General features: G+C 35.4%; 7 protein-coding genes across 8 annotated transcripts; 5 read left to right on the plus strand and 2 right to left on the minus strand.

The window, feature by feature from the left end:
* The first annotated feature begins 19497 nt into the window (after positions 1-19497).
* On the plus strand, positions 19498-20491 carry LOC131594310 (dehydrin DHN1-like). Of its 2 annotated transcripts, XM_058866405.1 has the most exons (2): positions 19498-19750; positions 19898-20491. In XM_058866405.1, the coding sequence occupies exons 1-2, from the start codon at positions 19591-19593 to the stop codon at positions 20338-20340; spliced, it is 603 nt and encodes a 200-aa protein (XP_058722388.1). In that variant the 5' UTR covers positions 19498-19590; the 3' UTR covers positions 20341-20491. The 2 variants fall into 2 exon arrangements, with proteins under 2 accessions (XP_058722388.1, XP_058722387.1); XM_058866404.1 differs by having other exon boundaries at positions 19499-20491.
* Positions 20492-23936: 3445 nt separating this feature from the next.
* On the plus strand, positions 23937-28323 carry LOC131594311 (aluminum-activated malate transporter 9-like). The gene is made up of 6 exons (XM_058866406.1): positions 23937-24560; positions 25600-25737; positions 25830-26099; positions 26397-26533; positions 26632-26778; positions 27478-28323. Exons 1-6 carry the CDS (start codon positions 24146-24148, stop codon positions 28159-28161), a joined length of 1791 nt encoding a protein of 596 aa, XP_058722389.1. The 5' UTR covers positions 23937-24145; the 3' UTR covers positions 28162-28323.
* A 1680-nt stretch (positions 28324-30003) lies between these two features.
* LOC131594312 (protein phosphatase PP2A regulatory subunit A) lies at positions 30004-36294 on the plus strand. The gene is made up of 13 exons (XM_058866407.1): positions 30004-30159; positions 30261-30756; positions 31388-31634; positions 32400-32512; positions 33418-33497; positions 33759-33900; positions 34011-34091; positions 34225-34329; positions 34451-34633; positions 34710-34802; positions 35397-35536; positions 35603-35669; positions 35971-36294. Exons 2-13 carry the CDS (start codon positions 30364-30366, stop codon positions 36088-36090), a joined length of 1764 nt encoding a protein of 587 aa, XP_058722390.1. The 5' UTR covers positions 30004-30159; positions 30261-30363; the 3' UTR covers positions 36091-36294.
* Positions 36295-38666: 2372 nt separating this feature from the next.
* LOC131594313 (lysine-specific histone demethylase 1 homolog 1) lies at positions 38667-41339 on the minus strand. Its single transcript, XM_058866408.1, has one exon. It carries the CDS (start codon positions 41135-41137, stop codon positions 38735-38737), a length of 2403 nt encoding a protein of 800 aa, XP_058722391.1. The 5' UTR covers positions 41138-41339; the 3' UTR covers positions 38667-38734.
* Positions 41340-45865: 4526 nt separating this feature from the next.
* Positions 45866-48979, minus strand: LOC131594314 (aspartyl protease APCB1). The gene is made up of 9 exons (XM_058866409.1): positions 48280-48979; positions 47948-48065; positions 47530-47750; positions 47205-47438; positions 46942-47092; positions 46772-46857; positions 46417-46531; positions 46254-46326; positions 45866-46120 (listed from the first exon to the last, which is right to left on the minus strand). Exons 1-9 carry the CDS (start codon positions 48801-48803, stop codon positions 45987-45989), a joined length of 1656 nt encoding a protein of 551 aa, XP_058722392.1. The 5' UTR covers positions 48804-48979; the 3' UTR covers positions 45866-45986.
* A 1811-nt stretch (positions 48980-50790) lies between these two features.
* Positions 50791-53329, plus strand: LOC131598711 (probable 3-beta-hydroxysteroid-Delta(8),Delta(7)-isomerase). Its single transcript, XM_058871296.1, has 4 exons — positions 50791-51248; positions 52296-52439; positions 52591-52699; positions 52915-53329. Exons 1-4 carry the CDS (start codon positions 51095-51097, stop codon positions 53180-53182), a joined length of 675 nt encoding a protein of 224 aa, XP_058727279.1. The 5' UTR covers positions 50791-51094; the 3' UTR covers positions 53183-53329.
* Positions 53330-54476: 1147 nt separating this feature from the next.
* LOC131598712 (protein PLANT CADMIUM RESISTANCE 9-like) lies at positions 54477-57440 on the plus strand. Its single transcript, XM_058871297.1, has 4 exons — positions 54477-54610; positions 55385-55456; positions 55564-55773; positions 57257-57440. Exons 1-4 carry the CDS (start codon positions 54517-54519, stop codon positions 57334-57336), a joined length of 456 nt encoding a protein of 151 aa, XP_058727280.1. The 5' UTR covers positions 54477-54516; the 3' UTR covers positions 57337-57440.
* Positions 57441-58445: the final 1005 nt, after the last annotated feature.

Consider the following 58445-nt stretch of genomic DNA (forward strand, 5'->3'; position numbering starts at 1 on the left):
AACAAGAAAAATTAATGCCACCTATAAGACATTGAAGAGAAAAGCAATCTATGAATCCAACAAGTATCTCATTTTGTGCAGTTGTTTTTGTTTTGGGCAAATCAAACTTTCTAATCCAACACTAAATAAATCAAAATTGTTTTGGGACCTAGAGCCTTTTTCAAAATTGTCCAGTCACGATTTAAAAATAGGAAAAAATCGTTTGAAAAAAATATTAAAAGAGGGACTAACATAGCTCAGTTAAATTTTATACAGAATTAAATAGGTACTTTTTTTTCTTAGGGACTAATTTGGACTCTCCTTTTTTTGTGAGAGACTAAAATGAGTCTTCACTAGCAGTACAGTCACAGTTCAAAAGTAAGAAAAAACCGGTTTGAAAGAAATATTAGAAGAAGGACTAATATGACTCGGTTAAATTTTATAAGGAATTTAATAAGGACTTTTTTTTCTCATGGACTAATCTAAACTCTACAATTTTTATGAGGGACTGAAATGGACCTTCACTCTTTAATCAATTAATTTTCAAATTTGATTATAATGACATTCTCACTAAATGGAGTGTAGTCCTGTGGGAGAGAAATTTTTTTCTTATACATGATATCCTTTAATTATTGTTTCAAATATCTCATTCAATGCTACATCACTTTGCTTATATTGTAGTTAGAATATCTTAAACAAAAAACCGTTCATTGTTTTGCTTTTTAAAAGTCTTTATTATTGGGTAATGCTAATGTGTGCCCTAAGGGCACATATTAAGAACTAAATGTAGAAATGTTTTTCTTGAAAATTGTGCACTCTTTTTATTAAATATTTAAAATTTATTTATTTATTTATTTTTTCAATATAAAGTTTCTATTTATAAGTTTTTTGACATATACCCTTAGAACACATGTTAGCATTACCCTTTATTATTTTGTTTTGAAAATTAACAGATTTAGGATTACACTTTTTCCTAATTCTATTAAATTCACTTTGTATTAAAAGTTAGTCATTTAATTTTCTAATACTCACTTCATTCTAGTTTCTTATTATTTACAAAATCCTTCTTTACTTCGATTTTTTAATTATTTGTTGTTTGATTTAATCTTCAAATTGTTATAGTTTTTAAGAATTTGTATGATGTTTTATCCCCTGTGCAAGAGCACAAAATTTTGGGATCTTAAATTTTGAAATGTGTAATTTTTTTCTAAGTATTAATAAAAAAATATTATAATAAAAATTTAGTAAAATAAATAATGCTTTAACAAAAACTTAATATATAAAAATGAGATAGATCAAAATAATTAAATTTATTTTTAATTAATATATAATTATATTTTTAATGTGTTGTTATTATTATTATTATAATTTTTCTTTAAAATTTGAGTTCAATTTTAAATATTTTTAAAATTAGAACGACCTCCAAAAAAATATTCAATGCAGGAAATAATATTTAATGGAGCTTTAAAGTAAAAAAAAAAGTAGACTAAGCGAACTAACAAGAATGATTTGATAATAATCACCCTTCCTCGACAAAAATTTTACCAGCCCACCTAGATAGCCTCTTTGGAATAGATTTAAGGCCAATTTATTTCAGCTTTAAAAAAATAAATATTTTTTTGTATTTTTTAAAATAGATTTTTTAAAATAGTTTTTTAAAATATTACAAATTTTTTTATATTCGTTTTTTCTAAAATGAAATACAAATTTTGACATCCTATAACATAAACACACATTATTGAAAATCAAAACTTAGTCAAAATCATAATTTTAAAAAAAAATGTATTTCAAAAATAATTTTTATGAAAACCTATTTAAAATAGCTTCAAAATTAAGTGATTTTTTAAAATTTTGATATCCAATTTTTTTTCCATAATTAAATGAAATACCTAAAATCACATTATAAAAATAACTACTCAAACAAGCGGAAGAATGGGGAGAGGACGAGGGCGACCGAAGAAATCGGTGTCGGCGTCATCAAACCATCGTGAATCTGTGATACAAACGGCGGAAAGCACTCTCAGCGACGGTGAGACGCATGGATCTGGGTCAAGCTCAGCTAAAGGGAATGGATCTACTATTGCAAAAACTCCAACGAAAGGAACAACTGAAAACCTAACTGAAGATGTGAAGAAGACGACTGAACAGAGGAAGTTGTGGGTGGATGTTTTGACTGATAACCGGATCCCGACGAAGGGGATGGTTATGGAGTATGTTCCACCGAAGCTGGTAAATGGTGAAATAGAGATTGAGATCGAGCAGAAGGATGTGGAATCGGAAATTTTATACTGGGATTCTGCCTTGATTCTGTATGCTCTGGGAGGTGACATTAGCATGACTATGTTGAAGCATTACATGGAGAGAATGTGGAATTTTGTTCAGCTACCTGAGATGGTCTACCATGAGGAGGGATACTTCATACTAAGATTCAAATTGATAGAAGACAAGGAAACTGTAATGACGAAGGGCCCCTATACCCTGCGAAATATGCCACTGCTGCTTAGGGACTGGATACCAGGTTTCAATCTTAAAGAAGATATGTTGCGCTCTTTGCCTATATGGGTGAAATTTCCAAATCTTCCATTGCACCTCTGGGGGGTTTCTAGTTTAAACAAGATAGGGAGTGCCTTGGGGAACCCATTGCTAACTGATGAATGTACAGCTAGCAAGGCTCGGGTATCGTATGCCCGTATCTTGGTCGAAGTTGATATTACTCAAGAATTGAGAAGCACAGTGAATATAAAAGATATGGAAGGTAAGAGTTTCAAGCAACATGTGGAATACGAGTGGAAGCCCCTTTTTTGTGGTAGGTGTCAAAAACTTGGCCATAATTGCAAGGAAAAGATAGTGAGGAAATGGCAGGCTAAGGTCAGTAATGAGACGATCGCTGATCCTATTCCTGTAGAGCCAGTGATTGAAGAGGTTATCCCTGCAACCGATCAAGGAACTGTCCACATTGAAGATTCAGGGAGCAAATGGAAGACTGTGTTTAGTGGTAGAGATAAAGGCAAGAAAGTTGTTCAGGAAAATATAGCTACTAGTTGTTGGAATGGGTTTGATGCACTAGGGGACTTGAATAATCCTCTAGTGTACCAAGACTATGCCTCATGATCATCTATTGGAATGTTAGGGGGTTCAATAAAGTTGGTAAGCTTAGAGAGGTCAACTCCCGCCTTGGAAAGCTTCACCCTATGATTTCTATCTTGCTTGAAACTAGAGTAAAGGAGAATAAGGCTAAAGATATCAGGCAGCACCTACAAATTGGAGGTATGTATGTAGATAACTATGCCAATCACTTTAATGGTCGTATTTGGATTAATTGGGATAGCACCTTGGTTGATCTAAGGGTTATCTCTAGTAGTAGCCAAATGATTCACTGTGGATTGTATGATTTAACTGGTAAATTTCTGTTTTGGATGACTGCTATATATGCTGCCAACACCCTTGAACATAGAAGGAATCTTTGGAAACAATTGGAGGAGATCCATGGTACTCAAACAGGACCTTGGGTGTTACTTGGTGATTTCAATAATGTTAGTAGATTTCAAGATAGGATTGGTGGAAAGAAAGTAACTCAAGCTGAAATGCAAGACCTTTTGAACATGATGGAGACCATGGATTTGTGTGAGATGGATGGCATAGGAGATTCCTTTACCTGGTCGAATAAGAAGGCTGAGAATGCTATCTATTCTAAAATAGATAAAGTGATGGCCAACACAATCTGGTTCCAACAGAATTTAGATGTGAGTTTACATATACAACAACCGGGTATATCTGACCATTCCCTGCTATGGCTGAGAAATAAAGATAAACATCTAATTACCAAGGCCCACTTCAAATTCTACAATTGTGTGGTGGAGAGGCCTGACTATGCTTGTAAAGTACAAGAGAGTTGGAACAAGACTATCCTTGGCAGCCCTATGTATGTTGTTTGGAAACTTAAAAGACTGCAGAAAGTTATGTGGCTCTTGAACAAACCTATTAACTCACTGAGCCAGGATATTTTGAACACTAGGAGAGAGTTGGAGGCTGCCCAGCAAGACTTAACCATTAACTTGTTGGATAAAGAGAGAATTCTGAAAGTTCAAACAATTACAGAAAAGCTGATTACTCTTAATGAGTTGGAAGAGAAAGTGCTAAGGCAAAAAACCAAGATAGAGTGGCTTAGACTAGGAGATGGAAACAACTCCTATTTCCATGCCTCCCTAAAGTCTAAACAGAGGGCCAAGGGCATACACTTGCTACAAAGGGATGATGGGACAGAGGTTACTTCTCAGCCAGCAATAGAGCAGATTGTGGTGGATTTCTATAAAAAATTGATGGGTACTGCTGCTACTAATATACACCATGTGGATATTGTGGCTATGAGATATGGCCCACAGCTAACTTTTGAGCAGAGAGCTGAGCTTATTATACCTGTTAGTGAAGATGAGATTATTATGTCCCTAAAAGGCATAGGAGATCTTAAGTCACCAGGCATAGACGGGTATGGTTCTAAATTCTTTAAGGCCAGTTGGGGAATAATCAAACAGGATGTTTTGAGAGCTATTTGGGATTTCTTTGAACATGGGAGATTGTATAGAGCTGCAAACTGCACTATTGTCACTTTGATACCTAAGCACGATGCTGCCAGGCATATTAGAGACTATAGGCCCATTGCCGGATGCAGTACTCTTTACAAAATTATATCCAGGATCTTGACTAGAAGATTGGCAAAAGTTATAGGAAGTGTGATAAGTCAGAGTCAAGCAGCTTTCATTCCAAACCAACAAATCCACAATCACATTCTACTCACCTATGAATTGCTAAGAGGCTATTCTAGGAAGGGTGGCACTCCAAGGTGTATGCTGCAACTTGACCTTCAAAAAGCCTACGACATGGTGGATTGGGGAGCATTAGAAATTGTTATGAAAGAGATAGGCTTGCCTCATAAATTCATTCAGTGGATTATGCTGACTGTAAGGACAGTATCATACAAGTTTAATGTGAATGGGAATTATACACAGGTGATGCAAGCCAAGAGAGGGATAAGGCAGGGGGATCCTCTCTCCCCCTTGCTCTTTGTTATTATGATGGAGTACCTAAACCGACTCCTGGGAAAATTACAAAAGCAGCCTGAGTTTAATTACCATAGTAAATGTAAGGCCCTTCGTCTGACTCATATGTCATTTGCTGATGATGTGTTGGTTTTCTCTAAAGGGGATGTCCCTTCTGTCAGTGCTATTTTAAAAGTGCTTCAACAGTTTTCTGATTCAACAGGCTTGGTTGTCAACCCAAGTAAATGCAAAATTTACTTTGGTGGGGTGGACCTGGATACTAGGAACAGAATAACTGTGCTGACCTCATTCAAGGAGGGTCAATTCCCATTCAAATACTTGGGAATCCCTATGACTAGCAAGAGATTAGAGATCCACCAATATATGCCTCTTATAGCTAAGATTGTGGCTAGAGTAACTCACTGGAGCAGCAGACTTCTAAGTTACGCAGGAAAGGTTCAATTGGTCAAAAGTGTGTGTTTTGCTATTGCAAACTACTGGTTGCAATGCCTCCCTCTCCCTAAACATATTATAAACCATATCAATGCTATTTGCAGGTCATTTGTCTGGACTGGTGATGCCACGGTAAGGAGAAGGAGCTTGGTTGCTTGGCAAACTGTGTGTAAACCTCGTAAGGCCGGGGGACTAAATATTCTGGATCTACAAAAATGTAATGATATTGCGATGCAAAAGCTCCTATGGAATCTCAGTGGCAAGAAAGATAACCTGTGGGTCCGTTGGATCAATAGTTATTATATGAAAGGGCGTACGATTCACCAAATAGAGGAGAAAGTTGATCAATCCTGGATTTTCAAGGCTATCATTAGGCAAAAAGATGCTGCTGCAGACATCCAGGGATGGGATCAAATGCAGCATTTTAGCACCAAATGCATTTACAAACGTATGTGTGCTGAGGAACCGCGAGTGCCATGGTACAGATTATTTTGTGGAAATGCCGCAAGCCCAAGAGCCCTTTTCATCTTATGGCTAGCTTGTTAGAACAAGATTTGTTCTGATCAATTATCTTAGTTTTGATGATAACAATAATATGAATTTTGCTTAAGATAATATGGTACTCTAATCCAATGCAATTTCCTTTTCAGGAAATATATAAAGAGTATGCATAATTCAGCGCTCAGAAGCTTTGTCTCAAAGGGTTCAGCATGCAACATCAGAACATGGTCTGGCAAGACATCAGAAGATGGTCGAAGCAGAATCAGAACATGGGTCTATGGAAGCATCAGAAGAACATGAGATCAGAAGCACTGAAGTTCTGATGGTATCACGCTCAGAAGCACTTCAAGGTCAGAAGATCAGAAGATGCTTTGCACCAAGCTGTTTGACTCTGATGATATTCAAACGTTGTATTCACAAACATCAGATCAGAAGGAAGTACATGTGGCAGGCTACGCTGACTGACAAAAGGAACGTTAGAAGCTATTAAAGGCAACGTCAGTAGACACAGCGTGAACAAGGCTCGAGGTAGTTGACAAAAGCGTATAACATTAAATGCGATGCTGTATGGAACACGCAAAGCATTAAATGCACTCAAAGGTCATCTTCTCCAACGCCTATAAATATGAAGTTCTGATGAGAAGCAAGGTTAACGAACTAACACAATTCCTGTGAATATTAACTTGCTGAAACACTGTTCTATTCAAAGCTCAGAATCTTCATCTTCATCAAAGCTCACTACATTGCTGTTGTAATATATTAGTGAGATTAAGCTTAAACGTTAAGAGAAATATCACAGTTTGTGATTATAGCTTTTAAGAAGCAATTGTAATACTCTTAGAATTGATTACATTAAGTTGTAAGGAACTAGAGTGATCGTGTGGATCAGAATACTCTAGGAAGTCTTAGAGGTTATCTAAGCAGGTTGTAACTAGAGTGATCGTGTGGATCAGAATACTCTAGAAAGTCTTAGAGGGTATCTAAGCAGTTGTTCCTGGAGTGATCAGTGTGTGATCAGAAGACTCTGGAAGACTTAGTTGCTGACTAAGTGGAGAACCATTGTAATCCGTGGGATTAGTGGATTAAATCCTCAGTTGAGGTAAATCATCTCTGCGGGGGTGGACTGGAGTAGTTTAGTTAACAACGAACCAGGATAAAAATAACTGTGCAATTTATTTTTATCGGTCAAGTTTTTAAAGCTACACTTATTCAAACCCCCCCCCCCTTTCTAAGTGTTTTTCTATCCTTCAATTGGTATCAGAGCGCCGGTTCTAAGGTGCAAGCACTTAACCGTGTTTAGAAAAGATTCAGGAAGAGAAAAACGCTTCAGTAAAAGATGGCTGATGAAACTGCAAAGTCTACATCTACATCTGGCTCTGCTGAGCAACACAACGGTAACAATGGTTATACTAGACCGCCGGTATTTGATGGTGAAAACTTTGAATACTGGAAAGATAAACTGGAAAGTTACTTTCTTGGTCTAGATGGTGATCTATGGGATCTTCTGATGGATGGTTACAAACATCCGGTAAATGCCAGTGGCGTAAAGCTGACAAGGCAAGACATGAGCGATGATCAGAAGAAGCTTTTCAGGAATCATCATAAATGCAGAACTGTTTTGCTGAATGCTATCTCTCATGCTGAGTATGAGAAGATATCTAACAGGGAAACGGCCTATGACATATATGAGTCCTTGAAAATGACTCATGAAGGAAATGCTCAAGTCAAGGAGACTAAAGCTCTCGCTTTAATCCAGAAGTATGAAGCCTTCAAGATGGAGGATGATGAAGACATTGAAAAGATGTTTTCAAGATTTCAAACTCTTACTGCTGGATTGAGAGTTCTTGACAAGGGATACACCAAGGCTGATCACGTAAAGAAGATCATCAGAAGCTTACCCAGAAGATGGGGTCCTATGGTGACTGCATTTAAGATTGCGAAGAATCTAAATGAAGTCTCTTTGGAAGAGCTGATCAATGCCCTGAGGAGTCATGAAATTGAACTGGATGCAAACGAGCCTCAAAAGAAAGGTAAGTCTATTGCATTAAAATCCAATATCAAGAAATGCACTAACGCTTTTCAGGCTAGAGAAGAAGATCCTGAAGAATCAGAATCTGAAGAAGAAGATGAACTGTCCTTGATCTCCAGAAGGCTAAATCAACTCTGGAAGAACAAGCAAAGGAAGTTCAGAGGCGTTAGAAGTTCAAAGAAATTTGAACGTGGAGAATCTTCTGATGACAGAAGATTTGACAAGAAGAAGGTCATGTGCTATGAATGCAATGAGCCTGGACACTTCAAGAATGAATGTCCAAAACTTCAGAAGGAAAATCCCAAGAAGAAGTTTCATAAGAAGAAAGGTCTTATGGCAACCTGGGATGAGTCAGAAGATGATTCAGACTCTGAAGATGAGCAGGTTAACTGTGCGCTGATGGCGACAGAAGATGACGGATCAGAATCTACATCAGAATCAGATTCTGAAGAGGTATTTTCTGAACTTACTAGAGATGAGTTAGTTTCCAGTCTAACAGAACTTCTGGAATTCAAGTCTCAGATTAGTCTCAAATACAAAAAGCTGAAAAAGCTATTTGAATTTGAAACAAAGAAGCTTGAGTTGGAGAATTCTGAATTAAAAGAAAAACTTTTAAAATTATCCAATAATGTTGGATCTCCTTCTGATTCAGAAAAATCCACTCCTAGTCTAAACCATATTCTGAAAGAATATGATTTAAGTTTCAGGAAGTTCTTATCTAGAAGTATTGGCAGAAGTCAGCTAGCTTCTATGATATATGCTGTGTCTGGAAACAAAAGAGTCGGCATTGGTTTTGAGGGTGAAACCCCATACAAACTTGAACCTGTTGATGAAATGAAAATCACATACAAGCCATTGTATGATCAGTTCAAGTATGGCCACTCCCATGATATTAGGCACACTTCACATGCTCAAAGTTTTCACATATCACACACCAAAAAGCATGTGACACAACCTAGGAAATATCATGAAACTCATATTAAGAATTATCATGCTGTTCCTCCTTCTGCTTACAATGTTAAACCTAAGTTCAATCAGAACTTGAGGAAAACTAACAAGAAAGGACCCAAGAAGATGTGGGTACCAAAGAAAAAGACTATTTCTTTTGCAGATTCTCTTGGCGACAAAGAAGATAAAAGTCAACATGTCATGTCACCTGGACTCAAGTTGGTCTCAACACTTGAAGGGGAGAAGGACTGTCTTCCAAGTTCTGGTACTTAAATCTGTTGAAGAAACTATGTTCGTAGGAGATCAGAAAAGAAAGTTTATTAGTCTTGGAACCATCTGTTTTGTTTGTTTCTAAAGCAATGGTGTTTCGTTCTTGATTATTCTGAATGCTCTAAATGCTACAGAATATACAATATTGAAACATTGATTGTAGAAGAATCAATCAATATCTGGTTTGATGATAAACTTGTTTCTGATGAAACAAAGCAGCTTAAGAATTTCTGCAGATACAGTTTTGTCTTATCAGAAGCTGCAGAACAAAGAAGTGAATCTCCAGAAGCTGTGTATATCAGAAGTAATGGATCAGAAGATCATTCAGATTTACATCAGCATACTTCAGAAGGAGTGTTTCCAGAAGAGAAATTTGATCAACTCAGAAGCAGTAATCAAAATCTGTACGCGTAAAGTATATTCTATTTACAGCGGTCTGCTACTCTCTGATGATGCACACGTGTCTGTATGATGTGTACAAAGCGTGCAGTTGAAAAGACGCCGACCTAGGTAACTGCTTTAAATCATTTCTTTTACCACGATCTCTCTCCTCACGTCACTCGTCATTTAATGAAAATGATTTCTTTTGATTCTGAAACTATTCATTTTGTTTATTTATTCTTTTTCATTCTCTATTTTATATTTGTCTCCTTATATTCTTTTCAAATCATATCATATATCTTTTTCGCTCCCTTGTCTCTCTTTATTCTTGCATTCTCTTGTTTGAAAAGTTCTTAGCCGTTTTCTAAAACCCTAATCGAAAACCCAGTTTTCTTTTCTTGTTCGTCTTTTGTTCATTCTGCATCCATGGCTGCCTTCTCATCCCAAAATGTTGATACATCTGTTCCTCACCATCTCCAAGAAGAAATTTTGCAACTTACTCCTGTTGTTGCATGCTCTATTCCCAAGGACAAATTAGAAGTTCTATGTGAACTTATTGTTGATTTTGACAACCTTGAAGAACATGAATTTCATCTTAAAGAAGACATCATCTTTCAAGGATGGACCTCGTTGTTTGCTGAGTTCGTTGGCCCAGTTTATCCGGATCTTGTCAAGGAGTTCTGGGCACATGCTGTGGTTGCTCGAAAATCAATACTTTCTTTCGTCCATGGAAAGTTTGTTGTTATTACTGAAAACATCCTAAGAGTGATGTTTGATCTGAAAAACCCTGAAGGGGCTTTTGAGATTGATCAAAGGGCAGATTTGGGAGATGTTCTATCCACTCTCTATCCAAATGTCAAGAAAACAAAGAGCGTCAAGGATTTGAGAGATGTCTACAAAATCTGGACAAAGATCCTTCTTGGGTGTTTCTACCATAGGAAAGGAACACATGCCTCGGATTTCATCAATAATGAGCAAAGGTATATTCTTTATTGCATTGCCACTAAGAAGAAGGTTGATGCGATCTACATCATCTTCAACCATTTGTGGAAAGCAGTAAAGGATTCCAGAAACGCTTTCAGAGAAAAAGGTGGAACAATCATTCCTTTTGGAAGGATTATTTCAAATCTTTTGGTGCATTCAAAGATTGTTGAAAGCTTGGAATCTGAAGGTATTGTGAAAGACCTTGCTGTCACATCTGGGGCTTGTCTGAATGCATTCACTTTGAAGAAGATGAAAGTAATTAAGGCTATCAGTAAGACTCCCCAACCTCTTGCTGATACAAGAATCAGAAGAGCACCTGTTCTTGCTGAGTTTGAAACTTTCTTCAACTGTGAGGTACCTGTAGTCAGAACTAAGTATCTGTTATCACAAGAAGAAAATAAATATCTCAAAAATCAAGAGAAGGGTGCTCCAATGAAAATAAATAAGAAGAAGGAAGAAAGGACTAAAAGAAAGCATGATTATCCTTCTGCTGTCTCTAAGAAACAAGATGTTTCTAAAGAGGTCATTGCAAAGGTTGCTAAGTATGTCTCTGATGAGTTTGAGAAGAAAGGGAAAGAAGCTATTGAGAAGAAGAAAACAAGAAAAAGGAAGATGATTCTTCAAGAGTCTGATGAAGAAAATGTCTCTCAAGAGGCTGAGAATCAATCAGAAGTTCTGGCATATGTCAGAAGGAAAGAAATCTCTAGCGGCAAAGCAAAGATTATTGAAGAGCCGAAGAGTAAGAAGCAAAAGAAGACTGAGGATGTGGCCAAAGCTTTTCTGAGAGGTTCCAAAGGTATATGCATTTCTGAACCTGATTCTGCTCCTGCTGTTCGTTCAGAAGTTGCACCAATAGAGGTTGTCCCTACACCTGAACCAGAAAAAGCCACATCAGAATCACCTGTTTTTGTCCATGTTCTTACACCTCCATCTTCTCCTATAACCATTCCTTCCTCTCCACCTACCATCAATCCTGTTCTGGATATACCACCCCTTCAAACTCTCTTTCCATCTCAACCTTCTCCCAATGCCACCTTTGAACATACTCCCTCCACCTCTCAAAACAACCTTTGTGATTCTCCTCTTCCAACCTCTGCATCACATGAGCAGCTGCTCCGTGATTGCAACTACACTCCCAAGCCTCGCCCTGAAGCTGAAGTGGTAGTGTTAGATTCTGATACTGAAGCAGAATCTTCTTATAGGTTGGATAGAGAACCTCATCCGTACTTCACTTCCAACCCTGCCTTTTCAAAAACCCAAATAAAATTCCGCCCTGTATACCCTATTGGTGTAGTTTTTGAAAAAATAAAGAGGAATCTCAGAAGTATCTTTGATACTCTCAGAATTGCTGAAAGTTCTGGATTGAATGATGTTGCTATGCGGAACTTCTGGAGGATCTTTCGCAGAGAATCAGATGCTCTGTTTTTAGAACTTCAGGAAGCCTGTGTAGCTGCTGCCCCACGGCCTCGTGGAATTCTGAGGAATTATGAAGACTTCTGGTTTGCTAGTCTCAAAGGAAGACATCTGTTGGAAGAGAAGCCCTTCTTGGATGAGATGGAACAATTAAGACTGGCTGCTGAAATGGAAGCAAATCCATGCAGGGATATTGTTACCTTTATTCCTGATTATCCTGTTCTGCTCGGAGATTTCAAGACTCTCTTTAACTATCTGAGGGAAAACCCTTCTGAGAAAGACCCAAGCTTGGTCATTCCAGAAGTTGTTGACCCACCAGAAGTTGAAGGTCCTTCTGCTCCCAGGAATCTAGCTGCCATTCTTCAGGCACTTGAGAATGGAGACTCTGAAATTCCTGTTGCAGAATATGGAGATGCTTCTATGCAAGAAGCAGATGTTGAAGATCATGTTGCTGAATCAGATCCTGTTGAGGAAATCCCTGCAAATGATCTATCCATGGAAGCTACAGATCAAGTTGCTATTCCTATGGTTGAAAGCGGTGAAGCTTCTTCTGATGAATCTTCTCGTCTTGCAAGGACTCTGGAAGAAATTCAGAAGAGACAGGATGAGCAAAGCTCACTCAATGCTGAGTTTAGAGCTTTCATGGTGAGGCAAGTTGGACACAACAATGAGGTTCAAGAGATGCTGGCCAAGATCCTGTCAAGGCTAGGGCCATCTTAGATTGAGTCTGTGTTGTTTCTTTCTTTTCGTTGCATCTGTTTTTGTGCATCTGATCTTACTTATCTTCATGTACTTCTGTACCTGATGTTTGAACTTCAATGAAATCATCTTCTTTTTCCTCCGTGTGTTTCTTTTTGTTGTCTCTGAATCTTTTCTGTTTTTTTGATGATATGACAAAAAGGGGGAGAAATATGTGATAAATGATTTGATTTAATCAGTTGCTTTCACTAACAAGAACTGCAAGTTCTATATGGGTTAAGTGTTTTGCAGGTATAAAGAAATGAAGAGAATCTTCAAAGCAGCACACAAGAAGCAAAACCATAAGAAGCGTTATTCTGTAAAAAGAATAAGCTTATGGAAACTGAAGCAAGCTGAGTGCTGTCAAGCTTCAGAATCAGAAGCACTGATAATAGAATTTGATCCATATTTGTCTATTTGCTCTGACAAAATTCTATTTGCTCTGATACATTATTTTAGCCTATATGGCTCTGATACATATCATGTGTTCTAATATACATTTTATGTTCTGACTCGTTCATGCTGACTTTTGTCGTTTAGTTTTTGTTCTGTAACATTTCAGGATGTAGAGATGCTCTGATGATGCTCTGGTACATTCAACAATGTTCTGATACAAATCTAGCATGAAGTGATGTTGGTAGAAATTCAAAGCTCTGAAGCTATCCGAGGGAAGCAGAAATCAGAAGCTGTGAATGTTCTAAAGATCCAGAAAACTCAAGTTCTGAAGCTGTCCTAAATGGAAGCAGAAATCAGAAGCTGTGAATGTTCTGAAGATCAAAGAAATTCAAGTTCTGAAGCTGTCCTAAATGGAAGCAGGAATCAGAAGTTGTGAATGTTCTAATGATCAAAGAAATTCAAGTTCTGAAGCTGTCCTAAATGGAAGCAGGAATCAGAAGCTATGAGTGTTCTAGGGATCTAAAGAAATTCAAGTTCTGAAGCTGTCCAATGGAAGCAGAAGTCAGAAGCTATGAATTCTCTGAAGACAGAAGCTTATGTGATCGTCTCTACCGAAATAATCAGGGAAGTCTTTTATTAAAGTTCTTCGAGTATTTATTTCAGGGGGAGATTATTTATCTCAGGGGGAGATTGTTAATCTCAGGAGGAGACATATTCACATGCTTATGCTATAGCTGTGTAATTTGTCTTTTGCCGTCTGCTCTTTCTGATCGCAAATTCATATCATTTATATATGTTTTTGTCATCATCAAAAAGGGGGAGATTGTTAGAACAAGATTTGTTCTGATCAATTATCTTAGTTTTGATGATAACAATAATATGAATTTTGCTTAAGATAATATGGTACTCTAATCCAATGCAATTTCCTTTTCAGGAAATATATAAAGAGTATGCATAATTCAGCGCTCAGAAGCTTTGTCTCAAAGGGTTCAGCATGCAACATCAGAACATGGTCTGGCAAGACATCAGAAGATGGTCGAAGCAGAATCAGAACATGGGTCTATGGAAGCATCAGAAGAACATGAGATCAGAAGCACTGAAGTTCTGATGGTATCACGCTCAGAAGCACTTCAAGGTCAGAAGATCAGAAGATGCTTTGCACCAAGCTATTTGACTCTGATGATATTCAAACGTTGTATTCACAAACATCAGATCAGAAGGAAGTACATGTGGCAGGCTACGCTGACTGACAAAAGGAACGTTAGAAGCTATTAAAGGCAACGTCAGTAGACACAGCGTGAACAAGGCTCGAGGTAGTTGACAAAAGCGTATAACATTAAATGCGATGCTGTACGGAACACGCAAAGCATTAAATGCACTCAAAGGTCATCTTCTCCAACGCCTATAAATATGAAGTTCTGATGAGAAGCAAGGTTAACGAACTAACACAATTCCTGTGAATATTAACTTGCTGAAACACTGTTCTATTCAAAGCTCAGAATCTTCATCTTCATCAAAGCTCACTACATTGCTGTTGTAATATATTAGTGAGATTAAGCTTAAACGTTAAGAGAAATATCACAGTTTGTGATTATAGCTTTTAAGAAGCAATTGTAATACTCTTAGAATTGATTACATTAAGTTGTAAGGAACTAGAGTGATCGTGTGGATCAGAATACTCTAGGAAGTCTTAGAGGTTATCTAAGCAGGTTGTAACTAGAGTGATCGTGTGGATCAGAATACTCTAGAAAGTCTTAGAGGGTATCTAAGCAGTTGTTCCTGGAGTGATCAGTGTGTGATCAGAAGACTCTGGAAGACTTAGTTGCTGACTAAGTGGAGAACCATTGTAATCCGTGCGATTAGTGGATTAAATCCTCAGTTGAGGTAAATCATCTCTGCGGGGGTGGACTGGAGTAGTTTAGTTAACAACGAACCAGGATAAAAATAACTGTGCAATTTATTTTTATCGGTCAAGTTTTTAAAGCTACACTTATTCAAACCCCCCCTTTCTAAGTGTTTTTCTATCCTTCATAGCTTGCCATGGGAAATTGACAACAAGAAGTAGATTAAAACGTTTTGGTTTTGTAAATGATGACTCTTATTGCTTTTGTAATCAGGTGGAGACCATTGACCATCTCTTTTTTGACTGCAATGAAACTAAGATTATATGGGAACAGGTTTTAGATTGGATTGAGATGCATCACCGACCAGCAATGTGGAATGAGGAATTGACATGGTTGATACAACAATGCAAAGGGAAATCACCAAGAGCTGACCTCCTCAAGCTGGAAGCGGCTGAAACTGTGTATGGAGTGTGGCATTACAGAAATTGTGTAGCTTTTGGGAGCATGATTGATAGCACCAAGATTGGGATTACTGTTATAGATAGGATTTTAAACCGCGGGTGGAATAAGGTTAAGCTTCGTAGGTACCTAGCTCCCTTATTAATGTAAGAATTTTAGTCTTGTTGGTTAGCTGGACCTTCGGGTCGCTTTGTAAACACTGTTTTTTTGATATAATATATCTTTAATAACTACTCAAACAAAATTTTCATTTGAAGATTTTATAAAAAGTTTCTTTGTAAAAATTATTTTCACAAAATTATGTAACACTATAAAAATCATTTTTAAAAACAGCCAAAACAAACGAGCCCTTAATGACACTTTTTTTTTGAGTTAAAAGTCTTTTATAGTTAGGGATGGCAAGCATACCCAAATCTGCGGGGTCCACCCAAACCCGAGTTGACTGGGTTTGAGTTCGGATTCGGGTGTCAACCGATATTTCGGATGCGGGTTTGAGTAGTGTAAAACTCGCGCCCGTAATCACACCCTTATATATATATATATATATATATATATATATATATATAGAGAGAGAGAGAGAGAGAGAGAGAGAGAGAGAGAGAGAGAGAGAGAGAGAGAGAGAGAGAGAGAGAGTGGAGGAGGAATATATTTACTCCAGGAGTAGCTGTTGAACACTTACTCCAAATCTTAACCATTGATTTTTATTAATCTAACGGTTTTAATTAATCTTAACTGGAGTAAATATATCCCTCCTCATATATATATATATATATATATATATATATATATATATATATATATATATATATATATATATATATATATATATATATATATATATATATATATATATATATATGAGGAGGGATATATTTACTCCATGAGTAAGTTATCAATTCTTACTTCTCATCTTGACAATTGATTCTTCCCAATCTAATGATTTAAATTAATGAGTAATTAAATGTGGAGAGAGAAAACTAATACTCATTAATTTTAACCATTAGATTGAGAAAAATCAATGGTCAAGATGGGAGTAAGTGTTGATAACTTACTCTTTGAGTAAATATATCCCTCCTCTCTCTCTCTATATATATATATATATATATATATATATATATATATATATATATATATATAAAACATATATTATATTTATTTTGTTGCGGGTTTGGGTGAAAAAAACTTGAATCCAACGGGTATGAGCGTGGGCATTATTTGCCACCCGAACAGTCTTTAGATTTGAGTTTGGGTTCAGGTGTCGATTTCAAATGCGGATTTGAGTAGTGTGAAATCCGCACCCGACCCGATCCGTCACCAAGTCCATCTATAGCCTCTTTTGAATAGATATGTTACCAATTGATTGCCTTAAATAAATGATGGGAAAGCTTCCATATTCGAAATTCAGAGTCTTAAATGGTGGGAGAATAATTCTCATGAAGTCAGTCCTGTATGCTATACCAGTCTACTTCCTTTCCTTCTTTAAGGCTCCGTCAGGTATCAATCAAAAACTCGAATCTCTCTTCAAAAAAATTTTGTGGGGTGGACGGGAGGACACTAGGAAAATTAATTAGGTGCAATGGGATAGAGTGTGTCAGGTCAAAAGTGAGGGGGGGTCTGGGTATTAAGAATTTAAAAGCCTTTAATTTAGCCCTATTAGAAAAATGGAAGTGGAGATTACTTTCGGATAAAAATACTACATGGTATAAAGTGCTGGCAAGTAAGTATGGAGAGATGAATGGTAGAATAATTGGGGAGGTGAGTGACTGCTCAATTTGGTGGAAGGATTTACAAAACATAGAAAAAGGAGTTTGGAGATTTGAACCTAATTGGATGGCAAGTAACCTTAAAAGAAATATAGGGAATGGTGAGGAGTCCCTTCTGTGGCTGGATCCGTGGTGCGATTGCGTACCGCTAAAGGATAAGTATCCAAGACTATATAGTATATGTGAAGAGAAAAACATCTTGATTAGAGATATGCTTCTAAACGACCGGGAGGAAAGGCAACATAGATTTAAGTGGAGTAGAGATCTATCACAATAAGAGTTAGCATTAGAAAATGATATTGGAGAGAAAATTCAGAACCTAACACTCGATTCAGGGAGGAGGGATAATTGGAATTGGGGTTTAGGACAATACTTAGTCAAAGAAGCTTATGAGATTATTATGGCGAGAACTTCATTTGAAGAAAAAACAAATTTCATAGAAGCTTGGAATAAATTCGTACCGCTAAAAGTGGCAGTACTAGTTTGGCGACTTTTCCAAAATAAGGTTCCATCGAAGGATAACTTAGTGAAGAGAGGAGTTCTCAATCAAACTCAATCGGACTGCCCTTTTGGATGCGCGGTTACTGAAAATGCTTCTCATATTTTCTTCGAATGCAGTTCCTCTAGGCAGGTTTGGGCGTCGGTCCTAAGATGGCTTAACATTTATGCAGCTATGCACAACAATGCTATAGAAAACTTTCATCAGTTTGGAGGTCTTTGTTGAATGGGCAGATTGCAAGCGGAGAAATTCAACGTAATTTGGTTCGCCTGTATTTGGATATTGTGGAATGGGCGTAATGAAAAAGTATTTAGAGATAGTTCGAGATCAGCGGAACAAATGTGCGAAGAAATTAAGATTGCAACGTGGAAATGACTGAAGTGCAAAGGGAAAGGTTTTAACTACTCCCTCAACCAATGGATAATCAACCCGGCTGCGTGTTTGGGAATCAGCTATTGAATGGCCAACGGCGGAGTTTTGGGTGAATCGGGCGGTTTAGGCGAAATCCTATTTTTATGTCTCGGTCTGGTATTCACCTGTGTCAATTCGGAGGCCAATTTTCAGTTCGTTTCGGTTGTGAGTTAATACTCTGCACTGTCCACTTGTAACATTTTTGTTTTCATAATAGAGTTTGTTTTCAACTTCATTTTGCCTTATTTGGAGGCAGGGAGTTTCAAGCTATTTGGATATGAGACAGTAGAACTCCATTGGACATATTTGGAGGTGAATCATAATGGGGTGGAGTATATGGGATTGGTGTGAATCTCACGTGTTTTAGCATAGGAGTGCGATTCTCCCTTTTCTATGATATAGGCTTTATGTACCTTTCTGTATCTCTTATTTTGATGGGTTGTACTAGTGTGAACTATGTACCATTTAGACTTGGCATAGCTTATGGTACATAGTTCTTTAATTGGACTTTCATTAATCAGTACTGACACCTTAGCTGATCTGAGAGCTGATCTGAGACATTCCATTTTCCAATTACTCCTTATTCCATTTTCTCCATAAAAAAGTTCAAAAAATTATGATCAACAGAATTATAAACCTTATGAAAATCCACTTTGAACAATAGTAATTCACTTTTAACAATAATAACTCACGCTTCTTTCGGTTGGCCTCATCCACTACTTAGTTTGCAATGAGAATACCATCCAAAATTTAGAGACCTAATATAAAAGCTGATTATGTCTAAGAAATCACCAAATTAATTACATTCTTCAATCTATTAACCAACACCTTAACTAAAACTTTGTACATACAATCAATCAGAAAGATTTAAAAAATTCCCCCTTTCTAAAATTAAGACTATAAAAGAGCTATTGGATCCTCTAGACAGCCTATGTTCTTATGCAATTCCACTAGAAACCTCACAAAATAGGATTTCAAATCTTTCCAAAAATCTTTCACAAATCCCATAAGAGACAAAACTTGTATGACTATCAGAATCCCAAACAGCATTTTCAACACAAACATTTAAGACCGACATGATGTGCTAGTAGATGGAGTAGTAAAAGAAGTTGTTGTATACTTCAAATCTTATCCATGTCTTTCACAAGTTCTGCTTTCCACATACCTCCATGCCACACACGCACCGCACGTGTCATCTCATGAATCACAAAGCAACAAAATCACTGTCGCGTTTTCGATAAACACATCAATACGTGTCCTTACACGTAGCGATTCAACGTTAGCACGTGTCAGACATTGAAATTCCAAAACCATACTCACCGACACAGTCCTAGATTTTTGTCTCAAGTCCAATACCTCAATTCGCCTATAAAAACATCACGTTTCATTTCATCAATCATAAAACAAACCTCTCATACAACAATAACGTTAACAGAAACACAAAAACTTCCCCTTGTTTTAGTTTGTCTGAAAAATAGCAATAACAATGTCTCAGTATCAAAACCAATATGGTGCTGCTCAAACAGGTATGACCGATGAATATGGAAACCCAGTGAACCAACTTGATCAATATGGCAACCCTGTTAGTGGCGGTGGGTTCACCGGTGAAGCCGGTAAACAACACTTTGGAACTACCGGTGCTACAGGTCATGGGCATGGTCAACAACATCGTGGAGATGATCAAAACACAGGGTATGGGACCAACACAGGTGGTGCGGGGGGTTATGGAAGCACCAACACTGGAAGTGGTTATGGTACAGGCACAGGGTACGGTGGAACTACCGGTGCTGCAGGTCATGGTCATGGTCAACAACATCGTGGTGATGATCAAACCACAGGGTATGGGACCAACACAGGTGGTGTTGGTGGTTATGGAACCAAGCCTGAGTATGGAAGCACCAACACTGGAAGTGGTTATGGTACCGGAACAGGATACGGTGGAACTGGAACTACTGAGTATGTGAGAGAGGAGCATCATGGAGATAAGAAAGGGGTTATGGATAAGATTAAGGAAAAGATTCCTGGTACTGAACAATCAAGAACCAATACTGATGGAACAGGGTATGGAACAACTGGTTATGGAGCTAGTGGAGGTGGTATCGGAAACACTGGTCAAGAGTATGTGAGAGAGGAGCACCGTGTTGATCATGGAGATCAGCAACATGGAGAGAAGAAAGGGATTATGGAGAAGATTAAGGAGAAGCTTCCTGGTACTGGAGGATGCACTGGACACTAGATCATCATCATGATGATTAATATCAATACATATATTATATGCATACTATCAATAATGTATAAAACTTTTGGTTTGTGTAATTTGTTTCATATGAGGTGGGTCTGTACTGTATAATAAGTGTTGTATCACTATCAATAAAAAACTTTCAATAGATGAAGTGCGTATATATTCATCATAAAAGAAAAGGTTTCTACATTATTAACTAAGTAGAAAACATCTTTTATAAAGAAAGAGGTCTTTTAAATTAGAGATAGTTTTGGATTAAGAGAGAACCCTTAAATTAGATAATCTATATAGAATTGGATGTGTTCTTTGGATTAAGATCTTTTAGTAAAAAAAAAAAAAAAAATTTGACATGTTACTTAAATATTACTTAAGTGGTTCTACTAACATCAAACGGCACTTGAATCAGTACATAAAATGCAACTAAGTTCTAACTTGTCACAATCTCATAAGTACATCAATGGTCTTATATTATAATTTAGACTATTAGCAGGTTTTCAGAATCTTATACACAATGGATAGTCCCAATGTCTTTAAGGTTTGGAATTGTTTTTTTCCACCTTTATGTGTTATTTCCCACTATCATGAAAATAATTTGAAGATTTTGTCTGTGCTATGTGCTATTTTTGAAGATGCATCTATGATTTGTGCTATTTTTGAAGATGCATTTTTGATTTGGGTAATTTTAGGGATTTATACTAACAACAAGTGCAATGGCTGATAATAACTCTGAAAACAATCGTTCACTATTACTGTTACTTTTATAACTCATTTGTTAAACTCTGAAAACAATCGTTTCACTATTACTGTTACTTTTATAACTCATTTGTTCCATTTGTTATTAATATTTGTATTTGGATATTTTTATGGATGGATCATCTCTCACTTCCTTCGCATTACCAGAATTGAAGTTGCGTCAACCTACATTGAGAATTGGTTGTGTGCTGCTGCATTTGTTTCATACAGGGGAAATAATATGATCGAGCCATTTAGAGTGCATCTTGACAGTCATGTAACATATGACATTTGCTTCTGCCTATACGGAGTCACTGTAAGACACGTTCATTTGACGTGATTTCTTTAATGATATGGACAACTTGTTGAATTGGAGTTTGGATTCTATTAATGATATGGACAACTTGTTGAATTGAAATATGCCAAAAATTTAGGGATATGAGATTGAATAAAATAGGGCTCGGGTCACATTGAGGATATGTTGATGCTTCCTCTCAACTATACCCCTATTTTAGGAGTTTTAACACGAGATATTTGATGAAGGATGCCTTTAGAAAGAAAATGAAGGCATGATAAACTCAAGTTCATTATTCATTCTCAAACATTTAAGTTACTTATGGAATTGAGTATCAATAAAGGAAATGAAATTCTTGAGATGATTTCTTGTTTCACCTTTATTTTTTATAAAAATGACCCATGTAAATCTACTAAAGTCATCAACAAAGATTAAAAAATATTTAAAAGCGGAAACAAAGGGGGAAGCATTGGATTCTTAAATATCAACATATAATATATCAAATATTTGAGTGGAATGAGTACGACTATGAGAGAATGGTGTTTTCGTATATTTTTCATAATGACATATATCACAAGGAGGATGGGTACTAGTGTATTTTACAATAAATCCTAAACCCATTTGTGTATGGAATCGAAAATATAACCTAGTCGAAAATGCCAAACATTGGCAAAATCATTTGACTTAGAATCCATTTGTGTATGGAATCGAAAATATGACCTAGTCGATAATGCCAAACCCATTTGTGAAGAATTCAACATATACAATCATCTAAACTTCTTAGTTGTACCAATCACTCGCTAGTTCAATATCTGCACAATAAAACATGTATCAAGAGAAAACAAGAAATTTGCATTAGAAGTTTTCAAGAATTAAGATATTGAAAATAAACTAATGTTGAAACCATAAATGTAGTAAACATTATGAAGGATAAGTGAGTTGGATTAGGATATTGTGTTTGCTATGATGGTCATTATTTTATTACCATTTGGTAGTGACATGGAGATAGGTGGAATGTTATAAAACAAAGATTTTTTTTTTGCAAACAGTGAGTGGTATGGTTGCTTTTGAGTCTATGACCTAAAGAGTGGAGTTCTTACCAATTATGGGAGTGGGTATGAAAGTAAATATTGTTATATGGGAGATAACTAAATTCACAGTGGGATGAGGCACAGTAGAAATTGGGTTTGATGCTAAATTTTGTGAATATAAATGTTGTAGAAGCTTCAAAATTTTATTATATTGTTCTTGGATGGAAATCTGTGAAAGGGTGGTAGGACTAGATGCAACAGGCCCTTGGTTATGTACATAATCAATATGCTTTTGTTAAAAAACTGCAAGATTCACTGACTTAGGATATTTGTTTTGATAACTAGGAGGATAGCCATGGAGAATAAAACAAGTCTCAATTGTATGATTATGTCTGCCACAATGAGTACATGTGTGAGTAATGCCTTGACAATGCTATCTTCCTCCATTATAAGATCCTCAACCTCTATAGCTATAAGAACCACGATGTGCAAAATATTTGTTGGAATTAATTTGCTGAACTTGATTAATAATTGATTGTTGATCAACATATATTTCACCAAATATGAGAATATGTGTTTATCTTTCTTGTTGAATCAAAAGAGAAATTTTTTTATCCAAATTAGGAAAATGATCAATTAGTATAGTCTGAGAGCGCTCATGTGCACATTGCTCATTCAAACCTCTAAAATTTTGACTACTTTGTCATGTTCATTATACTTTTTGAGGTCAAAAGCAACACCAAACGTGCAAGGAATGACACAAGTGAAATCATAAATTGGCTTAAAAGTTCTGAACCTCTTCCCACAAAGGGGTTAACTGTGTAAAATATAAGGAGATATCAATATTACTTTATTGAAATTTAGCCAATTCCTCATGAATATCAACAACTCTGAAAATATCACCTTGTGCAGATCTTTTCTCTAATTGCTTCTTAACCACGAAGGCTCGATTGTACTAGATGATTGATTTCGTAATGGTTTTAGAAATACATCATTGAAGTCAAGAGAGAACCATGTTGTTACATCTTAACCAGGGTTTATGATGGAGATTCAAAACAGGAGGATGATTTAGGACCTCATCAATGGATCAAAATGAATAGCGGAGTGAAAACACAAGATAAAAATTCATAAATAAAATAACAAAGAAGATTCATCAAATAAAAAATTCTTTATATACTAAAAGTTAAGAGACGACTAATCAATGTATAACACAATTGAATAAAATACTAATCAACAAATTAACTAATATACTTAATAATAATTAAAATTAAATCTTAAACGATAATAATCATATTAAACTTACTACATAAATTTTACGTGCAATATTATTAAATTATTTTTATATTTAAATATATTAATTTTTAAATTTCATACAAATGGATAATGTTAATTAAAATTATATTTAAGAAAAGAAAAACACATTCCATAATTTAGAAAATAGTTATATCTAGAAACAAATCTCTTTTTCAATTTATTTTTATTTTTATAGTTAGGCAAGAGATAAAGAAAAAGGTACCATACAATATCCACAATCCATATATTACCCCAAATAGCAAATAATAGTGGGTACGCACGACTAAAAAATGGACCAATCTACCAATAAAAGAGGCAACTAGATAAACGTCTTTGTAGTTTTCAATCTTCATTCAACTCAAACGACTATTCTTCCTTCATTCTTATTTCTTACGCCGCCCAAAATCATCTAAACCCAAACTCAGATTTCTCATCTCAGAACTCAATCATGATGTCATCTTCACAAAGAGTGCCCAAACTAGGGTCCTTTCGTCACAGTTTCCTGGAGAGAAAAGGGAGATTATCATCCATGAAAGGAGGAGGTGGTGGTGGTGGTGGTTACTCTCAGATTGGTATCCCTTTACCGGAATCAGACGACGAGGATTTCTTTCCACGGCGGTGCTGTTCGTTTCGGGGAATCTCCGATTGGATCGTGGAGGTTTGGAAAAAAGTGAAGCGCGTGGCGGCGAGAGCGTGGGAGATGGGTGCGTCTGATCCGAGGAAGATAATATTTTCGGCGAAAATGGGTCTTGCTCTTATCTTGATTTCGTTGTTGATTTTTCTTAAACAACCGTTTCCTGATGTCGGTAGATACTCTGTTTGGGCCATTCTCACTGTTGTTGTCGTCTTCGAATTCAGCATAGGTAACATAACACTATTATTGTACTACCATAGTTTTTTTATCTAGTTTTTGAAATTACACGTGGCGAGATTTGAAATAAATTTTATTCTATTGATTTTTTTTATATTTATTATTTAGTCCTTTTTACTGTACTAGTACCAGAGTACAAGTTGTAAAGAATAATATTAATGAAACATATGTAGAATCTAAATTGGTGTGAGAGTGATAATGATATGACCAAAAAAAACACTTGATTGAACAAAAGAAAATTTAGAAATGTATGTGATTAAGAGACTAAATTGAATTAATATTTTAGTTAATCTCTAGAAACTAAATTAAATAGAGTTTATTAAACTAATACTTCAATATAAAAGTTTAAGAAATTATTTACCTTACAAACTGATTTTAATTTTATAAAGACAAGTTAGCATTTGTGATACTTTATTTTTTTTTATTATTCTATTTCAAGTGAAATTGATTGTTTTTGCATATTTTAATATAATGTAAGATGTATTTTATTTTCTTTGTTATGGTAAATTAACTCAATTTTTAACTATTTAAGGTTTTATTGCGGTGTTTTGTTTTGAATTGAACAATTTGGTGATATATTTTATAGAAATTTTTTTTTTTTTTTAAATGTCATATTTCATACCGGAATGTCCATACCGTGCCCGTGTGTAATAGGTTAAGTTACATAATATCTTGTGGTTGTTGCTGTTTGAATTTTGATTGAGAAGAGTTTGAAATACACGGTTAAAAAACACTTTATATTAAGATTTTTCTAAAGTAAATTAAGTTTTGGAGTTCTAAATTGAGTTTATACGAAAGTACCTGAAGAAATCTTGGCGAAGTTGTCTGATGTAGTGTCTAATGTGGAAGGACGGGTGATATTTCAAATCACACCGCAATTGCAGTTTGATGCCGTTGTAAAAACTACCGCATCAGCAACATTGCAATTTAAAACCATTTTCATCATACTTTCCATTGGGTCAACAACACAAACATAAGTACAAACTTTTCACTTGTACTAAACAATAATTGGTCACTATTTATTCGTGTAGGAGCAACTCTTAGCAAAGGGCTAAACAGAGGATTAGGGACTTTATCAGCTGGAGGACTTGCTTTAGCATTGGGAATGCTATCAAATTTAGCTGGAGAATGGGAAGAAATTATAATAATGGTTAGCATCTTCGTTGTAGGTCTGATTTTTCAAATCACTTTCATCTCAATCTTCTTTTTTTCTTTACTTTATATACCTTCTTTTGCTGATAGTATGCTATGTGATTTGTAGGATTTTGTGCCACATACGCAAAACTATACCCAACAATGAAGGCTTATGAATACGGTTTCCGCGTGTTCTTGATCACCTATTGTTACATTATTGTATCCGGATATCGAACCGGGGAATTTATCCATACGGCTACAAATAGATTTTTGCTCATTGCCCTTGGTGCTGCTGTATCTGTTGGCGTAAATGTGGGCATATATCCAATATGGGCCGGTGAGGATCTACATAATCTTGTTGCGAAACATTTCACGGGCGTTGCGACATCAATAGAAGGTTGAGTACAATCATTTTTCTTGTTGGATTTACTTATTTAAGTTTTAAATTTATCTACTTGCGTTAATACTTGTGATATTGTTTGGAAGAGTGTATGTAAACGGTTTATGATACATACGTCTATAAGTTGTTTTCAGTTTATTTCTATTAGTTCATCAGGATAACTTAAAAAATGCTTAAGTAACCTATTTATCCAAACAAGGCCTTAACTTGTAAGAACAAAAACTACTAACATTTAGTGTTGCTGCTTCGACCTTATTTCATGTATTAAATAGCTTTGTTTAAGTTTCTTTTCAGGTGTTGTAAATAACTACCTTAACTGCATTGAATACGAGAGGGTGCCGTCAAAAATTCTTACGTATCAAGCTTCCGACGATGTAGTTTACAGTGGTTATAGATCAGCTGTTGAATCTACAAGCACAGAGGATGCATTGGTATTATCTCTATCTACTTAAGTTTTCTGTCATTTTTATGAAGAACAAAATGATCGTCTTTCTGACTCGTTGTTGCGTTTGCATAATGTTGATTGAAGATGAGTTTTGCTATCTGGGAGCCACCTCACGGTCGATACAAAATGTTTAGATATCCATGGAAGAATTATGTTAAAGTAAGTGGAGCACTTAGGCATTGTGCGTTTATGGTCATGGCTATGCATGGATGTATACTTTCTGAAATACAGGTACATTTTATGTAGCAACTTTTTCTGTTAGATATTATCCTTTCGGTCCTTACTTCAAATCTTGAGGGGAAAGTTTTGCCGCCTATTGTAGTCTTATTTGATTCAAGGGACTAGTCTCTGAATATTTGCGCGAAGAATATCCAGTTTGCACAATTGAGGTCCTATACTTCAATTGAATTAATTTATGCTTCTATATGTGATGTTATGTTTCTTAATCATAATTAGTAACTAGAATACTCCTGGGTGGCACTCTCTTCACAATGTTGTCAATCGCAAATCCCCTAAAATAGCGGTTAGATCAAATTTCTCTACGCTACAATGCTATGGAGCTGTTGTTGGATAACACTTGATACTAAATCATGAATCACAAAGCAATGGCGATTCTAAAATTTTGCTAGGCTATAATATTGATCTCTGTAGCACCAATACCTCTGGAAAAAAGTGTGACTGTGTCCGACACCGACACTTGTGATTGATTGCGTTTAATTTATTTATTTTTTCAAATTATTACTGGTGTCAATGTTGGTGTCGTATCCACTGTCCGTGTTTGTGCTTCATAAGTACTGATACATCCGCTTTTTGACAACAATTCTCTGCATTGCTTGATTAGTATTCAAAATTTTCAAACTAAACATGTATATTTGCTATTCTTCAACCTATGCGAAGACACGTTTACTAAACCTCTTTTTTGTAAAATAGGCTCCGGCCGAGAAGAGACAAGTTTTCCGCAACGAACTTAAGAAGGTAGGTTCTGAAGCAGCTAAAGTTCTCCGCGAACTAGGCAACAAAGTTAAAAAGATGGAGAAACTAGGCCAAGAAGACATTCTTTTCGAAGTACACGAAGCAGCAGAAGAATTACAACAAAAGATCGACAAAAAGTCCTTCCTTCTTGTAAATTCAGAACTTTGGGAAATCGGTAACAGGCCAAGAAACGAAAGCGATTCTCAAGACCTCTTACAAATGGACGAAGAAAGTCATTTCTTGGAGTACAAGTCACTGAGTGAAGCTGTGCTTGATTTAAGTTCGGTTAGAGTTCCTAAAGGTTGGGAAGAAAATGTTGCGCGCGGCAACGTCGTTAAGCCTGCTAATGTTGTTACCGACATAAAGATGTTGAGGAAACAAACATCTTGGCCTGAACATATTTCATTTCAAGGAGATGCAATGACTAAACAGGAAGAATCAAAAACATATGAAAGTGCTAGTGCATTAACTTTGGCAACATTCACATCACTTTTGATTGAATTTGTGGCTAGACTACAGAACCTTGTGGATTCTTTTGAAGAGTTAGGTGAGAAAGCAAAGTTTAAGGATCCTCTTGAGCAACAACCACCTGTAACAACTGGTTGGAGTAGGTTGTTTGATTGTTTCAAATTTAAGGATTGACATATACACCTAGACACATACACTTTGTAACATTCACTTTATAATCGGATCGGATGTTGCTGCATAACTACTAACCGAAATAACTTAAGGTAAGGAAAGTTAACGAAACTATTGTTTAGTTTTTTTACCATTGGAACAAATATATTTGGATTACTCAAGTGTAATGTGACACTGCGTGGGGCACTTGGCTACTTATAGAAGCCACTTTGATTTTCTTAAAATCTCCCAATTGAAGAATGAAGATAGTGTAAAAATAGATTACATCCATGTAAGATGAAAGTACATTTTCTTCCAAAGAGATTACTTTCAGAATTTCATTCTAGCCTATTTAGTATCTAATAAAATATATTTGTATTATTTTATTTAAACACATAATCAATCAAATAAGTCATTCAAAAAACAAAACAAAATCAGTCTTACAAATGTATTCTTTATATTTAAAGTTTATTAAATTTTAACTTTTTATCACCAATTAAATAATTAAGAGTAATTTTTTACTAAAATTTATAGGAATGAATTAAGTGAAAAACATGTGGCTCTAATAATATTTTTTTTAAAGAAATTTGTGACTTAAATATATAATTTTGCAAATTTAAGTATTGTTTATCTTGAAATATTTTAATTTTTAAAGTTATGTAAATTTCTACTTTGTAAATAAAAATATTATGTTGGTATATTTGTAAAAGGTCTACAAGAGTTAATTTGGAGGCAAGGGATATGGTATCTCGCCCACGACGTGTTCCTAATCATTTGTTTTCTAGATCGAGCACCTATTTATTAGATGAGACGCCTTCTTCTTGAATACGCCGGTCAAATTCTTAACAATTCATCTAAATCGCGTAAACTTGAGAGGTTACAAGTCTTTGGTCTACAATGGTGTGGAAAGTCATGGGAAAGGTAACCAACCTCTCCTGAATAATTGGGGATTAACTATTCACTCCACATTCTCTCAAAAGTGATTGTTATTTTCAAAAGGTCTGGAATCCAGACTCAGTACTGCTATAAATACCTCAATCTTTAAGTTGAGAGAGACAAGTTGATATTCACACAAAATACTAGATACATAGAAGTGATCATTTTAGACAATGGAGTTTAGTTCGCCAGCAGTGTCATAGTTGGCTTCTGTCATGACTTGGAAGTAAAAATAAAATTTATTTTTGTTTTTCATTTGTAGACGAATGGGCAATCGGAATCAACAAACAAAATAATACTAAAAGAGATCGAGAAGAAGTTAGACGATGTCATAGGATTATGGATTGAGTAGCTGCATACCCCTCATTTAACTACTAAGGACATTCCCTTCACCTTAGAATTCATGTATTTTTTTGAAAAATTATAAAAGTGTTAAAAAATATTTTTTATTATTTACAAAGATATATAATTTTGAATACTCTTTTTTGGCATGACTATCATTTCATTATAATAAATTATTTTAAAATTTTATGTTCTTATACTCATTTCAATTGGTAGCTATGTATGATATTAGATGTAGGGTTACAAGAAATATTTTATTTGTTCACATGTTCGAACCCGTGACATTCTATTTGTTCACCTTTAAAAAATGAATTTCAACCACTAGCTACCTGACAAAAACATTATTTTAAATTTGTTGAATGTTTTAATTAATATTTATTTTAGAAATTATATACCGTTATGAATTTTGTATTTTGGTCAAGATAAAAGTTTCACAAATGCATTTAAAATTTTAAAAATGAAAATTAAAAACTTTTTAAAATTAAATACCGTACCTAAAATCAATAAAAAAAAATTTTAATTCAGAAAAAGAAAAGAAAAATAAAACCCGTTTGTTTGTGGGTCGGGTAGAATCATTTTAGATCCAAAAAACTCGATTTGAAAAAAAAAATCTCTAGCCAAACAACAAACAAACCAAAAGCAGTTCTTACACCTCCAATGGTGATTTTCTCGAGAAATTTCTAACAACACAAAAATTTCTCTCTTTATCCAATCATTAGATCCGATCCAATTCTCTTCATTCAGGTTCAACATCACTTCTTCACCCTCTTTCTTTTTTTCATTTTCTTTTTACATTCTTTAATCGATTTTCTATAATCGATTCTGAATCGCGCTTTTTTCTTCAGATCAAGCATCGCATTGCAGATTTCAAGAATAATTTCATTTTGATTTTCGATTTGATTTTCAATTTGCGTTTTGAAACCGAGCGAATCTTGGATTCACATCGACATGGCTATGGTGGATCAACCTCTCTATCCGATTGCTGTTCTAATCGACGAGTTGAAGAACGAGGATATTCAACTGAGGCTGAACTCGATCCGTAGGCTTTCGACGATTGCGCGTGCTTTGGGTGAGGAGAGGACGAGGAAAGAGCTGATTCCTTTCCTCAGCGAGAATAACGATGATGATGATGAGGTGCTTCTTGCAACGGCTGAGGAATTGGGGGTTTTTGTTCCGTATGTTGGTGGTGTGGAGCATGCTAGCGTTTTGCTTCCGCCTTTGGAAACTCTTTGTACTGTTGAGGAGACTTGTGTTAGGGATAAGTCTGTTGAGTCGCTTTGTAGAATTGGTGCTCAGATGAGGGAGCAAGATTTGGTTGAACACTTTATTCCTTTAGTTAAGGTAGTAGCTAACATAATTGCATTACATTTTTATATAGTTATCAGCTATTTAGCACCGACACCTCTAAAAATAGGTGTGTCAGTGTCCAGACACTTTTGATTCCGTTTAAATTATTCCCATTTTTTCCAATTATTATTGGTGTTAAAAGTGTATCAGGTGTGTCAGGGTTGATGTCGTGTTTCTGGTATCCGTGTCCGTTCTTCTTAGGTTATTTGCAACACTGTTGTTTTGTTAAGTTAGGATTGATCCTTAATAGCATAAAAATAGAAAATTGCAGACAAATATGACTATTGCAACTTGCAACTACACTTGCTGTCCTGGCTATTGAGAAGTCGAAAAACTTTTACATTGATTGAAGCTATAATAGCCCATAAGCGTAGCTACATTTAAACAAATATCTATGGTTCCGTGATACTCTGTTTAGGATTGAGTGTTTTCAACTAGAGGCTGTAGCAGCGCTGTAGTACTTTAGTATAGAAGAATTTGAACAAACGGTTATTTCCCGTGATCTGTGGTTGACAACACGGTTTAAAATGTTTGGTGTTATTATATTAGGAACCCTGAGCGGATTGTCATTCATTGCATTTATCAATTTGCTTTTTTTTTTGTTGTTGTGATATTGAATGTGTAGAGGCTGGCTTCTGGTGAGTGGTTCACTGCCCGAGTTTCTTCATGTGGCTTGTTTCATATTGCCTACCCTAGTGCACCAGATGCGTTGAAGACTGAACTTAGAACCATATATGGGCAGTTGTGCCAAGATGATATGCCTATGGTTAGGAGATCTGCTGCTACCAACCTGGGAAAATTTGCTGCTACTGTTGAAGCTGCTCACTTGAAAACCGACATCATGTCTGTGTTCGATGATCTCACACAGGATGGTATGTGAAGTGGATCTGTTAAACAAAAGTAGGCAAAACATTACGATCTTCTTGGTGTATGTGAAGTTCATATGACTAATTCCTTCACCACTTTGTTGATGTGTTAAACAAAAGTAGGCAAAACATAATGATAACGTGATATTTGAATATAATATAACTATATAATTAGTTCAATAATTTTGACATAGATAGCTGGTAATATATAGCTGTGAATGGTGTTTTAAAATATCTTTCATCTAGGGCTTTCGCAAATGGGATAATGAAATTCTATGCTTGATCGTGATGTCTTCATGTAGGTAGGGAATTAAGTTTATTTAAGTCTAATAAATCGACAAGGTAATCATGAGAGAAAAAGTAGCTTGGCATTTCATGAAAAGTTTTAAATTTTTGTAATCATGAGTGCATTTACATTATTGTTGCCTACCCTTATTTTAAGTTGGCATTCTGTTAAATTTTATTTGTTAAATGGTTTTTTAGATTATGTAGCCTCAAAAGATTCGCATTATTTGTGATTCAGATGAAAGCTTTAAGTTTCTCTAAATCTTGAAGTTTATTTATTTTCCTTAATCCTTATTAGAAACTGAAGAGATTGTCATTTGTCAGTTTATTAGTATATTTCGCTGACCAATTTGTTAAGTGAATTAAATATAATTTTTTGTTTTTTATGCTCATTTATTGAATAGCAAAATGTATTTGAAGTAACCTACCAAACGTATCTATATGTATATAAAAATAATAATAACTTCTTGACTCTTGTTCTTGTAGATCAAGATTCTGTTCGGCTTCTTGCTGTTGAGGGTTGTGCAGCTCTTGGAAAATTGTTGGAGCCTCAAGATTGTGTGGCACATATTCTTCCTGTTATAGTCAATTTTTCTCAGGTATATTAAGCATTAAGAATATTATGTGGGAAGATATGCATTTTGTACTGTCTGACTTGCTAATTCAGTAACATTTAATTTACCAACATAGAACTACAAAATAATTTTGTTCAACAATTATACGAGGTCCACGGTTGAGATACGTCTCATCCAAGCTTTCTGACTGTTATTCTTCTTATAGTATATCTTTAGGCATCCTTTCACATGAATATATGAGTGGGATTTGTGTTTTTATGGGCAGAGATGTGGGGTTTGTGTTTTTATGGGCAGAGATGTATCTTTCTACTATAGCTTCTGACAATGTATTATGGTATGGTGGGTCAGAAAGTGCCAACTGGCGCATAAGCTAAATTTTGCATGGATGAGAATATTGTGATGGATGAGTGGACATACAAGAACAGTTAAGGTTAGGAAAGAATATGTTGAGTGTGAAATACGAGAAAACTGTAACCAATGTGGATGTGTAATGCATTAATGTTCAGTAAAATAGGCTAGTCGTACAATTGTAAAGGATAATGCAAAGGACAGCATCATTCATCACCCTAAAGCACATATTTATGTGCTTAATACACTACTCTTCACATTCCTCGTCATGTGTCGTAGATGTTAATCATGCCGAGTTGTAATGAGTAACTACTGCATTTGGAGCTCTCCAACAACTGAATGAGTTTAAACCTTGGCTATAGGTCTGTTAGAAAGTGTATTCTCTCTTCTAGTGTCACTTTAGTTGGTTGTCAGCATGCTCTTCATATTCACGACCCCATCCTTTTTCATTTTATTTTAAGGAAATTTAGGTGTTTTTAATACGAAAAACAAAAAAACAAATGTTTTTACTCGCTTATGTTGTTTCTAGAATAATGTTCTACTACATGCTTTATTTCATAGTTGAATAACTTATCATGCAGGATAAGTCATGGCGTGTTCGTTACATGGTTGCCAATCAACTCTATGAGCTCTGTGAAGCTGTTGGTCCTGATTCCACCAAGTAACTTTCTTATCCGTTTTCATGTATTAGTTTATCATTATTTTCCTGTATGCCTTTATTTACTGGTGCTTTATGAAAATCTGTTTCTGATGTTTATATAATAGACATTCTTCAGATGGTCAAAAACCCCTTGCATCTTGATCAATATATACAAATTATAACTCCGTATCAGTTTCTTCTTGATGCATGGCATGATTTAAAAGCACTTGTTTCTATGATTCTAATTGACTGTATATTATGATGACGACGATGAATTTTTAGGACGGAATTGGTTCCTGCATATGTTCGGCTGCTGCGTGATAATGAGGCGGAAGTACGTATTGCTGCTGCTGGGAAAGTGACTAAGTTCTCCCGCATATTAAGTCCTGAACTAGCCATTCAGCATATTCTACCATGCGTAAAGGTATGGATTACCATAAAAAAACACTATTCTCCCAGGTTAACATTTTTATGATAGTTTTGATGTCTAAAGACATTAAATTGTAAATCACTGATCAAGTGTGCCTGTTGTAGGAGTTATCGACAGATTCATCTCAACATGTTCGCTCTGCATTGGCTTCGGTTATAATGGGAATGGCACCGGTCTTAGGGAAGGTATGAAACTCTATGGCTCTAAGCCCATAGGTCGTATTGGCATTAATTAACATATTTGATAATGCATCAACCCAAAAGAAGGAGAGCATGCATGCATGTTCTTGCTTTTAATATATTTTTGTGGTTATTGCAGGATGCAACAATTGAGCAACTTCTCCCTATTTTCCTCTCTCTTTTGAAAGATGAGTTTCCTGATGTCAGGCTAAATATTATCAGCAAGCTTGATCAAGTGAACCAGGTTTGTGCTTTAAATTGACATTCTTTGAGATTGGCAATTTACATCTCAAATGCTTTTTATTACCTTTCATAGATTCCCTCTATTGAAGCTAAGGTCATGTATATGAACGTATTCCTTGCAGGTTATTGGTATTGATCTCTTATCTCAGTCGCTTTTACCAGCTATTGTTGAGCTTGCTGAGGATCGGCACTGGAGAGTTAGACTTGCAATCATAGAATATATACCATTGTTAGCTAGTCAGTTGGGTGTAGGCTTCTTTGATGATAAGCTTGGAGCTCTTTGCATGCAATGGCTGAAGGACAAGGTTTGCGAAGATACTAAACTTTATATTTACATTAAAGGCGTCATATTGACTTCAACTATATTGGTTGTGGCTGTAGGTATACTCAATCCGTGATGCAGCTGCCAATAATGTGAAACGCTTAGCAGAAGAATTTGGACCAGAGTGGGCAATGCAGCATATTATTCCCCAAGTATTTTTACCATATGAACTTAATTTCTTGATGTTAATCAGCATTATACCTTAAGGCTTAAACTATGGATAAGGACCCTCTCAACCAATGCTTTGAAATTGCTTTTGCTTAAACTTGTAGGGTTTGGATCACAATTTTTATTTGCCTCTGCCATGAAAAAAAATCTAAGTTAAATAATAAAAAAAAATGCAAAAAGAGTTAAGGTTTCTTGCCGCATTTAATAATTCTTAATAATTTAGGCGATAGTATGAAGTCCATACTCAACTATTGCCTAACACAAACAAAAAAATTAAGAAATAATGCTAAGTTTGGAAAAATACAATAGTTTTAAAGACTGAAGTAGAAAAGAAATGATGTGGAATGAAATATGGGAAAGGATTTGGAATATGCAAAAGAAATTATTTAAGGCATGTGCTGAAATTTGAAGAAAATGAAATAAAGTGTATCAATTTGAATAATCCATGCATAAATTTTCTTATGTTACAGTAGATACTTCTCTTTTGACTGTAATGTATTTCAAAATACTCTCTGAATGCTTGTGTTATCTATGATTGTTGTGCTGTTCACGATAAAGCTAAACAAGTATCTTTGCAGGTTTTGGACATGATTAATGATCCACATTACCTGTATCGAATGACAATTCTACACGCTATTTCTCTGTTAGCTCCCGTTCTGGGCTCAGAAATTACTTCCACGAACCTGCTTCCTCTAGTCGTTAATGCATCAAAAGACAGGTAAAATTCCATAGTCCTCACCTTGCATGTCTTTATTTGAGCCAGTACTGATAATATGTCTTGCAGGGTACCCAATATCAAATTCAATGTTGCTAAAGTATTGCAGTCTCTCATTCCAATTGTTGATGAATCTGTAAGTAACTTGCATTTAAGATCTCATCTTTAATGCACTTCCTATGTATGCTCAAATTTTCTGTCAACTTATTTGAATGTTCTATATAATTGAAATCTTGGTTTTGCTCATTTTATGCTAATTTGAATTGGTTGTTTGTTGGATTCTTCTCTCCAAAAGGAATTCCAAACTTGTCACCAGACTTTTGTTTGTTGAAAGCATTATTATTTGATTGAAGTTAGAACTACTAGTAGAAGTTTACTCTGTCAGAATGCAATATTCTTTTATTGTCTCACAACTAAATGCCATTTGAACAATGAAGGTTGTGGAGAGTACCATCCGTCCATGTCTTAATGAGCTTAGCGAGGATCCAGACGTTGATGTGAGGTTTTTCGCTTCTCAAGCGCTACAATCTAGTGATCAAGTGAAGATGTCCAGCTAGATCAATTTACATACTTTAGTTATTTTTTTACTTGTAATATTCAATTTGCTCAATCCTTTGTATTAAGTCATTGTTGAGATCCTGCTTTGCTTTTTTCTTTCTATCTGATACCTATATGATTCCAGGTTTTCTGTAGTTATAAAAAACTTTGTCCGGAAATGGGATGGATGATTTTTGACGAACAATCACTAATTTTATGATTAACCATTGTGGCTATTTTGTAAGAAGTTTTGCTTTGCTACTAGAAACGATATATTCGTAATCTACTTGAAAGAATATATAAGCCTTGTTTGTTCCACTAGACATACCCATGAGATGTCATGCCCTTGGCATTAATCATATTTTCCTTTCTTGGCAGATCCCTAGTGTATTTGGCTTGATAGAGAAGTGAACCGTTGAGTGAGTGATGAACCTCTATTCCAAGAAAGTAACCAAGTTGCCTCGTGTCTATATAGAGAGAAATCTAAATAAAGCTCGTGAAGGAGTTATCAGATGAGATATTTAGAACTACTTAGACTGCATGTGAAAAAGTTTCAGTGTTGGGTGTAATGGTGTTAGGAAACAATTCTAAATAGGAAAACGTGAGCTTGTTGAAAATTGCACTCTTAGAATGAAGATATTTTTAGTTGAATCAAGACAATAGTCTCCTTTATGGATGATTGAGTAACCTAGAAACACACATTTTTATTATAGGGTATGAGGAGAGGGAAACATGCCCACATAAATATTTTGAGGATTTTAATAATTTGGGAATGGTAGGTTGACTAAGAAAAATGGTAACTTATTTTGCATGGTAGGTGATGGTGATCGGTCTATGAGATAAAAGGATGCAAGAAAGGTATCATCCCAAAATTGTAAGGGTAGTCTGTCATGAACTAGAAGGGTTAGGACATTTTTAACAATGTGCATGTGTTCTATTTTGGTGATAGCTGCGAGTACAAGTTAATCTATGAGTTATACCTAGGTCATTTATGAATTTTATAACGGGACATACTTGATAGCTAGGTTGTTAATATTGGATAGCGACACCTAATATCTGACCTTCGTTATAGCGGCATAGGGAATAATGGAATGACGAATTTTAAAATCTAAAGTAAATACTCCACATCAACACAAAATATTTAAAATAAGTTCCAACAAAGTACATAATATTTAAAAAATAGAATTTGCAACAACATATACAAATTCCAACAACACCACAATATAAGTTACCATCAAAATTCAAATTATTAATGTGCTCAAAATAACTAAATGTAAGCACCATAATATTTCTTGGATAATATCTTCATCCTCCTCACTGACATTAACATCAATCATATATGCATCACTAGCCGCTTGTTTTTGTCATAAGTGTCTTGCAGAATTTTTTTAATGTTAGCCGGCATTTTTCTGCAAACTTTAACTTCTTCCCTTACCCTCAATTGATGTTTCTTAGCTTGTGTTATTCCTCCCGTTGAAGGGAGATCACAAAAATCACAAACCTATGTCAATAGTCACCAATAGATTTGAAAATATTGTTGTTGTTGGAAGTTTGTGTTAAACTTGCAGAAGATGATGCAATGGTTGGTAATAGATGAGAAATCAGTATAATAGCAGACAAATAGATGTGAATGGATAAGAAAGTGAAGAAAAAGATGAATAGGTGAAGAGGAATGTGAAAGAATGGATGAGAAAGATTCACCGCTTGCTGCGTTTTAATCGCTTGCTGAATTTTAGTTGCTTGTTGATTCTTAGGTTGAGAAAAATGTGGAAGAAAATTTACGAAGAAAAAGAGAACGACAAAATATATCGACTGCTTGCTGATTTGAGTGTAGAGAGAGCTGAAAATGATCTATAGCATCATTAGGAACTTTTATATTGGTCAAATAAAATAAAAGAGAAAAAAAAAACCAATTTACCCTTAAAATAAATTTGAACTTACAATATTACCCTAATCTTCACAATAGCGATCTGTAAACCACTATAGAATCTCTATTGCGCACCACGACTACACAAATAGCGGCCGCTATTTCCGCTATTGGCGCCAAGGTCTTGCACTGCTAGGATGCCGCTATAGCGTTATCGACGACTCAGCTTGGTAGATCGACATGAATTTGAAATGAGTGTTTACACAAGTTAGGAAGGTATTAATATCCATATTAGAATTCAATAGATGTATGACCCCATAAGTCACATAAAACTAGTTCGAGAGATTTACTATAAATAGTTTAGGAATAAAAAATAAGGTAATTTATGAACTTTACCGAGACAACATGCATTACAAACAAATTTATTAGATATGGTCACATAACAATGTTGCAATACACAAAGATAAGTTGAAGAATGATTATTGGTGACACTAGAAGCTTGAGAGGCATACACAAGAGTCTTGGATTTAGATGTTGATCATACTTATAGATGATTTCAACATATTCTTGAGGAGCATTAGTAATTAACAAAGTTTTTTGTTTTGGCTTTCTTGATAGTTGATACAATGCTAATTAACAAAGTTATCACTAAACATTTCTACATTCAAACATTAATCATAAAAAAATGTAATGCAGCAGTGGGAAGTCAATAAGAAAAATTACCAAGAGTGAGAAGAAAAGAAGGAAAAAAGAATTTAATTAGGTCTAGTTGAAGATTTAAATACAACCAGGAGATTTCATTCTTCCATGACACTATTACTACTAAGACCATTTTCTGCTTCATAAAGCTGAGATCTGAACAACTTTATGTTTACAATAAGAGATTCAACACTGCTATCTAAACCCTTCTTCCCAACTAAACTGACCCCTAAGTCACGATTTAACATTCTCATCCTGTTCTCGTCTCCTTCGACCTGACTCAACTCGATGACTTGCTTAACTGAAAGCAATGCATAAAGATAAAGACTGGGAGAATCCAATACAGTTCCTCCAATTTTAACCCTTAGTATTGATCTAGTTTCAAGATCATTCGGTTTTGGATTAAAAACCGCGGAGAAGCTCCCGAAACTCAGGTCAGGTTTCGCAAATAGTTTGTTCAAATCGTCATTCTCATCGGTGGCAGTGATATTTTTGGCTGATTCGAAGGGCATTGAAGAATTGTTGTTACTCTTTGCCACTCTCAAAATGTTTGCAGCTTCTCTCATTCCACTAAGAAATGCTCCATGCATTGTTGCGGGATACTGTTTGCTTGTTGCTTCTCCGGCGAAAAACACCCTCCCATTCCCAACACTTTCTGCAAGTATATCATAATCATCTCCTGAAGATCCAACAGCAACGTAAGAATAAGATCCGTACGCAAAGGTATCTTGTCCCCACCGAGTACAGACTGCCTGAACGGGATCGGGAACAACGATCCCCTTCGGATGAAAAATATCTTTTAAAACATCCAACACCCTTTTAACAGACTCCAACGGCGACATCATCTCAAACCTAATAGCTGCTTCCCCGGCAACAAGAGCCACGAGAAGCGGGCCTCCAGACACCGAAGAGTAGCTATAGAACAGAAAAAATTCACCCCTCATACTCAAGTCCTCTGTCAAATGACCAAACGTATCAATGTTCCCACCCCAGAAATTAGTCGGAAACAGCATCACAACCTTATTAAGCAAACCAAACCCTAACCTATGAATTGCATCTTTCTTCCTCTGAGGAAGATCGGGGACAAACGAAATCGACCCCTTCTTAAGAACACCCAAAGGCACAGTACAAAGCACCATGTCCCCACGAAACTCCTGTTCATCAGTACACACCAACACCCCATCACTTCCATACTTAATACACTCCACAGTCCTTCCATAGAAAATCGGAAGATCCTCGGCCAACGCACGAACAAACGTCTCGTTCCCTCCCGGAATAAAACAATGATCACCACCCATTTCATAAGGATCATCCTGATCCCAATAAGCCATAGACAAATTCGACATAAGAGTAGCATTCGCATACTCCAAATTAGCAAGATGCCAATTCAACAACATCCTCTCTTCCTTGTCCTCCGAAACCTTATAAACCCTCCTAAACGCCTCCAACGCAGTCCCTAAAGGAACATCAACACTCTTAACCTCTTCAATCATAGCCTGCCTAAGCTTACAAACCCTCTCTAACAACTTATTAAACAAAACCTCAACCCTCGAATCAACCTCCGAATCAACACATTTTCCATCCGGCATATAAAGAGGACAAACATCCCTAACCTTATGAAGCGGCAAATCCAATTGTCTAGCAAGAACACCAAGAGGATTCCCATTAACACCAGTAAGAACACTCCCACCCAAATCAGCTGCAGCTTCAACGCCATCACCACCATCACCACCACCACCAAACACCTTCTTCGTCTTCACCCTCCCACCCGGTCGAGTCCTCCCTTCCAAAATACAAACTTTAAACCCTAAAAACACCAACTGCCTCGCCGCAACCAACCCTGCCAACCCAGCACCAATAACAATCACACTCCCCCTCTCAACTCCATCAAAAGACCGAACCTTCACCGCTTTAATCTCCGGCGAAAGCCCGAAATTAATATAACCATGCTCAATCAAAAACCTATAAGCCGTATCAACCAAACCCCTATGTTCAGACCGAATCGACTTCACAGCAAGATCATAAGTCAACCAAACATTAACATCGGATCTCCACCTAGCAAGAATGTGATTCCGAACAATAATGTAATTCGATTGCTCGGAACCACCGATTGTTTTAACGACATTCGCTTCAATTTCTTCCTCCGTTAAGGAATCAACAGGAAACCCTACGGAAATAGCAATTAGGGCTTCGTCGTCGCAGTCCTTAGCGACGCCGTTTTTGCGGTTTTTGGAGAGTGAGGTTGTTGCGGTTAGTTCGGTGAAGAATTTCTTGCGACGACGTCGTTTTCGAGGTTGGGTAGGGTTTGGGTATAGAAGAGTGGGGGTTTGGTCTTCGGAGGAGTTGTTGATGGTTGGGTTTTGAGGGGATGTTGGTACGACGTCGTTTTGGGGTTGTGGTGGTTCAGTCATTGGTGTATCAATGAGTTGTTGTTCTGATGGTGTTGCTGAGTTTGAGTTTAGCTCGGAATCGGAAACGGAATGCATGGTGGTTTGGTTCATGGCAGTGACTTGGTTTGGTTCACTTTCTATCAAAGACTCTTCCAATTATTTGAATAGTTACAAAGAAAATATGAATGATGAACGATATTACAACTCAAATACTCTAATCTCCTAACTTAGAAATAAGACACAGAAATAGAGTTTTACACTAAAATAACATTAGACTCAACAAATTAACACGACAAGTTTAGTTATCTAAGGTTTGAGTATTCACAATGGAGAATGTCTTCTTAAATAGCAATAAGATTCAATTTCAAATTTCATTAGGGTTTAGGTCTTGAACGTTGATTGCAAAGCTTTGATTGATTAACTCTTGAACAAGTTAGAATTTCTCAAATTTAATATTTGCTAAAAGTGATTATGATTAAAACTTTCTTAGTTCAAAACGCGCAAAAAAGTCAAATTCTTGATTATGTATAAAAGCAAACATATCCTTAAAAACGCGGGAATTCTTCAAATTAACTTGCGCGCGAAACAATCTAGAGAGAGACATGATGTCTCGCAGAATGAAGGACTTTATGTTTAACATGTTGCTTTCTTTCTGACGTGTCTTGATCATATAGAGACAAGATGTCTCATATCTTGGCAGAACATCTTGCTTCACACGTTGTCTATAAAATGTTGTCAATCATATGTAATAACAAACTCTCCCTTTGGCCACTTTTTAGACAAATACAACATGCAAGATGTTAGACACAATCTTACAGACATTCTTCAAGACAAGTTTATCAGAGTGCAACAACTTGTAAAAGCTTGAGATTTTGTAGTCAAAATCTCAAAAAGATCTCTTGGGGATAGGAGTAGGCTAACGTTAGACCAAACCTGAATGAATACTAACACGATTCTATTTTTAATTAACATCTCTCTAAATCCTTATCTCTTACTTTCTTCAATTTACTTTATTGTGTTTACTTTTTGCTTTCTATTTTACTTTGATCTTAATAATACTAACACAATTATCTTTTTAAGTAGAAAAACCTTAAATTTAATCATGACTTTTAAATACCACAATTCAACACTATCCCCCTCTCTTGTGTTTGATGTCACTTGTCCAACAGAATTATATTCCATGGTGGTGTATCATCCCACCGAAGGGAGTCTTTTCTACACAAGGATTCAATCCTATAGGCAGCTTTCTATAGAGAATCATTTTATTCTCTTTGATCACCTTCTCCTAAGCTTCCTATATTTGATTAGTTTTTTAGATGTGTCTTTGAGGTGCATGCTTCACTTGTCTCGTGCCCATGACACTTGTGGAATCTACAATACCTTTTCTTGTCAGCGCATGAAGACTCCTTCACGGTTTAAGGGTACTTCATTAGACTTATTTAAATATTGTGTTGGCTCACTCTTTTAAAATTCTTTCTCTAGATGTGTTCAAAGGGGTGTAATCTGATAAATGAGAGTGGGATCCCTTGTTCCACTTTATGTCCCTATCTTCGCGTCTCTTGTCATCTTTGTTCTTTTGAAAACCAATTGCTTTATTCTTTTTTATCTCTTCAGCTAGTAGCTTCTCTTTGAAGTTGATGTATGGTTAAGCCTAGCGAGTTGTTTTCTCTTCTTATACTGATCTTCTAGACCGAGCTTCTTCCATAACGTGTAATCAAACCTCAAATCTTTCTCGAAGATTGATGACTTCAACTTATCATTTAACCCCTTAACCTCCATGACTTATCTATTAAACTTGTCGATATACTCTCTCAAGATTTCCTTCTTTCTTTGCCTTATGATAGTTAGCATGAAGTTGTGTTTGGTTGACGCTTTTGGGATGTGAAGTGGGAAATGAACTCTTCACACAATGTCCTCCATAATATGAAGGAGTTGTCCTCCTAGCCTTTGAACTAGGATATGGAGGGCCATTTCAATGCGAGGACAAAGAATTTTCATTTAACCGTGCATCTGGCTTGGTGATTGTTCAGAATGGTGCCAATGTGATTGATGTGTTATTAGGGTCCCATATACTATCATATGTATTGAGTTTTAAGGGCTTCTCTAAAGACATGAGGATGATGAAGTCAGTGACCCTTCTTGTGAATGGATTTTAGCAACTATGAGCAACAAAATGTTCAATATGATTATGTTTGTGCTTCTTTCATAGAAATTAGGGAGAACGAGGTATCCTTTTGATAAGTGCCAAAATGTAGTTATTTTGTATATGTAAATAGTGGCACTTATCGATGCTTTTTGTTAATACCGTTTGAATAATTCCCCGTTTTGTGTATATTTTGTATCGTTTGTGTTTTAATACGTTTTTATGTAAATATATACCGTTTGATAGTTTTGTTGTCTTTTTGTAGGTATTTTTGGCGTTTCGGAGCCTTGAGTAATAAAGTGTCGAAGACACGGCTGCGGACGCATCTTAAAGAAATAAAAGTTGCTGTTCTGGTGAAGCTCGCGTCGCGCGCTGGAGGCCGCGTCGCGCGCTGAAGATGAAAAATGAATAATCCAGGCAGAGTGTTGCTCGCGTCGCGCGCTATGTATCTCGCGTCGCGCGCTAGGGCGGTTTAGTTCATTTAAGTGAGAGCCCGCGTCGCGCGCTGGAGCCCGCGTCGCGCGCTAGGGCGGTTTAGTTCATTTAAGTGAGAGCCCGCGTCGCGCGCTGGAGCCCACGTCGCACGCTCTGCGATATCAGCTTTTGTATATATAGTTTAGAACAGATTTTCTAGGGTTTTTATCACCCATTCCCCCTTGGAGTGGCTCTGATCCATTTTTGGTAGTTTAGAGGTTTAGGAAACACCATTGGATGCTACATCATGTGGATTGATCATGGATTCGTATCGATTTCATTGTGACGGTGAGATTTCTCCGGTTTATCTTCTTTCTTCCCTATGTTTCATTTCAATGGTGGGTTTTGTATGTATATTTCTACTCTTCTTGTATGTACATTTGTCGATCTTGGGATCGTTTATATATTCGCTTTATAAATCATCATTGTTGTTGTTCTTGATCTTTTTGCTTAAATGCTCTGGGTTTGTGTTGTCTCAAAAATGGACACCGTAGATCTTGATTAGGAATGATAACCGTTAGTTTCTAGGTTTTAGACATGGATTTAGGGCTAATGACCGTAATGGGTATCGAGTTTAATGTCTCTGTGTTGTTTGTGTCGGTTGAGACATCGCTGATGTGAATAGTGCGGTTGAGCTTTCGTCGGTGTTTCAGACATGGACACTGACGTGGCGTCTCGATTGATGCCCGGTGATTTTGATGCGTATTGTGAGTGTGTTGCGATAAGATCGTCCGATTTAAGTATTCGACGGGTGGAACGAAATGCAATTCCATAACTATTTCTCTTAGACTATTAAGAATGTTTAATTGCTTTTATTTACCTTTCCGCACCCGAATCATGAAACTTAGAACGCGAGATAGTCGAACGGCAGTTCTTCTCACCGATCTCTGTGGACACGATAATTCCCGGATAAATATTTCCAAAACTTTTGTTGCTTGCCGCTTTACCGCCACAACACCTTTGATGACAACCAGCTGGTGGCATAAGTCTTCAACTTAAATCATTATAGACATGTGGTGGAAAGGGATCAAGGCGGTTGGGAGAATGGGGCCCCCTTGATTGTTCTTGGACTCTTGACGGTTGGGAATCGGGGTCGGAAGACATATTCACTAGAATTACCCTGGTTGGCTGAGTTCCAAGACTTTGATATGTGTTTCAATTTCAGCATGAATATTTTCTTGACTCTCTTCTACACGGAGGAGCCACGAGTTTTTGTTGGAGTAGGTTGAAGATATTCAACATGAGATCGTTTGTGTCGAGAGCATCAAATAATGCTTGAGAGTCCTGAAAGAAATGTCTTAGAGGAGGAATCAAAACATGAAGTGGCAGAGATAAAATGCGTGATGGAGGAATAGGGGCGTGCAATGGAGGAAACCGAACATATGGTAGGAGAAGATGGACTTGCGGTGGTTGAAGTTGAACTTGTAGTGGAGAAGGGAAAAAAATTTGTGCTAAGGATTGTGATCGAAGGTTCCTACTTGGTTTGACTAGACAAATGGATGGACTATACTACTTGGAGACAAATTTGAAGAACTCTGGTGGTATTTCTAATTCTGTTGCAATAAATAGTTTAAGCACACACCTGACACGACACGACATTACAGAAGACATTCGATTACATTAGGATTCATCAAACCTTTTCTTGATTTAACTACTCACAGAAGACTTGCTTGACGTCTTCTTTATTTGATCACTACCTGACACGACATTACGCATGAAACACGCCTACTTAGTCAATTTATGGCCTATCTACTCTCACTCAGTACAAGGCTTCTCTTCCACTCATTACAAGGTTTCTCTCCATGTTGTTTGGTACTTTACAAGGCTTCTCTTCCACTCATTACAAGGTTTCTCTTCATGTTGTTTGGTACTTGCAACAATCTCCTGGTACGGTTTGGAATTTAAAACCGATGTACCAAACCAATAGTTAGGTTATGAATAAATCTTAACATTTCAATTCGGTTAAGTTAAACTTTTATTATGGTTCGATGTGATCCGGTTCAGTTTTCTTGCTAAACCTTACATGAACACATCATATAGTTATAGTTATTGGTATTAAAAATAATATGTTCTTTTAAAGGGATGCTTCTTTTGTATAAAATTTGTTTTCATTTTTTTATCATTTAATTATTATTTTATCAATAATATTCTTAAATATGTATTGCAGATCAAAATTATGAATTAAAAGTACAGTATTATAGAAAAATACAAATAGCTTAATATAAAAAATATTAATTGATTAAGTTAAGGGGGTAATACATTATTTACCAAAATTCCTATATTTAGCTGTACCTATACATAGACTGTTTTACCCCTGAATGTGATCTAAGATTTTGGGGAGAATCATAACACACTATCACTTAAGAAATTGTGAGCCTTTCTCAATACTCTGCTTGGCATGCTGCATTTTGTTTGCTCCCAACCAATGTTCTTGTTCACATTGTCATACACAACCAAATATCCTCGCAACGAAATATCTGCAAAGATTTACGTATCAAAGTCGGTGTCATGTCTGGTGTCCGTGCTTCCCTGACTACTATAAACATTATAAAATAATTGCGCTAGAATTTGAATTGAACCTATCTCAACATTCCAACATATAGTACCTACCTCCAAGTATAATTGAGGATCCATCATGTACATTGCTACCATCAAGAATAGCTAAGCACACATTGCCTTTGTTCTGCAGCATAAAAGTTCATTAGAAGGTCAGCAACAAAGAAAAGCGGTTAGAAATGGAAATAAAAGTTGTTTTAGAGAAGAAGAGTATTACACTAATGATCAAGTAACCCTCCGGCGGTATCCGAAACAATGTCGACAAAATCCACCACTTGTTTCCGAATCGAAGTGTTAATGTCTTGAAGTAATCCTTAACATCTTGGACCGATCTGCGTGCATATAACATGAAATTTAGAATAGTCTTGTACTATTTGAATAAATAACTTAATTAAGCGCTTATAGCATAAACAATTGTTATATAAGTGTTTACGTATAAGCTACTTCTATATCGAACTGTTTTCATATAAAAGTTATAAGCTTTTTTCACAAGCTATCCTTGAGAGCTTTAGAAATGAGCTGAAAACAGCTTATGGATATGTCATAAGCTGTTTTTGAGTGATTTCTTTTACCTGATTGGGAAATTAGCTTGCCAACACATCGGCAAAGTTGTATCCGAATCATCTTGAATGAGTCCCAAGCCAGAAACTTCTTTAAGCTGCATCATTGTATGCATAATGAATTCATATACAACATTGGAGTAAAAACAAGTACATAGTTTTCCTTAGATGTAAAAACTCACAGAAGCAACAAGATCTTGGTACGCCTCTCGTGGAAAATACGTATAAGAACTGCCACTATCAAAAACCACCTTTCCTACTTTGCTTTGTCCTTCAAAACTGAGTTGGCGACTTCCGTAATTCAATCCAAGAATCTCAGTTTGGTATAAATCTCTGTATAGCATGTTAACAAGTGAAAATTCTCAAACATACAAAAACAATATATTGTAAATTTCTCGAACGAAAAAACACAACAGAAGCATATTGTCGAGAAAATCATGCTTACGTCGTAAGAGCCATAGGCACCCAAGTCATACCCCAATACGGCACAAAATCGTCACCTAAGAACATGTATCCGCCACCAATTCCATCATTTCCTAAGCAATGACCAACCACATTCTTAATAATCCCTTTACTCGCCAACTGATAAGGTAGGCCAACTTTCGCCCGACTCAGTCCCATGATTCCATCTGTTTTTGCCAATGTATTCAAAAGAGAGCCCTCTTGATCATATCCACACCTTACAACAAATACATTGCATAAAACGAATCAGCACTTTTATAGAATATACAGCCTTAAATAAAAAAGAGTTAAAAGAAGAGGTTTAATACCCGAAAACAAAATTTAACTTGGTTTTGGATCCATTAATAGCCATAAGATGAAGATCGTCTTTAATAAGAACCCCCAAGGAAGAACTATGGTCTGCATATTGAATTTCATAGTCACACTGTGAGAAACTTTCATGATATCCATTCTTTTGAACTTCCAAACAGAGAGAGTCTGCAGATGACAGTATATTGGATCTTGTTGGCTTGTATGGGGCATTCGCTCCCTATATCAAGTATATCAATTAAACATACATTTTCAATCTCATAAAACTCACTCATATGGCAAAAACATATCAGCATGTATCTACATCGCACTCGCTAAGATGCATTTTCAAATTTTCAGTTTACTATTACACAATAATGTGTGATATTCAGAGTTCAAACTATATGTGTGATCATACGGTAACGACTCGGGTATTACCTTTGCACAACTTCTGCATGGAGCATCACATTGTATCCATGTTAAGTCACTCCCTGTATCGACATCAACAAAATAACGTTTTGGAGGGTTTCCGACGCGTAAATGCGTGTAATACAACCTGCATTGAAGAACACTTTGATAAGCCATTGTACTGATTCAAATGCAACATAGAAAACTAGAATAACCACAGACAAGTACTTTCTAGTTTATCATGATAAATGAATGATCATATATATAACATTTCAATCACACTTATTTAGTTCAAAATTTTCATCTTTTTTCCTTGATCCAAAATTAAGTCAAATAAGCAAAAGCAATAATTTTTAACACACCCATCTGGAAAAACATTGCCACTGATTGGAAAAACAGTAGAAGCACTTTTTTGTGCCACAAAGTTCCTTTTTTTAACATCAACAATCTTCCCAAGTTTAAGTTTCAAATCCCTCTGACCAAGAACACCATACTTCCGAAAAAGTGGAAACAGAAAGGAACTAGATTCATCATCATCACCATCATCATTCCTAAGACCATGTAATTGAAGTGTTGCTGTAGTTGAGAAAAGAGAACCATAGAGAAAAAGGGCAAAGAGAAAAATCCCAAAAAAAGTGAAAAGCTTAATTGGGGTGATGTGAAAGAGTCTTCTGAATGAAAACTGAAGCTGCGGATTTGAAGGGTAGGGTTGGAATTGAATTGAAGGGTTGTCATTGTTTTGAGGTTGTCGTTGATGGGTTTGTTGTCGAGAAGAAGGGTTAAAGAAAGAAAAAGCGGTGATTTTTTTGCCTAAAGAAGGGTTATTTGAAGGTGGAAGGGAGATTATAACAACATGTTTGAGTTGTGGTGAATTATCATCTTCCATAACTGTGTTGGCAAAGTGGAAGATGAGGAAGAGAGGGAAGAACAGTGAGGGTGATGACAACTTGGGTACCAAGTTTAGGAGTGTGGCACAAAGTCTTACAAAAGACTAGACTTGGTCAAATTGTGAGATGGAGAAAACGTGTGAAGAAAATTAGTAACAAGGAAGGATCCTAGCAATCACCACCATGTTTCAAAGAAAAAACAAAAACACCCAATTTGATCTAGGAGAACTTGCTTGCCATCCAATTTAGTGTCACATGAAATAATGTAACATTTTAATTAATGACATTTTTATGAGAAAATAATTTGATTTTTTATTGGGTTTAGGCCTCCTTACTATAAAAAAAAAAAATTAGTCTTTTGATTTGAAAATAATCATCTCAACCTAAAGATGTCTAAGTTAAAAATTGAAAGAAGATGAACTATGTGGAGATTGTTAGATAAGTAAATAAATCAAGAGGTTCTATAAGAAACTCCAATATCTGATCACCTCAAAAGTTATTGAGTTGTTTTATATGGACCTCATTGGGCTTATGCAAGTGGAAAATCTTGGTGGAAAGAGATATGCATTTGTGTAAGTGGATGATTTTTCAAGATACACATGGATTAACTTCATTAGAGAAAAATCTGACACCTTGGATGTTTTCAAAGAGTTATGCCTACGTATTCAAAAAGAAAAAGAAGTGAATTTGTTAAGATAAGGAGTGATCATGGCAAGGAATTTGAGAACTCCAAGTTCTCTAAAGTTTGCTCAGCTGAAGGATCAATCATAAAATTTCTGCTCCCATCATACCTCAACAAAATGGAGTTCTGGAACATAAGAATAAAACTCTACAAGAAGTTGATAGAGTCTTGTTGCATGTCAAGAATCTTCCTTACCATTTTTAGTTGAAACTATGAACACTGTTTTTCATATTCACAATAGAGTGACCATCATATATGAAACCAAAAAAACTCTGTATGAATTTTGGAAAGAAAGAAAAACAAATGTTAAATACTTCCATGTCTTTGCTAGCAAGTGTTACATCTTGGCAGTGTAATCAAAGATGAAAGATGGATCCAAAGAGTAATAAAGGAATAATTATTTATTACTCTATCAATAGTAGGGCCTATAGGGCATTACAACACTTGTATCAAGACAATGATGTAATCAATAAATGTTGTCACTGAAGACAATCTTGAAGAAATGGATGTTCTTGAGGATGAAGATGATGTATCTCCTCAACAGACTGATGTCCCAGCAAATGTCCTAGACAATAGGCCTTACATTAAGTCTGAAAGCACAAATTCTAGAGAAACTCCCGCCAACAAGGGACCATCTATCAGAATTCTTGAGGACCATCCCATTAAAAATGTCATAGAAAATCTGAATGATGAAGTCATCACCAGATCCAGAGGTTTGATATCCAACTCTTGCTTCATATTCAAGACTGAACCTAAGAATATAAAAGAAACTATGAATGGTGAGTTGTGGATAAATGTTATGCTAGAGGAGCTGGTTCAACTCAGAAGGAATAATGTATGAAAATTAGTTCCAAGACTTAAAGATGTAAATATCATTGGTACTAAGTGGATATTCAAGAACAAGTTTGAAGAATATGGTAATGTAACGAGGAACAAGACAAGACTAGCTGCTCAAGGATACTCTCAAATATAAGGAGTTGACTTTGATGAGTAATTTTCTTCAGTTGCTAGACTTAAGTCTATTAGATTGTTACTAGGAATTTCATGCATGATGAAATTCAAATTGTATCAAATGGATGTTAAAAGTATCTGTCTGAATAGTTATCTTAATGAAGAAATTTATTTATTTATTTAGAGCAACCAAAGAGGTTCATTGATCCCAGTTTTCTAGATCATATGTACAAGTTAAAGAAAGCTTTTTATAACTTAAAGCAAACTCCAAAAACTTGGTATGAAAAGTTAATTGAGTTTCTGGTCAACAATTGATACAAAAGAGGTGGAATAGATAAAACTTTTTTTGGTGAAGAATGATAGAGGAAAGCTCACGATAGCTCAGTCGATAACATTGTATTTGGTAGTATGTCAGACTAGATGGTGCAATTTTTACAAACCGAATCAATTTTTATCGAATTGAGCCATAATAATCTTGTTCACAAGTAAATCCATTGAACTGGCCGGTGCAATCTAAAGATGTGATGTATCTGCCAGCTCACCTTTTCCTAAAAAGTCACAAATTCACCAACCACTATACACTCCCACACTCGAACTCAAAAAAAGAGTCAAACAAACAAACAAACACTCATTCATTCATTCAGATCGAAAACCATCATGGCGGGATCTCAAGCGTCACATCCTCATCCCTACGTTCCACGAGACTTACATCTTCCTGGCTACGTCCCTTGCTTCCTCTCTCAATCCAACATTCTCACCGTCTTTGCATCCTTCACTGTCATCCTCTTTTCCCTCACATGGATCTTCTCAGGTAAACAATTCTCACTGTCGAATTTTAAAGTTGAAACCGAAATTCAACTTGCTTTAAGCTGTTTCATTAAGAAGGAAGCAATACAAGTTTCAATTGAATTGATTTGTGTTATTGAATAACCCACCCATTAACTCAATCTGTTCATTTATCACAAAAAGAACCCTTTTTTCATTATAAAACCTATGTGGGTGCAGTTTCAATTTTTTTGCTTTGTTAATATCGAAATATTAGTTTTACATTTTGCTTTGACATCAATTTGTATTTGGATTGGTTTGCTGTAGTATGGTCAAGTTGTTTGGAACAGAAATCACTTGATTTTCCATGAATTTTTTTAGGTCAAGTCATATTGTTAAGGCTGCTAAGATATACCGACACCGACACCTCTGAAAAAGACGTGTCCATGTCAGTGTCGGACCCCGACTATGACACTTGTGATTATGTTCAATTTATTCGTTTTTTCAAATTATTATTGGTGTTGGCATATCGGTGTCGTGTCTGTGTTTGTGCATCATAGGTCAAGATTTTGGCTTGTTAAAAACATTGACAGTTCAAGTATGTTGGGGTTAGCAACCGATGTTTTGGATCTCATCATCAATATGAGTAATCTGTTGAACACAATCATAAACGAATACGGTGCTTTTGTGCATCGAAGAATGTTAAGATTTAATTTCAAATGCATTGTGTTTCTGGTCATTAGTTGTTACTTGTTAGGATTTGTATTTGTTACTTTTTGTTCATTGAGTTGCCGCTTGTATTTGGTAAATTCAAGGAACATGAATTGTAACCTATTGGTCACAATGTGCTTCTTGGCTATGCATAGCATAATTTAGGATTCTTTAGCAAACAGAGTATATGATAAGACACAAAAATTAAAATCAAAATGGAGTGTTATTGTGGTTGCAGTCAGTCGTGATAGTTGATAATAGATAGAATAACAAGTTTCAGGCTTTATGCTACGCTTTCCGCTATCATTGCTATTTGAATATCTGTTATCTTGAAATGGATTTAGGTTTTCTGATTTTGTTTACATGACTGTGAAATCTGCAGGACGCCTCAAGAAAACAAAAGTCGATAGGCTGCTAATTTTCTGGTGGGCATTCACTGGCCTCACACACATGGTTCTGGAAGGTTATTTTGTCTTCGCACCAGAGTTTTTCAAGGATAACACCGGCTTCTACCTTGCTGAAGTTTGTAAGTCATTTTTCATTGTAATTTGACGATGAACACATATACAACATTGTTAGAATTTACAATATCTTTTGAGAAATTTAAAGTTTTAAGACTTGTTTGGATTTGACTTATTTGAACTTATCTGATTCATGAGTTTTTCCGAATATAATAGGGAAGGAATATAGCAAAGGAGATTCAAGGTATGCAGGAAGGGATGCAGGAGTAGTAACTGTTGAAGGACTAACAGCAGTTTTGGAGGGTCCAGCTAGTCTTCTAGCAGTGTAAGTTAAACTCAATAGTTAATTAATTCAGATTCGAGCATGCTTTTGAAACTGCCAATCGAACATATTCTAATGATTGATGCATCAACTTGCAAAACTATGTTTTATCATGTTTGATTTTTCATTTTTAATCATCAACTTTCAAATTTATGTTTTATCTTATTTGATTTTTCATTTTTAATCTCACTGTTTGTGTTTTACAATATGGATGACAGATACGCAATCTCTACCGGTAAATCATACAGCTACATACTTCAATTTGCCATTTCTTTGGGTCAGCTATATGGAACTGCGGTATATTACATAACAGCGATTTTGGAAGGCGATAATTTTTCTACAAATTCATTTTACTACTATGCATACTACATTGGAGCAAATTTCTCTTGGATTGTAATACCTTCCATCATCTCCATCCGCTGCTGGAGGAAGATTTCTGCTGCATTTCAAGCTCAAAGCCAGACAAAAAAGCACAAAACTCGTTGATGCAGACTTTTTGATGATATTGGAACAAAGAATAATGAAAACTAAGATGATTGAGATAAAACAGAATATTGTTAAGAATTGTATCAATTGATTTTATTGAATTGCATATTTTCAAAAAAGCAATTTAGACCTTTAACTTTTAGGCCATTCTCATTGCTTATGGTTCAATATTGGTAACACCATTTTGTTTGTGGTGTCTTGTTACCATTGGTAACATGCTTATACGATTTTGTTTGTGGTGTGTTGGAATGCGTTGGATCATAACGTGTTTATGTGATTTTTTTTGTGATGTGTTGGAACATGTAGGATCATTGGTAACACACTTATACGATTTTATATGGTGTGTTGGAATGGGTTGGATATATGATTTTGTTTGTGGTGTGTTGGAACACGTTGGATCATAGGTAACACTCTTATATGATTTTGTTTATGGTGTGTTGGAACGCGTTGGATCATTGGGTAACACGCTCATACGATTTTATATGGTGTGTTGGAGCGGTTGGACATATGATTTTGTTTGTGGTGTGTTGGAAAACGCTTGATCATTGGTAACACGCTTAAATGATTTTGTTTGTGGTGTGTTGGAATGCGTTGGATCATTCGTAACACACTTATTTGATTTTGTTTGTGGTGTGTTGGAACAAGTTGGAGTGTTGGATCATTGGTAACATGCTTATTCGATTTTGTTTGTGGTGTGTTGGAACACGTTGGATCATTGGTAACGTGCTTATGCAATTTTGTTTGACGTGTGTTGGAATGCGTTGTATCATTCGTAACACGCATATACAATTTTGTTTGTGGTGTGTTGGATTGTGGTGGATTCTTGTCGCACGAAAGAATGTCTCTAATGAACTCCTATGTGAAGAATGTCTCTAATGAACTCCTATGTGAAGAATGTCTCTAATGAACTCCAATATAATCATCACAGCTATGCAATATAGGTGTGATTTCTGATTATTTGCTATACTTTACATTAAAATTAGTGTTGAATTAAGTTTGTAAAGCAAATGAACTCAAGAGTAATGAACTAAATTTTTAAGGTTTATAGGTTTTCTTGAAGCGTTGAGCATTGCAATGCATTCTTCTTTAACATATTCATGGATGTTTATAAGCACGTCTTTTATTATAATAAGTAATACTTACAACAAGCACGTCTTTTACCAAAGTTCACATAATAATATATCTAACAAGTTTTGTTGTACCAGCATATAAAGGTGAGGTATCCACGTCCCATTATTTATACTATTTCATAGCTATGCTAATGAAGTAGGAATATATATAGTTGCATAGAGTTGTTCAATCAGCAATATTTCATTAGCTAATTAAGGTTGAAAATGTCGAATGGTGCACAGATTCCTCACATTAATGGTCCACCAACTGGAAAATGGACAACAGGTTTATATGATTGCTGTGAAGAGCCTGGAAATTGTATGTAATCTCTTTCATGAACTTTTTATCTTTTGTCTCACAAAATCATGTGTTGTTTGTAACTATTTATTTATAGGCATTTACATGTATCTCCTCCCTCTAATCTTAAATATAAATAGAAAATGAAATATATGATCCAATTTAGATAAAATATCTTTGAATTTTGACTTATATTTTTTACATGATAGAGTATATGATTCATTAGCTCAATTCCTAAGATGTGCAAAAATTATTGAAGAGCTATCAAATTTTGACGAGTTTGTTTGAAGTCCACATTACTTAAGTTCTCACTGTGGCAATATAAATATGTGAGGGCAACCTCACCATTAAAACCAGTTTTTAGGATGATGTTCACTCATATTTAATACAATTTTAGAGTCGGGTTAAAGACTGTAACGTAAGCATTTGACTCAGGTCCACCCTAAACACGAGGATGAGTGTTGAAGTTGTTAAAGTTTGTTTCAAATCCCACCTTACTCAGATTCTAGAATTATTTATTGTATAAATATGTGGGGATTACCTTACCCTATATACCAAATTATAATAAAGTATTTTTATTATTACTATATAGTTTACTCTTTGTAACTCTTTAGGCTAATATTAAAACAAATATTTTTTTTGAAATTTTTTTAATGTAAAATTAACTATTTATTTATTAATTTGTGGGAAATAACTAGAGATCTTATAATTAGGAGGTTGTTAACGTTATATTTGTGTTTCATATTTCTTTTTATCTTATTATCAATGTTTTATCTAATTTTTCTTTTGTTGAAGCTTGCTTAACATATTGCTGTCCACGTTTAACCTTTGGTCGGAATGTTGAGATCATAGATCAAGGAAGAACACGTGAGTAGTAAACTTAAATATTTCAACATTTAAAATTCCATATATAAATCAAGCTCATAAAGTATTCCTTACTAATTTTTTCTTAAAAAATGGGGGAAATATTTCAGCTGCTTCACATGCACGATTGATATTCTGCGCTCTTAATTGTTTTGGACTTGGAAGCATATATTCACATAGATTTAGAACAGGACTAAGAACTCTCTACAATTTACCAGAAGAACCATGCGAGGATTTTTGTGTTCATTTTTGTTGTCCTCTTTGTGCTTTTTGCCAAGAGTATAGAGAACTTAAAAACCGTGGACTTGACCCCTCAAAAGGTATAAATTATAACTTTTAGAGCAAAATTTAATGTTAATATTGTCATTTTGTTTATATTGTAAAAAAAAAAAAAACACAAAGTTCAATTTTGATCAAATACTTTGACTTTCTTTATGATATGAATTATATTTATGAGAAATCTATAAATATAACTATGAAATTCGTCTTAGAAAAATCTTAAGAATTTAATTGATTTTTTTACTATGCCTCGAATGTGAGGCATTATGAGGGAAATAGAGGTGTTTAGAGACGAAGCAATTTTTGAAGCATTTTAGATTTTCCTCAAATACAAAATGTCTAGACATGATGTGTCTCACAAAAACATGAGGCACTTGATGTGGTTTATTTAGATAGAATTAAGAAAGTTATCTCCAATTTTAGCAATTATGACTAGATTTTCATCGAATTTGATAACTATAAATTCACCATGTGGGATTGACCTTTGGATATTCATTATCGCTTTGGCGAGGAGGCATCGTTCGTCATCCGCCATGATTTTGTCTAAACACTCGTCACAATTCTTGATGTTGACATCCTATCGGCGCTGACTAGAAAGACGAATTCTTTTCACTTTTCTGCCTTGCTGGAATATTGACACAAATGGGTTTTTCAGCAGCGTTTCATGTATTTGACATGCTTTTCTCAACTCAATATGGATAGTTACTAGTTCGTCATGAGTATTGTGGTACTTCATCTTCAAGTGGCAGAAGAAGCAACGAGCAAAATTTACGAAGGGTATTCCCATGACGCAATTAAAGATGCTTTTGAAGGGGACCACCAGGAATTGTACATCTATCGTCCTCACATCTTTTCCTTCTTCAAGAGAGACTCTCAACTTATGCAGTCCCAAGAGTGTGTTTCTGTGTCATTGAACACATGTAGATGAGTGCCTATATAAGGTGACAATCTCTCCGATTCCAACCCTAATTCTTCAAGGAGATCAACATACATGTTGTGACATGAGTTTTCCTGTCAGTCATGATCTTTAATACTTTATGATTGGTTAGTTTGGCCATTATTACTAATGAGAGTGCTTCGTTGGTTATACAACCTACCTTTTCGTTGTCAAAGAACTCTAGAACGAGTCTCTCGTCCTTTGATTTTCCTTTTTTATCCTTCGTTCCTAATCATGTGGCTTGACAATTTGTCAGTCTTGAGCGAAGGTATTTTTTGGATCGGCCTCTTTGAACTAGGACGGTCTTATTAGGTCGTTTGGCCGGCTTGTGACATAATTCATTTACAATCTCTTCTTAAATACTTTGGATTGATAATAAATAAAAAAATTTACTCTCTTCCAAAATAGATCATCTATATGTACTGTTTCTTTATTTTTTTTATTGCGGGTTTATTTATACAAGTTTACTTATAATTTTATAGTACGATTACTTCTGCTCTGTCTCATGCATCATGTTTATAGTAATTAATTGTAAATGTTGAAATATTTGTATTATTAACCGTGTTTAATTTTATATGGATATATAGGTTGGAAAGCATATGAGAATGCGGGGAAAATGCATTCCAACCAAGTGCCTCCTCAAATTGCAATGGGCATGATTCGCTAGAATTTTGTTCATCTTCTTAGATTCAATGATTATCTTGTTGGTTTTCAAGATTTTAATACAAAAGTATTTATTTATTTTTTTAAATTATTTTGTTTGTTATTTTGTTGTTGTAATTTAAAATAATAAATTGTGTTCTCTATTTCATGAGTTGTTTGTTTATTTCCTTTTGTATTATTATTCGTCTTGTTTATTTATTTAAATGACATATTTAAAAAATAAATTTATTTATATGAAATATGATTATTTTCATGTTGTGAAATGCATATGAAGTATGAATTACAATTAATATAGAATATAAACACTTACTTTAAAACTCATTTTTCAATATTTATTTTTTATTGAATAAAACTTATGTGGATTCCATCGTTTTAAAAATGGAGTTAGACATGTGTTTTTTTTTAATTATTTTATTTACATTTTTCTAATGATGTTTATAAGAATAGGTTAATCGACAGAACTTAGATATAATTCTTTAGTTGTGGTTCTTACTATTTTTCAATTAAAATATGATAAATATACATAAATATGATTTAGTGAGTGAAAATAGGAGAAATTTGCATACATGTAAGAGGAAATTATACATTTGTCACATTTTAATTGAAAAATAGTAAGAACACACCTAAAGAATTGTACCTAAGTTTTGTCCTAAGTTAATAATATTTTTATTCATAATCTAGTTTATAACCAAATTTTTACTTTAAAATAGTAATATAGTAAATTTTATAACTAGCATCATAAAATAATATTCATCAAACACTAAACTAATTTTTGATATGATACTCTTTACCTTGTTGCATTTTAAGGTTGAATGATTAATCATTCTTAGTGTAACCTAAGATAAAGGGATCTGGATTCTTTTTTTCAACATTTTCCTCAAATTATTGTTAGCGCAACATCGGGGAGGGTCGAATTCGGGAGCATTGTTAATTTCCGGGACATTCCTTTGAGCAACACGCATTTGTGGAAGAGACACCACTTCTCCACCTAAAACCTTAAGGTGATAGGTGAGTGGGTTCTCCCACTTATATATGCTCAAGTCACCACACACATTTTCAATGTGGGACTATTATCCACACTCACACTTGATTCTCAACACTCCCCCTCAAGTG

This window comes from Vicia villosa, linkage group LG4, assembly GCF_029867415.1.
Source record: "Vicia villosa cultivar HV-30 ecotype Madison, WI linkage group LG4, Vvil1.0, whole genome shotgun sequence".
Lineage (NCBI taxonomy): Eukaryota > Viridiplantae > Streptophyta > Magnoliopsida > Fabales > Fabaceae > Vicia > Vicia villosa.

What these genes read in the sequence shown, in the direction of transcription:
- LOC131598711 (XM_058871296.1), top strand. Translation starts at nt 51,095, where the DNA reads ATGGCGGGATCTCAAGCGTCACATCCTCATCCCTACGTTCCACGAGAC. An exon ending in CCTCACATGGATCTTCTCAG is followed by an intron (nt 51,249 to 52,295) that starts GTAAACAATTCT and finishes TGAAATCTGCAG; the next exon opens with GACGCCTCAAGAAAACAAAA. An exon ending in CTTCTACCTTGCTGAAGTTT is followed by an intron (nt 52,440 to 52,590) that starts GTAAGTCATTTT and finishes CGAATATAATAG; the next exon opens with GGAAGGAATATAGCAAAGGA.
- LOC131598712 (XM_058871297.1), top strand. Translation starts at nt 54,517, where the DNA reads ATGTCGAATGGTGCACAGATTCCTCACATTAATGGTCCACCAACTGGA. An exon ending in CTGTGAAGAGCCTGGAAATT is followed by an intron (nt 54,611 to 55,384) that starts GTATGTAATCTC and finishes CTTTTGTTGAAG; the next exon opens with CTTGCTTAACATATTGCTGT. An exon ending in TGGACTTGACCCCTCAAAAG is followed by an intron (nt 55,774 to 57,256) that starts GTATAAATTATA and finishes ATGGATATATAG; the next exon opens with GTTGGAAAGCATATGAGAAT.
- LOC131594310 (XM_058866404.1), top strand. Translation starts at nt 19,591, where the DNA reads ATGTCTCAGTATCAAAACCAATATGGTGCTGCTCAAACAGGTATGACC.
- LOC131594314 (XM_058866409.1), bottom strand. Translation starts at nt 48,803, where the DNA reads ATGGAAGATGATAATTCACCACAACTCAAACATGTTGTTATAATCTCC. An exon ending in GTGCCTATGGCTCTTACGAC is followed by an intron (nt 47,093 to 47,204) that starts GTAAGCATGATT and finishes CATGCTATACAG; the next exon opens with AGATTTATACCAAACTGAGA. An exon ending in AGGGTTACTTGATCATTAGT is followed by an intron (nt 46,327 to 46,416) that starts GTAATACTCTTC and finishes TTTATGCTGCAG; the next exon opens with AACAAAGGCAATGTGTGCTT.
- LOC131594312 (XM_058866407.1), top strand. Translation starts at nt 30,364, where the DNA reads ATGGCTATGGTGGATCAACCTCTCTATCCGATTGCTGTTCTAATCGAC. An exon ending in CGATGATCTCACACAGGATG is followed by an intron (nt 31,635 to 32,399) that starts GTATGTGAAGTG and finishes TTGTTCTTGTAG; the next exon opens with ATCAAGATTCTGTTCGGCTT. An exon ending in TTCCAATTGTTGATGAATCT is followed by an intron (nt 35,670 to 35,970) that starts GTAAGTAACTTG and finishes TGAACAATGAAG; the next exon opens with GTTGTGGAGAGTACCATCCG.
- LOC131594313 (XM_058866408.1), bottom strand. Translation starts at nt 41,137, where the DNA reads ATGAACCAAACCACCATGCATTCCGTTTCCGATTCCGAGCTAAACTCA.
- LOC131594311 (XM_058866406.1), top strand. Translation starts at nt 24,146, where the DNA reads ATGATGTCATCTTCACAAAGAGTGCCCAAACTAGGGTCCTTTCGTCAC. An exon ending in CGTTGCGACATCAATAGAAG is followed by an intron (nt 26,100 to 26,396) that starts GTTGAGTACAAT and finishes GTTTCTTTTCAG; the next exon opens with GTGTTGTAAATAACTACCTT. An exon ending in GTATACTTTCTGAAATACAG is followed by an intron (nt 26,779 to 27,477) that starts GTACATTTTATG and finishes TTTGTAAAATAG; the next exon opens with GCTCCGGCCGAGAAGAGACA.